At 45.2% G+C, this 72,089-nt stretch overlaps 1 protein-coding gene across 1 annotated transcript; it reads left to right on the top strand.

Annotated features, from left to right (window-relative positions):
• The first annotated feature begins 36,360 nt into the window (after positions 1 to 36,360).
• Positions 36,361 to 63,992, top strand: TNFSF15 (TNF superfamily member 15). The gene is made up of 4 exons (XM_039506963.1): positions 36,361 to 36,764; positions 49,700 to 49,751; positions 53,458 to 53,499; positions 59,276 to 63,992. The coding sequence occupies exons 1-4, from the start codon at positions 36,477 to 36,479 to the stop codon at positions 59,701 to 59,703; spliced, it is 810 nt and encodes a 269-aa protein (XP_039362897.1). The 5' UTR covers positions 36,361 to 36,476; the 3' UTR covers positions 59,704 to 63,992.
• The last annotated feature ends 8,097 nt before the right edge of the window (positions 63,993 to 72,089 follow it).

The raw sequence follows: 72,089 nt of genomic DNA, 5'->3' as shown, positions 1-72,089 counted from the left end.
ATTTGTAAAAATGTAGGGGGGAAATTAAAAAATTTTCCTTTTCAAAACCTATAGATCAGTGCAATGAAAATAACTGCATTCCCCACCACCACTCAACCAGCAATACTACAATAGCCAAACAAGGAACTTGCGTTCATCAGAAATCACTGACTGACGGAAGCTGTGGTGTATTGTACTAGCCAGCTTTATCTCACCACTCTCAGGCATGCTGCCAACTGGAAAGGTACTTCACTAGTCTAGCAAGTGGTTTCCACTAAAAGGTTAATATTTGCCAACAGTATATGTGATGCTATGGTTTCTGCTTACCATGGGAACAAACTGACCTCAGTTATTAGCTGGTGGTTCTTGGCAAATATTTTTTTTAACTGGTGACCACTGTATATATCTTTAAGGTGAGCTCTGTTACTGATATCAAGTAAAACAGGGAATTCCCACACCTGTTTGGAAAATGGGGATAGAATGCAAAAATATTTCTGAAACATTTTCATTTTTATAGAAATTATTAGTATAGAGCAGGCCAGAAAAGCTCAGCGATTGGTACACATGTCCCAGCATGACTGAGAGCCAGATTCGGTTCAATAATCATCATCATTTACATTCACAGAATGCCTTCCAATTCACAGCTCTGGGGAGAAGAATGACAAGTTATGCAAACACCACATTGGACAAAATATCCCTTTCATCGTTGTGCAAAGATACTAAAGCAAATCCTATTGGAGGGGAGCTATGCGACGTTTAACACCACATACACACAGCATAAGCTGTATGGAACTCAATTTATCCATCTGGTTCCCGCAGCTCCCATTGGCCAGGAATGGCAAACCGAGTGCCACTGGGAGATGCAGGGGGCCGTGCCTGCGGACAGTCAATGAAAACAAAATGTCTCGCGGCCCGTCAGCGGGTTACCCTGATGGGACACATGCTGAGGGTTGCTGACTTCTGGTCTACACTATACGGTTATGCCAGCATAGCTATGTCCAGAAGTTCTCGTTCGTTCTCTCTCCCTCTCCCTCTCCCTATAGATAGATAGATAGATAGATCTATCTATCTATATATATATATATATATAAATGAAAAGTGCTATATAGGTGAATATTTTGTGCTATATAGGTGAATATTTTGGCCCTAATTCTGCTTTCAGTTACCTTCATATAAATTTGGAGTCACTGATTCAGTGAAATTGCTCCTAAGTTTACACTACTGTATATGAGATTTTGAATTCATAAATTACCTTGGGAAAAGCGAAGCAGCAGCCTAAACAAAGCAAGCATGCAAAGACTGAGACGATGATTTCACAAAGGAACGCTAACTGCACGCCAATCACAGCAGTTCTTGCATAGAAAGGCTTGAACTTTTGTTTCAAATTTTAAGATGTTCCCTTTTCCATGAGTACAAACTTCAGCTATTACGTCAGAGAACATTGCAGCAGCAGTCTCTGTGCCAGCAGAATTGGGGCATATGGAACATATGTGTAGATCTGCTTGTGCAATACAATTTGTATTCCAAAAAACCCCACCCTCATTTACCCCTTGGAAAGTGTGATTGTTAAAGACACCCTCCAAGTTCCTGCTTTCTCTTTGCTAGACCTGATCAAAACTAACAATGTCCATTCTTCGAGAAAATGTCAACTTTCTGAGGTTTCTTTTCATCCTGAATTGGAATGGAAAGTCATGGTTAAAAAAAATTGCTGCAAAACAAAAATCCTGAAAAAAAATTGTTTTGGTAGTGTCCAATCTTATCAAATTGTGTACACACTCACACAATGTACTACACTTAGGAAGAGAAAAGAAATGCATAACTACAAAATGAAATATAACTGGATAAGTGGTAGTACCTCTGAAAAAATCTGGGGGGGTATAGTGTATGACAAGTTGAACACGAGTCAATGTGACGCAATTGCAAAAACCACTAATATTCTGGCATGTAGTAACAGGAGTGTCATACAGACACAGGAGCTAAATTGTTCTGCTCTTCTTGGTACTGGTGAGGACTCAGCTGGAATATTGTGTCCAATTCTGGGTACCACACTTTAGGAAAGAGGTGGACAAATTGGAGATAGTCTAGCGGAGAGCAACTAAAGAGTCTAGCAGAGTCCTGACTTATGAGGAAAGGCTAAAAAACTGGGCATGTTTAGTCATGATAGAAAACCTGATAGTCTTCAAAATACATGAGGGACTGTTCTAAAGAGGATGGAGAACAAGTGTTCTCCATGTCCACCGAAGGCAGGACAAGAAGTAATGAGTTTAATCTGCAGCAAGGGAGATTTAGGTTAGATATTAAGAAAACCTTTCTAACTTTATGGGTAGGTAAGCTCTGGAACAGGCTTCCAAGGGAGGTTGTGGAATCCCCATCATGGGCGGTTTTAAAGAACAGGGTGGATCAACACCTGTCAGGGATGGTCTAGGTTTACTTGGTCCTGCTTCAGCACAAGGAGCTGGACTTGACTTCAAGGTCTCTTCCAGCCTTGCATTTCTATCATTATATTAAAATAATACAAGTGGAAACAATACATATAAAACAAAATTTCACCTTTATTAAAATGAAATTGATATTTGTTGAAAATTTAGACCCCCCCAAAAAAATCACAGTCCTATAAAACATTTCAGTTTAGCTGAATCAACATTTTATGGGGGGAAACTGCAACAAATAGAGTTGGTTGAAATTGTTCAACCAATGGAACAATCAGATCACGCGAACTCTGGTATGTCAAACTATGGGGCTGGAGTGCTGGTCGATTATGGACAGCAGACAAAGGGACATACTTAGCATGCACAACTTGTATGCAATCTGTTATCAGTAGTGCAGGTAGAACAAGCTGGAGGGAGTTAGGGTACGTCTACACTTACCTGCCGGTTCGACGCGGAGAGTTCGACTTTTTGGAGTTCGAACTATCGCGTCTGATCTAGACGCGATAGTTCGAACTCCGGAAGCGCCGCGGTCGACTCCGGTACTCCACCTCGGCAGAAGGAGTTGGCGGAGTCGACGGGGGAGCCGCGGAGTTCGACCCCGCCGCGTCTGGACGGGTGAGTAGTTCGAACTAGGGTACTTCGAATTCAGCTACGCTATTCACGTAGCTGAATTTGCGTACCCTAATTCGAACCCCCTTCTTAGTGTAGACCAGGCCTTAGAAAGATACAACATGAAATATTTAGGACCCGATTCTCATGTTTGTAATTCCACTGCAGTCACTCCTGGTTTACACCATTCTAAGAAGGAAATTAGACACTGGGTCACATTCCTTTCTCAGTTACACTGTTCAACCACTTTTTGTTTTAAATAAAGAAACTAGCTGAGACGTGGGGTGGGGTTGACTCTCTTTCTGGCTAAACTCAGATTCTAAGGCCAGATGGAACCATTGTGATCATCTAATCTGACTTCCTGCCAATCAAAAGCCATAGATCTAACTGCCCCATATGTTTCAGATGAGCAATAAAATATCTTTTAAAAATATTAGCTCTTACTTAGCACTTCTTGGCCATAGACCTCAAAGCACTTTTATAAGCCAACTGGGCATCATTACTAGCCTCATTTTACAGATAGGGAAATTGAGGGATAAGACGGTGATATAACTTGCTCCAGGTCACCCAGCAGCCGAACTGGGAATAGAACCAAGTTTTCCTGACCCTCACAGAGGCAGGGGTGGCTCTAGCCATTTCGCCACCCCAAGCATGGCGGCACGCTGCTGGGGGCGCTTTGCCGGTCGCTGGTCCCGCGGCTCCGGTGGAGCATCCGCAGGCACGCCTGCGGGAGGTCCACTGGAGCCGCGGGACCAGCGGATCCTCTGCAGGTACGTCTGCGGGAGGTCCACCGGAGCCACCTGCCGCCCTCCCGGCGACCGGCAGAGCACCCCCCGCCCCAAGCATGTGCTTGGCGTGCTGGGGCCTGGAGCCGCCCCTGCACAGAGGTGCTACAGCGACTTGACCTCACGGCCTCCTGTACAGTTTTTTTAAGGAGACATGTGCTATAACCCCATGTAATTTTTTCTGTGGTCAATTACCCTCACTGTTAAAAGTTCCTGCCTGATTTCTAGTCTGAATTTGTCTAGCTTCGATTTTCCCCCATTGGCTCTTGTTATGCTTTTGTCTGCTGGCTTTGCCAGTTCTTAGTACAACAAGTTGAAAACACTTAAGCAGCATAGAGTGATGACCGAATGCAATGTGGGAGAGATTCTTGGAGCAGATTAAGGTCCCAGACTTCTTGGCTGGGCTGAGCTTTCTGAAAAATGAGCCAGAGAACATTAAGGGCTAATCAAAATATTTGCATCTGTTTTTTTAAACTACAGAAAGTGGACTTTCAAGGAAATGAGAAATTTTGCCTCCCTCCCAACAAAACAAAATAATGCAGGTAAAGAGAGATAAGGTGTGTGAGGTAAATATCTTTTATTGGACCACTTATGTTGATGAAAGACACAAGCTTTTCTACACAGAGCTCTTCTTTAGGTCTGGGAAAGGTCATAGACATAGGTGCCGACTCTGTGGGTGCTCTGGGGAGGAGGGGAATAAGGGAAGAAGTGGAATGGGGGCAGGGCCTGGGGCAGAGCAGGGGTCAAGCACCCCTTGGTACGTTAGAAAGTCAGTGCTTCTGGTCACAGTTAAATACAAAGCGGAACCGATTGTGTAGTGTTATTAATTGATACATTCTAAGAGACCATTCAAGGTGGTGGCCTGTTAATACCTTTTCAGTCATAGGACAAAAAGAGGGGGAGAGTGCGGTTAATGGGTTACAGCAAGGGCCGGCTCCAGACCCCAGCGCGCCAAGCGCGCGCTTGGGGCGGCGTCCCGCGGGAGGGCGGCAGGCGGCTCCGGTGGACCTCCCACAGACATGCCTGCGGAGGGTCCGCTGGTCCCGCGGCTCCGGTGGACCTCCCGCAGATGTGCCTGTGGAGGGTTCGCTGGTCCCGCGGCTTCGGTGGAGCATCCTCAGGCATGCCTGCGGGAGGTCCACCATAGCCGCGGGACCAGCGGACCCTCCGTAGGCACGTCTGCAGGAGGTCCCCCGGAGCCATGGGACCGGCGACCGGCAGAGCACCCCCCGCGACGTGCCGCCCTGTTTGGGGCGGCACAAATCCTAGAGCCACCCCTGGTTACAGCGTGTTGTAATAAGCCTTTATTAAGACCATGTTTTTTAGCGTAAAAATTAAAAATGGCAAAAGTGAATTTGCTTGTGTAAAAATCTTTCACGGAAAAAAAATTCCTAACCAGTTCTAATTTATTTTTAAAAAAAAATTATGATAGAGCTATGCCAATTCACAGCAGCTGAAGAAAACAAAATCACCCACAGTGTTCTGTGGTCCCATTTAGACTCCCATTTACAAAATAAAGATCACTCCTAAGAATTTACAGATCAGACGAGCACAGTTTCTTCTGGCAGCTGTTTAAAACAAAGCCCGCAACACTAAACGTAATTAGAGTCCTATTTGCGTAATAAACTTAGAAACAGCTCAGGAATGGGCAAAATACCATGACCTAGAACCTTAGCCACTTGGGACAAAGCTAATTAATGTAAATCAGAAAAGGCATCGCTATAGCTGGCTGCTAAAGCTGCAAAGTTTGCTTTAATTTGCACTTTTATTGTTAGTTTGGATTTGGCTCAGGCTGCCAGTGATTACTGCAGTTTATGGTGATGTGGGCAATTGCGAAGCCAAGACTTTGATTAACTCCAGTGGTGAGGATTCCACCACTCCCCAAAGAAAATGACCCCATAGTTTAATTTGCCTTCAATTATCAGGAAGTTTCTCCTTGGCATGCTGACCTCAATTCATGGCATCTGCTTAATATTGACACCCTTAATTCTTCTTTGGATTTCAATAGCACCAGCTAAGACTGAAGTCCCTTTTTGCTAGGCTCTGCATAAATATAGTAAGCCAATCCCTGACCTAATAGTCTTGCAATCTAAACAGCAAGAGAGGTAAAGGATGTATTGTTAGCTGCAATTTAGATGATGGGAAACTGAGGCACAGAGAAATTGTGGGACAGATTTGTAAAGGTATTTAGGCACCTAAAGATGCACACAGTAACTTTGAAAATCCCACTAAGGCCCTGAGGCTTATTCTCACATCAGTACCTTTATCCTAGTATAAGTACATCCACGCCCAGGGGCTGTGCCACTAACGATATCGGTTTGCAAAAAGAAATATTTACGTAGGTGTACAAACACTGTGTAAACCAACCCTGAGAAACTTGACACTGATTAAGCTAAATGACTGATGTTGTAGAGGGAAAGACTCAGTTAGCATCTAGTAAGAACCTGATACAGCAACTGCCTACCTGCTACACCTTTGTTATTAATAACAAACACCACCACCACCTTGTATGCACTTGTCAAAGCACTTTACAACAACTGCCTACCTGCTGCACCTTTGTTATTAATAACAAACACCACCACCACCACCTTGTATGCACTTGTCAAAGCACTTTACAGAAGAGGTCTGTCATTATCCCCATGTTACAGATGGAGAAACCGAGGCACAAAGAGGGAAAGCGACTTGCCCCAGGTTACCCTGCAGGCCAATGGTAGAGCTTATAATGGAATCTATATTTACCCAGTCCCAGGCTCTATCCACTGGGCACCACCGCCTCTTCTTCAAGACTATCCTTCCAAGAGTTGTAACCAGTTATCAAAAAAGGCCTTAACTGTCTTTTAGCCAAGGAGCAAATTTCGTTCATTCTCTCCAAGCCTTCATGGCTTTGTGTTGCATATTTCTGGATCTTTTCCCAAATTTCTCTTTCTTGAAGGTGCCCAAAAGAAACTACTGCACTGGATTGTGCTGTTTTATTTTGTACAGCAACTTTCACATTGAGTGGACGGTAAAATACTTTGAGACCACTAACAGAGCATTGACCAGCCCTGAACCATAGCCAGATGAGTAGAAGCACTGAAGCCCTTTGGGGAGAGGAGGAGACCATCCTGCTGATCTGGGTCGGTTGATGGATGGAAAAGAGCAAACTACGTTTTAAGGCTGCCAGCATGCTCCAGTCGTTAGGAGTTGAGGGAACTGTGCTCGATTCCTGGCTCTGCTACGTGACCTTTCCCTGCCTATGTTTTTTCCATCTGTAAAATGGGGATAATGATATGTATTTCTCTTTGTGAAGCACTGTGTATGGAAACTGTTGCATAAGTGGTGTTATTTACCAGGAACCCACAGACTCTTTATCCTATTTGTCTCTTTTCCCCATGATTAATTATCAGTTATCCCGCTTTAATCAATTGCATACAGAAACTACCTGGTTGCTCTGTGCCTGCACGATCAAACATGTGCTTCTCCTTGTATGTTACTATGCCTGAATGCACCTCTGTATTCTTATCCTATGCACTCTCGTTAAAATCTTTGTACAAAATATGCCGCAAGGTATCATTTGAAAACTAAATAACTCTCTGGTCAATAATATCATGGTGAAATGTAGGTAGCGACACTGTGTGTAAAGTTATGGGCTCCCCCTGTTAAAAGCACATGTTCAAACTCATGTGGAACTGGTCAAGCAAGCATGTGTGTTTACCTCCGTTTGCATATAAACTTAGACAGCAAGAGAACAAAGAAAGAAACATCTGCATTTCAGCCTGCACAGGTGAAAAGAAATAGCATAACACCTCATCCTCATCAAACTCCATGTCTTCTTGCTCTCCGCTGGAAAGAACTTTACCTAAGGGTCACTCTCTGGAAAATGCATTTCAAAGGATAACTGAACTATAAATGGTGACAGGTTTCAGAGTGGTAGCCGTGTTAGTCTATCCTCATTGTTTTTGCTGAACTATAAATGCAAGGGACAAAACCACCCCAAGTTCTCTCTCCCTATGCATCGGAGAGAGTCCAGCGGAGGGCAACTAAAATGATCAGGGGGCTGGGGCACATGACTTACGAGGAGAGGCTGGGGAACTGGGCTTACTTAGTCTGCAGAAGAGAAGAGTGAGGGAGGATTTGATAGCAGCCTTTAACTACCTGAAGGGGGGTTCCAGAGAGCTCGGCTGTTCTCAGTGGGGGCAGATGACAGAACAAGGAGCAATGGTCTCAAGTTGCAATGCGGGAGGTCTAAGTTGGATATTAGGAAACACTATTTCACTAGGAGGGTGGTGAAGCACTGGAATGGGTTACCTAGGGAGGTGATGGAATCTCCTTCCTTAGAGGTTTTTACAGCCCGGCTTGACAAAGCCCTGGCTGGGATGATTTAGTTGGGATTGGTCCTGCTTTGAGCAGGGGGTTGGACTAGATGACCTCCTGAGGTCTCTTCCAACCCTAACCTTCTATGATTCTCTCTCTTTTCCAACTAAGACAACAAAAGAAACAGCCTATGGACTTTGGGGCAGATCCTGACCTGAAACTTGGTCAGCAACAATACTTGGAACCTGTGGCAAGAACTTCACCTTCAACCAAGTCCAGTCTGTTACGTTTAGTATTAGGAAGCATTTTGTCTTTATTTTTCTTGTAACCATTTTTTATTTTAATACTTGTATTCACTTAATCTATGTAACTACAAAGAAATACTTTTTTGAAAATTAATCCAGTGTTTTGAACTTTATGGGTAACTACTTAAGATGGCAAGTTACTGTCTATTGTTGCCTTACAGGGACACCAGGCCTAAAAGTATCTGAACTGTCCAGGAGAGATGTTTTGGGGTGGGGGAGGGGGAGAGGAATTCAGGACTGGGAGTGTTTTGTTGCCACCCTGTACGTAATAACCAAGGCTGGTGGGAGCCAGAACGTGGCTGGGGTATTCTGACAGGCTGCTGGGCTGAGAGTTGCTGAACCAGAACCGTGGCCATCCAGAGATGCTCAAGGAGTGACCTGCACGCTGGCAGGATGTTTGTAAGCAGCTCAAGTGGGAGATACAGCAGCAAGGCATTGTAAGGCATCTAAGACTACAGGGAAGGACTCCCCTCCCCAAATGTCAGTTACACAGAAAGGAGGGAGAGCCAAGCAAGGATGGAACATAGTAGTGGGTGAGGCTGAATGAATCAGGGCCTGAAAGGGATGATCTAGCAGGGACAAAAAGTAGAATAGATAAAGGAGAGAAGAACTAAGCAGAGATAGTGGCAGGAACAGGAGAAATACATAGAGAGAGGACAGAAAGACTTCATTTCTGCGCTGACTTGTACCCTCGTGTCTTATTCTCTTGCCACAGGATTCTCATTCCAATGAAAGATAATGGGAGTTACTTGTATTTTACAGTGGACAATAAGACCCTACTTCCTCTATTGTCAACTGTGAGGAGAGAATCAGGCCCTTGGAAACAGACTGAGGGAAAACAGTGTTGAGGACAAGCAATGAAAACCCATAGGGCCCTTTGCTGCCATCCTTGCACGTACGTATTCCCTATTGATTGCAATGGGAGTTTGGAATGTGGAAGGAGGCGACAAATACTAAAGATAGTTAAAAAGGATTAGAATGATTCAGAGCACATTTGGGATGGGCAGGGAGAGAAGGGAAGAGAACAGAGCAAGAGGCAGGTTTTTTTTAATAAATCCGTAAGCTTAGGGGTGCTACTCTATGACCGGAGAATTCCTAATATAGTACCTACTTTTAAGAAAGGGGGGAAAGTGATCTCAGAAATTACAGGCCCATTAGTCTGACCTCAAGATCCTGGAACAAAGTTTTGAAAGAGAAAGTATTTAAGGATATAAAGATCAAGAGAAACTGGGGTAAAACACATGGTTTTACAAATGGTAGATCATGCGGGACCAAGCTAATCTCTTTGAGAAGATAATTGTCTTTTTTTTTTTTTAGAAAAATGCAATAGATCAGATCTACCTGGATTTCAGTAAGGTATTTGATACAGTTCCACATGAGAAATTAGTTAAATTGGAGAAGATGGGAATTAATATGAGATCTGAAAGGTGGATAAGTAAATTGGTTGAAGGGGAACTACAACAGGCCATAATGAAAGGTGAACTGTCAGGCTGGAAGGAAGTTACCAATGGAGTTCCTCAGGGCAAGTCTTGTTTGACATTTTCATTCATGACTTTGGCACAATAAGTGGGAATGTGCTAATAAAATTTGCAGATGACACAAAGTTGGAAAGTATTGCCAAAATGGAGGAGGACTGGAATATTATATAAGAAAACCTGGAAGACCTTGAAAACTGAAGTAATAGAAATAGAAATGTAATAGTGCTAAATTTAGCAGTTCCCAATACTGCTATAAACTAACCTTGTTGGGGCCTTTCCCCAATACCACTCTGCATCTGATCTTGCTGCACAGTCAATAAGTTCAGATGGCATGAGCCCAACAGAGACAGACGTCCTCACGGACAGTCCTCCTCCGATACCCCAATAGAGATTTCAAAAGGTCTCATACCTCTCATGTGGCGCCATGGGGTTCGAAGGGGAATGATCCGTAGTAGCCGTCTGTGGGTCCGTGGGCGTTGCCATCCCGGACGAGCCCCCAAATTGTCGGAGAAAAACTCAGTTCTCGCTTTTTCTTTTGGGTGCAGCAAAATCAAATACTTTATTATTTCTCCAGTAATTACAATGGAGGGAGAGAGTGCCATAGGACACAGGGTCACCCCAGTCCCGGACAGGTCTCTCAACTGGTAAACAATTACAGCAAGCCTTTATACTTTTGTTACAGACAATAACTAGCAATAATACAGACAGTAAAGAGCAACAACTTCATTTTGTTTATACAGAAGCCATTCTGCTATCTTGTTTTCTCACTCCTAAAAGACACCAGGCTGCATATTTGGTTATCAGTTACAAGGTCGTAATAACTTTTTACACAGTTCTTTCCCTCTGCCTCACACTATCCTGCTTCTAGAAGTCTCACGTCATTAGGGTTACAGCTGGGCTAACTCTTGCTAACTGACTGACATGCATTAAGATCCCCTTCAAATCCTTATTAATTCTTTCCCTGCATCCACAAGAGAGAGATCTTAGAGTATTTGTGGATAGTTCTCTGAAAAACCCCACTCAATGTGCAGTGGCAGTCAAAAAAGTGAACAGAATGTTGGGAATCATTAAGAAAGGGATAGATAAGATTAAAAAAAAGCATATTGCCTCTATATAAAATCCATGATATTTCCACATCTTGAACACTGCACACAGCTGTGGTCACTCCACCTCAAAAAAAAAGATATATTGGAATTGGAAAAGGTTCTGAAAGGGGCAACAAAAAATGATTAGGGTTACGGAAAAGCTTCCATATGAGGAGAGATTAATAAGATTGGGACTTTTCAGCTTGGAAAAGAGATGACTAAGGGGGGGGATATGACAAGTCTACAAAATAATGACTGGTGTGGAGAAAGTACATAAAGAAGTGTTATTTATTAAAGTATATAAGGAAGTGTTACTCATAACACAAGAAGTAGTTGTCACCAAATAAAATCATGAGGTAGTAGGTTTAAAACAAACAAATGGAAGTATTTCTTCACACAACGCATAGTCACCCTGTGGAATTCTTTGCCAGGGGATGTTGTGAAGGTCAAAACTATGACAGAGATAAAAAAAGAACTAGATAATTTCATGGAGGATAGGTCCATGAATGGCTAGTAGCCAGGATGAGCAGGGATGGTGTCCCTAGCCTCTGTTTGCCAGAAGCTGGGAATGGGGGACAGGGGATGAATCACTTGATTACCTGTTCTGTTCCTTCCTTTTGGTGCACTGGCATTAGCCACTGTTGGAAGACAGGTTATGGGGCTAGATGGACCTTTGATCTGACCCAGTATGGCCGTTCTTATGTTCTTAAGAGCAATGTCAAGGATTTTTGTTATAAGCTGGGGATGTATCAGTTGCAAGCAGCAGAGGAGGAGAGAGACCTGAGTGTATTGGCTGATCACAGGATGACTATGAACCACCAATGTGATGCAGCCATGTAAGAGACTAATGTGATTCTAGGATGCAGCAGGCAAGGTATTTCCAGTAGACACAGAGAAGTGTCATTGCCATTATACAAGGTACCTGGTGATACCTCATCTGGAATATTGTGTGAAATTCTGGTCTCCCATGTTTAAGGAGGATGAATTCAAACTGGAACAGGTTCAGAGACGGGCTACTAGGATGATCCGAGGAATGGAAAACCTGTCTTATGGAAGAAAACTCAAAGAGCTTGGCTTGTTTAGCCTAACCAAAGTCTGAGGGAAAGATATGATTGTTTTCTATAAATAGAGCACAGAGATAAATACCAGGAAGGAAGAAGATAGATTTAAGTTAAGTGCCAATCTTGAAACAAGAACAAATGGATATAAACTGGCCATCAATAAGTTTGGACCTGAAATCAGAGAAAGGTTTCTAACCATCAGAGGAATGAGGTTCCAGAACAGCTTTCCAAGGGGAATAGTGGGGACAAAAACGTAACTGGCTTCAAGACTGATCTTGATAAGTTTATGGAGGGGATGGTATGATGAGATCGCCTACAATGGCATGTGGCCCATCTGTGATTGCTAATACCAAAAATCCCCAATGCTGGAGATGGGGTGGACTCCGAGTTACTACAGAGAATTTTTCCCCAGGAGTCTGGCTGGTAGGTCTTGCTGACATGCTCAGGGTCTAACTGATTGCCATATTTGGGGTCACTAAGAAATATTTCCCCAGGTCAGATTGGCAGAGACCCTGAGTGGGGCGGGGTTCGCCTTCCTCTTCAGCATGGGTCATTTGCTGGTTTAAACTAAAGTAATTGGTGGATTCCTTGTAACATGAAGCCTTTAAATCATTAGAGGATTTCAGTAACGCAGCCAGAGGTTCTAGGTCTATTCCAGGAGTAGGTGGGTGAGGTTCTGTGACCTGCAGTGTGCAGGGGTCAGACTATTTGATGATGATGGTCGCTTCTGACCTATGAGTCTATGAGGTGTGTCACGGGCAAAGTCTAGAGAAAGAAGAATGTAGCAGAGAAACAAGAGGCTTTTTAAAAAGATGGCAAAGGCTGAATGTGAAGTGCAATGGAACAGGTCCATAGCCTGGGCAAAGTGTCATGAACAACTTCAGGAGATTGTGATCAACCTTTCTTCATGGGTAGCTGGCAAGGAAGCTCCAAACGTATTTCTGTTGTATGGAATCATTGGAATAGAATAGAGGAAGTGCAAACATTGCTGCTTTTACATTTAGCACTGAGCAAGAAGGAAACAACAATTTTCTTTCTAGCAAAGTTTCTGCTTCCTTCACAACAAGACAGAGTCCCAGGATAGCCCTCTCGTGTTTCATTGCAACTAAATTAAATTCCATCCACTCCTCTTCTCAGTTGACAGTACAGGATGGGCAGGGATGCAAAACCATGCTCTGAAGTATCCCTAGCCTCTGTTTGCCAGAAGCTGGGCGTGGGCAACAGGAACTGGATCACTGGAGGATTTCCTGTTCTGTTCATTCCCTCTGAAGCACTCCCATTGGCCACTGTCGGAAGACAGGATACTGGGCTAGATGGACCTTTGGTCTGACTCAGTATAGCCGTTCTTATGTTCTTAATGAGGTATAGTCAACAAATAGACAGGAAGTTTATACTAGTTAATCTGTTACCAAAAGGTGAGGACTGTGAAGGAAACATTGGGCCCATCTGAACAAGCTCTGCCAGTCTGAACCCTGCCACTATTAGACAGCGCAGACCTGCCGCTGGAGGAAAACAACCTAACCTCACTGTGGCCAATAGGGCTGCATGGATTTACACCCACTGAGGAGCTGGCAATATGAGTTCAGGCTCAGCAGACCCAACTCTGTGGGTTGTGATGGGATGACAAATGCATCAAACCATCATTTATCATGACCCAGACAAGGAACCACCACACTTCCACTCCAGGGTGATCTTTAGCCCCCAGAAGGACATCTGTAGAGTGTGGCAAGGAGAGAGTTGCCAGTTCCCCAAATAGACCAGTTCCCTTGTTGACCCTCACTCCATCCCCAGAACATGGGTTCTGTGGGGAGGGTGTTGCAATGTGATTTGTTTTACATCCCAATGATGTTGCCAGATACCAAGTTATGTTGCAGAATGGAGGTGGGATTTAAAAAAAAAATTACGCTTGAAGTGGAAGCTATTTGGAATTACTCACCCCACTATCAGTTGCATACCAAGGGGGTTTAGTTTTGAACTATTGCCATAAATAAAAGATATCAAACCTTGGCTATACAAGCAGCATGCTGGTTTGAAGAGGACTAGAACACAGGACAAGATTTTTTAAACTGGCTAGTAATTTTGGGTGTCCAACCTGAGACACCTAAAAGGGTGCGAGTTTCAGAGGGTGGATCCTCAGTACTTGCTAAATATCAGGTCCCTTTCAAGGTGACTTAGGTTGGTCCCCCTAAAACTGAGTCACATGACCATTTGTCACTTTTGAAAATCATGGCTCAATGTTCTGGACCTGGGGATGGCTGGTTTATTTGAAGTGAGTAAATTAGCCAGCACATTTAGCCATTTGACCATTATGTGAACTGCTGGAGAAGGAATCTTGGTCTTTGCAGAGACATTAGTTATTCCTAAATCTTTACCGCATAGCTCACTCAAACTGAGTTCAGCCTATGCCTTACTTGGCAATCAGGAAACTCACTGGAGGGGCAAAGGACAGGGGGATCAATGAGAGGTCCATGACACTTATCCCATTTGGGTAAGGGTGCCTTCTGCTCCTTAAAATGCTTCCCTTTGTCAGAAAAATGGCTGGGTGCTTAGCATTTTTCTAAGGCTATCATTTAAAGCAACAAACTCCCTGTAGGGATGGGTGAAATGGTTCAGGTAATCCCTATGTCCCAAGATGCTGTCAGGCCCGGTGAGTTCCTATTTACAAAGCACGTTGAGATCCTCCAGTGGAAGGAACCATATAAGCCCCAAAGGTGACAGCTGCATGGAATTTACCATGTTCTGTAATGATAGTATAAAGGTGTTACTCTCCGTGAGTAGTGCTTTCCAGCTCTGACTGCCTCCGCAGTCCCACATGTGAATCTGCTCTGAGAACAAGTTCAGAGCGTTAAAGTCAGACGTTAAAACCAAATCATTTTAAATGAGTGAAGAAAGCTTACTCATTCTACAAATGACCAATACCCGCATTGAAGCACTTGTTTCACTTCTGCATTTGGAACCACGACAACCTAGTTTGTGCGCCATGGCAATAATTTCTTCTCCACTTTATTTTTAATTCTTCCCCCACCCTCACACATACCCCCCACACACACACCTCCAGTCATGGTATGAGTTGTCCTTTTCTTGGTCAGCCATCTGTATTATTTGTTAGTAAACTATGGTGGGTCATGGGACCTCAGGGCCTGAAATGCACAACCTCCCAAGCCTTGTTGGATTTGCATGCCCTGTGATCTGGACTGACACTTTCATATGCCATTTCAACATAGCTACTTATGTGTTGCAATTTCTAGAGTCAACAACTTCAATAGAATACATTTCCACATCTCTTTAGAGCTCCAGATGAGTGCAAAGCTCCCTGTCTACACCAACCACGAGTTGCAATTTAGCATCATCTGCCACCTGACACACACCCACTCGTAGTGTCTGAATGCCTACAGGTACCTGATCCTGGGAGACAGTTACAATCCACTGCAGGCAACGAGACCCGAAGGTCTTCACTTCACCCTGAAGCCAATTCCTTGTAAGCAAAAAGAGAGAGCTGGAAAGATGCAAAACCAAAACAAAGTCATTGTGCTTTTGGGGTGCATAGACAGAGACAGCAGGTCACAAAGCAATGAGGAGACACTCCTCTATCCTAGAGCTACACTGAGACTTTGTCATCACTGACCAAAAGAGGTGCATTTTGCTGGAAGGATAACTAACGTTTATTAGCTGTCTGGCTCTAAAAACAGTGGGGAAAAGGCACTTTAGTTTTACTGGGATGTAAATAAAATGAGGTCAAACTCAGCTGTGGGGGAGTGGGGGTAGAAGAGTGTATTTTCCCAAGGCATGCCCCCATGTGGCTGGGTGTGACATAGCCGCTCTGTTTTCCCTGGCACCCCCTGTTGATGGTCACTCCAGTCCTGTGGTGGTCCACCTCTTCTTGTGCCTTAGCCCTCTGGCCAGGACATAATTTGGTTCCACACCCCTCTGGGGTATTCCAGGCCCAAGTCCACATAAAATAATAGCCAGAGTTCAGTCCCTTCAGCATAGGTGCTGGAACTAGGGGTGCTGCCACACCCCCTGGCTTGAAGTGGTTTCCATTACATACAGGGCTTACAGCTTGGTTCAATGGCTCTCAGCACCCCTACTATACAAATTGTTCCAGTGCCCGTCCTTCAACCCCTCTTCCTGGCAGTCACTAAGACCTATGGGTCCCCACCGAAGATCTTCAACACAGACCAGTGGTTCTCAACCTTTCCAGATGACTGTACCCCTTTCAGGAGTCTGATTTGTCTTGCGTACCCCAAGTTTCACCTCACTTAAAAACTACTTGCTTACAAAATCCGACAAAGATGCAAAAGTGTCACAGCTGACAGTTACTGAAAAATTGCTGATGTTCTCATTTTTACCATATCATTGTAAATTAAAGTGATTGGAATATAAATATTGTACTTACATTTCAGTGTGATACTTGAGCCTGTTTTTCACTCCTGTGCCTTATCTGAAGCCTGAGTCCCAAATGGCCGGGCTGAAGCATGTAACTTAGTTGTGCAAAGTCCCCTGTGGCATAGGATCCCAGGCAATTGCCCTGCTTGCCACTCTTAATGCCATCCCTGTACTTGCAACTCCCTAAACCCATCCTGCAACCCCCTCACCCAGGCTGAGAAAGACTGATGTAGATGACTTGAGTACCTCTAGAAGACCTCTGTATACCCCCAGGGTGAGAACCACTGACATAGACCACGCAAAGATATCCCTCTCATGTATTTATAGTCCCACTCAATTCCCACCCTCTCTGGGGCTCACCACCATGAGAACCCCTCAGCTCCTGCCATCTTGGTACTGCCTCAGTCTCCATTGCACACCAGACTCTCTTTCCTACCTGCTGTAGTGAGGGGGGGAGGGATAGCTCAGTGGTTTGAGCATTGGCCTGCTAAACCCAGAGTTGTGAGTTCAATCCTTGAGGGGGCCATTTGGGGATTGGTCCTGCTTTGAGCAGGGGGTTGGACTAGATGATTTCTTGAGGTCCCTTCCAACCCTAATATTCTATGACTCACCATCTCCTGTAGTCTTCACTGTTTAACTCTCCATACACAGGGTTTTCCCTGCCTCTAGCAGCCTCACACTGATTCCCACAGCTTCCCAGGTCCCCCACCCTCCTTCTTCAGGGCTTCTTGCTGGGGCTCAGCCTAATGTCAGCAAGTGTCTCTCTTGCTTTTATTTCAGGCTTCTGCCTGGCTCAGTCCCTGCTAATTAGCTGCAAAGTTCAGGCTTCTTTCTACCTTTAGTCCAGGAGAAGAAACTCCCACCTACCTCTCATCTGGGTCTCCTCCATGGCCTCCCCTTACTACCCTGTGTTCCTTCCCTCAGAAGGCTGCTCCTCTCCAGTTGGGTTTGATCATCAATTATGCCTAATCCCCTCCAGGTGCCACCTAGTGGCCTAATTGGGCTCAGGCTCCGCTTACCCCATGGTTAGCCAGTGTGGCATTTAAACAGGCTATCACAAGGGGGATAAGGCTGACCTTGCCACTGCACAGTAAATGCTGTGGGTGCCTTATCACCACCTAGGATTTTAGAAGATAGCTATTGCACGTGTTTATCTCACCATCAAAGGAACATTTTTGCATCAGCGAAGACACAGCGATAGAATACACTGTCCAGGGGGACAGAAACCTAAGGGAATTAAGATAAACTTTATTGAATTACATTGAATTGAATTAGGATTAACATCTTTGGCGTACTTTGTCTTAAAAATGCAGTTGTGTATGTGTTGATGTGGCATCATATGTACTTTCTCTTGTAGGGCGGGGGGATGCTAATTTACTTCCTCCATCATCAGTCTTTGAAACCACCTCCGGGGGAGATGTGTGTCATGGAGTGTGGGGGAGTCAGGGCCCCGCACCCCTTTTCCTGGGATTCTCCGTGACTCTCAGCCAGCCAGTAAAACGGAAGGTTTATTGGACAATAGGAACGCAGTCTAAAACAGAGCTTGTAGGTATAACCAGGACCCCTCAGTCAAGACCTTCTAGGGGGCAGGGAGCTTAGACCCCAGCCTTGGGGTTCCCTGTGTTCCACCACCCAGCATCAAACTGAAACCAAAAACTCCTCCAGCAGCTATCTCTCCCCTCCCCCCAGCTCCTCTTCTCCTTTGTCCAGTCTCAGGGCCAGAAGGTGTCACTTGTCCCAACCCCTCTCCTGACTCAGGTTACAGCTCAGGGATCTTCCTTCAAGGGAAGTCCCCCATCCCCAATGTAACTCCCCCGCAACATTCCCAGGTCAAATCCGCCCCACTCCCTGTTGCATTGTCATAATATGCATATACTAATTCAACCTGGATTCTCCAGAGATCAAAAGCCTAGGGCTTTGGCGCTGGGAGAGAGCTCTCCCAGCGCTGTCCGTACTCCACCTCCCTGTGGGGAATAACGTACAGCGCTGGGAGCCACACTCCCAGCGCTGGGGCTTTGACCACACTGGCGCTTTGCAGCACCGCAATTTGCAGCGCTGGAGAGGGTGTGTTTTCACACCCAGCTGCAGCGCTGCAAATTTGCAAGTGTAGCCAAGGCCAAAGACTTTTGGATAAAAAGCCTGAGTTTTAAACAGACTCAGGGCCCTCTTCCTGAGCCAGCAAATGGACGGGACTTCTGGTCCAGGGAGGCTCCCAGTCCTTAGGGGGATTGGAAGGATTTCGCTTACTGAGGCCTTACAAGACTCGATGCTTGTTCTGAACTGAAGCTCTGATGAACGTGTAACCTACAGTTACCATATTTCGAGCTCCCAAAGAGAGGGCACTGCCTGGGCAGGGAGAGCTGAAGGGGGAAAGAGGCAGCTGCTGCTCTCCGGCCACTCAGCTCTGAAGGCAGCATTGCAGAAGGAGGCCGATACCACACCATGTCACCCTTACTTCTGCCTTGTTACTGGTGGTGGCGCTGCCTTCAGAGCTGGGCTCCCACCCAACAGCTGCCACTCTCCAGCTGTCCAGCTCTGTAAGCAGCACCGCCAACAGCAGCGCAGAAGTAAGAGTGGAAATACCATCCTTCCTGGACATTTGTTCAAAAGCCACCCAGACAGAGATTGAAGGACCAAAAAAGAGGTCATGTCTGGGAAAACCCAGATGTAGGAAACCCTAGTATAACAAAGAAATTCCGAGGATTGGGTGATGCCTGGAAAGCTTAATAGTATGTATATAGGTTCTTTTATTATTTTAATATGTTTTCTTTGGAATGCTTTTAGCCTTGAGAAAGAATAAAGTAGGCGCTCTTAGAAAGAGGCGTGTGGTAACTTGTATCTGTAACAGCCACTCTGTTATCAGTCTCTGAAAAGAAAGCAGATGTCTGTTTAGGCAGACGGTCTTGCTAGGAAATACACAGTGAAGGCAGAGCACTGTGTAGCCTGGGAGTACCCCAGTCAGAAGGGAGAGAGACCAGGGCCGGTGCAATCTCTTAGGTGACCTAGGCGGTTGCCTAGGGTGCTAGGATTTAGGGGGCGGCATTTTCTTCGGCGGCGACCACAGCGGCCGGATCTTCGGCCGCCGCCAGCATTTAGGCGGAGGGAGCTGGAGAAGCGGGGCGCGGGGAGGGCTGCCTGCAGCAAGTAAGTTGGGGGGGACGGCACACAGGGGAACTCCCCACCCCAGCTCACCCCTGCTCCGCCTCCTCCCTGAGCACGCCGTCGCTGCTTCACTTCTCCCACCTCCCAGGTTTGCGGCGCCAAGCAGCTTAGGCGCCGCAGGCCTGGGAGGCAGGAGAAGTGAAGCAGCGACGGCGTGCTCAGGAGGAGGCGGAGCAGGGGTGAGCTGGGAGGGAGCTGCCACGGGGTGCCTCAGGGCGGAGGGTGGGGAGCTGCTACAGGGCTCCGGGAGGGGGTAGAGCAGAGGTGAGCTGGGGTGGGGAGCTGCCGCGAGGGGGGCCTCAGGGCAGGGGGGGGCAGGGAGTTGCCGCAGGGCTCAGGGAGGGGGGAGGGCGCAAGGTGGAAGTTTCGCCTAGGGCGCGAAACATCCTTGCACCGGCCCTGAGAGAGACAAGGGTCTCCACCCACAAAGGCAACAGTGGGGGAGCTGGAAGCCAAGAGTGGGTGGCCTTGATGGACCTGTGAGGGGAAATACAGAGGCAGTTGCCCTCAACTGAGACATCCAGAACCTCAATGTAAGGGGTTGGAAAATAAACATCTGCTAAATAAAGAACCACTCCCCAGAATCTTTGCTCATTTCTAACCCTCCAAAAACTTATCTCAGATTTTTTTAAAGTGTGATTTGCAGCATGGATCAAAGCTGGAAATGCCAAAATGCTGTCAGAAGGAGTTTTCCTGCGGCATTTGCAGTCTGCACCAGTTCATGGCTTACAGCTAACAGAGTTTACAGCTTTTCTGAGAATCTGATTGTTTTGCAGAAACCAGAGTAATATTTTAGGTGTGTCTCCCAGATGTTGAACTTTCTGAGGTTCACTCACCACCATTCTCAGCTGCCTGTGTCCTTGTACTTATCCAGCTGTATTTACTCATTTCTTAACCCCTGGCTATCACATGGTACAACGGTAGGTATCGTAGGGGCAAGTGCATTCATTATAACTGCAGCCAACAGTTGCCTAAAGGGTGTGCTGGTGGAAGGAAAACAGAGATTCAAACTGGGAGTTTCCCACCCTAGCAGGTGCATTGCCAGCAACCCACATGCTGACTCTACAGGACTATTATTCAAACATCCCAGTGCCTGAGTGGGTTGCAAAGGCTACAACTCGAGCTCAATCCAGTAAAAATGTAGGAGATATTGGTATGAAGAGGGAAGCATCAGGATTTTGGATCTCTGCCCACTCTGAGAGCATCTGGCCTCTGCTGGTCACAGCAGTGCAGAGTGTCTGTCTTCTTCTGGATTCATCTCTGACCCTCACACAGCAGCTTTTCCCACTCTTTGCCACATAGGAGATTGCTCCCCATTCTTTCAGAAGCAGGATTAGCCATGATGGCCCCTGCCTTTGTCACCTCCAAGCCGGCCTTTACACTCTAATTGGGTTTGTCTATGAAGGCCATGAGGAATCTCCCATTGATCTAACATACATCAACCCAGTTATTGGGCAGCCTAGACTGACATACATTGCTGCCTCATTCACTGCCTGGCTTCCCATCTAATTCCAGGCCATGTTCAAGGTCTTGGTACAAATCTTTAAAGCCCTCAATGTTCTTGAGTCATGCCAGAAAACACAACTGGTACCTCTAGTCCAATATCTTACCATTTGCTGCCTCTATAATAATAGGAGATAAACCAATCTCCTAGAACTGGAAGGGACCTTGAAAGGTCATTGAGTCCAGCCTGCTGCCTTCACTAGCAGGACCAAGTACTGATTTTTGCCCCAGATTCCTAAGTGGCCCCCTCAAGGATTGAATTTACAACCCTGCATTTAGCAAGACCAATACACAAACCACTGAGCTATCTCTCCCACCCCTATTCAGTGATCTATGATGGAAACTTAAGAGGAGAACATTAAATTCTCAGCCAACATCCACTTATGCAATATTAAGTAATAGGGTGATACTTCCTCCTGATCTCAGCTAATGATTTCCTTGTGCCCTGAATCATGAGGATTAAAAGTCCTTCCTAATTTCATCCTGTTTAGTGTAACTGCAGATAATCTTCCCATTCCTATGTCTCTTTGGGATTACTCACTGAACTACGTGATCTCCTCTGCTCCTCTCCCAAGTCCCTTCTCTATGTCTCAACCGCCTCCTTTCTGTTGCAAGATGCTTGATGCAAGAACTTTCTCCTGTGCAAGTGGGTTGTTCAGGACTTGAGAGGCACCTGAACATAAACCAGGAATCCAGATGTGATCAGACTGTGGAAAAAGTTTGAATCTGGTAGCAGACATTGCAGCTCCACTGAGTCTAGTGCGATTTTCCTATTTCTTCTTGCTCCTCCATCTTTCTTTTTTCAAGCCTAAAATAATGGCATATCTTTTGCCCCTGGCCTCTATTCCTAATGTCCCTTTGTCACTCTGCATGACTGAACTTTCTGCGTTTGGGGAGGAGGTACTTGATATGACATACTGGCAGGGGCGGCTCTAGAAAATAGGCTGCCCCAGGCAGCGCGGAGCGCTGCTCCGCCCTTCCTCAGTCCCGCGGCGGGTCCCCTCTTCCCGCGGCTCCGGTTGAGCTCCCGCGGCAGGTCCACCGGAGCCCCGGGACGAGCGGACCTGCCGCAGGCATGACTGCGGGAGCTCCACCGGAGCCGCGGGAACAGCGGACCTCCCGCGGGCACGGCTGCGGACGGTTCGCGGGTCCGGTGGCTCCGCTTGAGCTGCCGCAGTCCTGCCTGCGGGAGGTCCAGCCGAGCCGCGGGACGAGCGCCCCCTCCGCAGTCATGCCTGCGGCAGGTCCGGTCCTCCACGGGTCCAGTGGACCTCCCGCAGGCATGACTGCGGCAGGTCCACCGGCCCAGCCTGCCGCCCCCTAGATTTGCCCGCCCTAGGCAACAGCTTGGTTTGCTGGTGCCTAGAGCCGCCCCTGCATACTGGGCATTTTGAGGCCACTGCAAAACTGCACTGCCCAAAGGGGAGCTGTGGAGGGCTGGTCTCCCAAGAAGCTCCATGCAGTGAGCAGGCTGCAATATCTCTTCAGGATGTTGCATCAGCTCCCCCCTTTTCAGAGGCCTGTTAGCCCCAGGGGCCAGTGCATAGAGAGGTAGCTTGTCCCTGCCCTTTTCCACCTCTTTTGGGACAAATTGCTCCCCAAAGGGCAGGGGATTTCAACTGCAGCAGATGGCTATTTGCTCCTCCCCACGCAGCTGTGCGAGAAACAGGAACCATCTGGTCCCTTCTGTGATGTCTAAAATTGCTTTCTGGATCCTCTTGTTCTGTTTTGTTTCTTTCTCCCCTGGACTGAAAAAAATAAGCATAACTAATATCACTTTGTGTATCTTTGGCAGCCTCTTGATGTGCCTGCAATAAACACTAGCTCTGCTCCATGCAGTAATTTACAAACAAGACACATGGGGCAGGCAGGCCAACGCGGACGCAGCGCAGCAGATTGTTTAGCTCTCGGCTCTTCCATGGAGGAACATTTAATACAGACTCTGGGCAGCAGAGGGTGGAAGAAAACGGGATCAAAACTGCACTATGTCCATTCCTGACCCACTCACACAAGATGGGACATAGGGGCCAGGCACCTCATGGGGGTCACAACTGTGCCTCCAGAAAATAGATCCAGATCCTGGTGTAAATTGCTATAGCTCTGTTGAAGTCAGTGCAGCTCTGCAATGCACCTAAGCAAAGGATCTGGCCCATAAATCACCTTCTCAAAACTTCGTTGGACACAAAGGTTGGCTGGTGACGGCCTGCTTCACTGCCAGGCTGGGCTGGGAAGGGGCTGTTACAGAAGCAATGTCTGGCCAATCCCTCTGACCAGTAGGGCACCATTTTTCTCTGGGTCAAAAGCACAAATTTTCCCCGTGATCCCTGACTTTTCTGAGCTCAGATGAGAATTGTTCTCAACACCGCTGACCAAAGTAGGTTAAAATAGAATGGGTGGAAGAGAGTAACTATTGTTTCTTTGCTTTCTTATCATAATGTAGTAGATTTTCATTTGGTGCTTTTAAAAAAAAAAAAGTATATTTAGAATCCAATCTCTAGGTGTTGATACTTTGCAGATACATGGTGTGAGGCCTGCACAGCTTCGATGTACTTGTCCCTTTCAGAAGACAAGCTCATAAATACCTCCCCCCGCCAATAAAGGAAAGGACTTCGGGATCCTGTCAGGTCGTTTACATCCCAATTTTAGGGTTTCCTGGGGGCGGGGAGAGAAAGCTTCACAAATGTTAATATGACTAGAAACGTTGTCATTGTTTAGACCCAGGTCCTCAGCCCTTGCTCTGTCCCTAATGTGCTGCTTCCCTAATGCCCTGGGCACAGACGCCTGACCTAAAACGGTAACTGGAGATTCCCTTTGCACAGGGGAATCCCCTGATGACATAGAGCCATTATTGTCCTTTGTGTCTCCTCTCAACCTCGGGTGCGTGTTCCGTGTTGCAACCTGCATAGGCCGTAGAGAGAGTAGCACAGGTTGAAGGAGGGAAGAGATTGAAGGAGGTAGCGGGAAGCTAGTCTGTGTGCACATGGCTGCAATACTAGCATATCTGTAAATAATTCTACTAATGAAGAGTTAGTTTGGTTTTAAAATCATAGCACCCCTTCCCCAAACCCCTGCCCTGCCTCCGCCCTGCCTCTTCGCACCCCCGCTCCACCCCTTCCCCCGAGCTACGTCCTGGGGGACTGCAGCAGGGGTCGGGCACACCCTGCACTCACCAGGCAGCGGGAAATGGAGCGACCCGGCCCCAGCCTGGTCTGCTCTGCCGGCTCCCAGCCGCGCCACTGGTGAGTGCTGGGGGGTGGTTCTGCCTTGCCCCCCAAGTCCCAAGGCTGGGAGTCAGGGGAGCAGAGCGGAGCGGGCTGGGGCCGGGTCATTCCATGTCCCGCCGCCCCATGAGTGCAGGCTTGGGCCTGCCCTGCAATCACTGGGCAGCAGGAAGTGGAGCGTCCTGACCCCAACCCACTCCGCTCCAGTCTATGGGTAGCAGGGGCAGGGTTGTGGGAAACAGAAGCACTTTGTGGCCCAATGCCGCAGCTTACCCCAGGAAGGAAAATGGAGCAGCACATGCAGTAATTGAGGACGTCCAATGAAGAAGAGGAGATTGGCAGGGTGACTTTAGCAGATCCAACAACTGTCAATATCCACACGCTGCAGAAGAAGGCTGCCAGTCATTCAAAGGCCGCATTTGCAGGTATGCTATTAGATCAATAACCAGTTTGATTCCCACTGGCCTGTGGAGCCCATGCAATGTAACCCCTGTAACAATGATAAGCAGCAAAATTAGACTGGAGAAATATGAAGACGGAATTGGCAGTTCCTCAAAGATTACATTCCATTCATCATGACTCCTCTCGAAGCTGACACAGAGTAGAACTGTAGCCTATTAGTGACGAGAAAATTGAAGCTCTGCGCTGACCCAAAATCACTGAACAGCTCATTGAAAAAAGTCACTAGCCACTACCAACAACTGAGGGCACACTAAGCAATATATTCGAAAGTGTTCGCTGTTTGGGGGTGTCCATAATGGGTTCCAGCCTATTGAGCTAGATGAACCATTCAGCCACAAGAAAAAAAATGAAGGAAAGATGTAACTACCTACATGGAACTTGGAGCACAGGTTGCAGGAAGGAAGCGTTTGGAGCAGGCACAGGAAACCAGGGTGTATGTCTGTGACTGGATTTCTAGCTGTACCTGCAACATCTCTGCAAAGAGGTCTCTTAATAAAGAGTTAGAGTAATTTCACAGGCATGGAGTTCTTATGTGCTATTATCTAGCAAATGGTACATGAAACATCAGAGGTGGAAAGGTGCGAGTTGGAGGTGGGACTGGAGCATGTTCTTGATTTCCCCAACACCACTACCCACTATACTGGGGAGTAGGGAGTTGGTGCGCCAAAGGTGGGATTTGCTTTCTGGAGACCCTGGAGCACTAGAACAGTTCCCAGGGGCTTGATTTACTGCCAGAATAAATCAGAGGCTGCTCTAATTTATACTGGAATGTAAACCAACCCTGGTTGCCCTCAAGGTTGGAGAACTGCTGAATGTCATGTTTGCCCCCATCCCCTTCAACATACACTACAAGGATAGCTTGGCTGGACCGGAAGATCTTTGCCTTCTTTTACATTTAATTGAAAATGGTCTTTCTGGGGTTTCAGTATTCCCTGGCAGTGTTTGCACTCTCTGACTGCAAACTGGAAACCGAATAGAAAGGAAAATGAAACTGTTGGGTCTGCTTCCTTTCTCCAAGAGAAGTGAAATGCCAAACAGAACAAAGGATGAAAACTCAGTCCATTTTAGTCTCTAAACTGTTTCAGTCAGATTAATCTTGGGGATTCCTAGTGACACAGAAAAGGAAACTAATTCTGACATTTTCACAACCCACTGTAGAACCTCAGCAACTGCTCATTCAAATAAATGCCCTGTGCAATCAAACAGAAGCACTAATCTTTTGCTTAATTTCTTTTTCTTTCTTCCATCCCTGTTCTTTTGTTCCTTTTTCATTTTTTGTCATATGACTCTCACATAGGAAGGAATCTGATCTAGTGGTTAGAACATGAGACTGAAAGTCTAGAGAACTGTATTCTTTCGACGACTCTGAAACCAACTTGATGCGTGACCTAAGGCAAGTCACCTTGAGGCTAAATCCTGCAAATGTAACTCACTGATGATTTAGTGTTACAAATCATTCTCTGCACAATCCACAAAGAAGATGAGTCTGTTATAGTCCCACCTACAGAGGACTGATTCTCTAGCTCAAATTGTAGCAGTTCCTGCTTTTAGTTCTCGAGGTTCCCCATTCAATCCCTGGTGGGTCGACCAAAGTGGCAGCCATCAAACAAACATTTATTCATTTGAGTTGTTTGTACTTAAGCAAATATTCCCATTTATTCCACTTGAACTACTCTTGAGGATAAGTACATATCTACGGGTTTGAAGGCGTGGATATTCAAGGACCTTTTGCACTCTACTTTTGAAAGATGGTGATAATACTCTCCTACCTCACAGGGATATTAGGATGCTTATTCCATTCATATTTGTAAAACACTTTTAGAAGCTCAGATGGAGTCATTCATTGCACAGATATGCAAAGTACTATTCTTGTTATTATTGCACTTAGAAATATGTTAATTTCCCTCTTTGTTATATTATGGTAGCATCTAGAAGCCCCCATCTGAGATCAGGGTGCCATTATGCTGGATGCTTTAGGTCATTTATCATTTATACTGACTCCCTAGATCAGTGGTTTTCAAACTGAGGTACACGTAACCCTAGGGGTCTGCGAGCTCTTGTCAGGAAGTACATGAGAAAAATCCTGTAATGGCAGACAGTGCATTTTATTTAGTAAGACTTGCAATCTAATCAATGTTTAATCTCCTTTCAATTAAAACCACAGCCGCCTTCGTGTACATTTCATTTCTGCTGTGCAAGGTTAACGCTATAAACACATATAAATGCTACAAGTGTCAAACCAATTAGGGCTCATTAGCGAGGTTAACGCTAATGAGGTCTAATTCGCCTCATTCTTACAAGCCGCTATTGACATCTGGTGTCAAAGTTAAGAGTTTTTAGGCTTCAATTCAGTGGAAAAATATGGCTTGCTGGCTCAAGGCTTGGACATTAGCAAAGGGTGGAACAAATAGAGGTCAACAGGAGCTCAGTGCAACCACATTTTCAGCTCATTCAACTACTGCTGGTCGCTGTAGGGGTGCGAACGCAGAGGAGGCCATGCCTGATTTACAAGTTCAATCTGGGAAGATGCAACAGAGCAGGACAAAGAATGGGGGGGTCAAAGAAAAGCAAGTCTGATGAAAGTTACATTGAACTTGGATTTATATGGAATGGGGATACTGAATATCAAAGACTGATCAAACAACAGTCTTAATCCATCCCATCTTTGCTGGCATCTAGACACTAAATGTAATCCCCAAGGAGATGACCTAGATTCCTGGGGCTCTGTCTGCTGGCAGCTCAGGGAGAGGCACTGTCCCTGGCTCGGAGCGGGAGCCAAGGCAAACTCAGAGTCTGCCCGGCAACCAACAGGGAGTGAGATGCCCCTCCCAGGGAGCTCAGGAAAGGGGAGACGCCATTTTTTGAGTCAGTCTGGAGCCAGCCAGGGCAAGGGCAGGACTGGCTGTGGGGGAGCTGGGGAGTCCCAGGCCTGCAGGCAGGTTTCCCCCTGAGAACTGGCCTCTAGAGACCTGAAAGCAAGATCCCTCAGCTGGGCTTTTCCCGCTCCACTGATGGTTCCCAGTTTGTAGAGTTTTGCTGGGAAACTTCCCCAGCCAGGCTGAGTTCGCCCTCCAGCTCCCTAGGTGAGACCAGTCACCACCTGGTCAGCTCTGCTCTGGCTGCTAGTCCAGGGCTGCTGCCTGCTGAGTGTGTGTCTGGACGCTGGGCTAGGAGACGACAGTTTGGATGTTAGTGTAGTTGTGTAACCTGCACCTTGAGCCCTGCACCCCTTTGTGGGGAGGGGAAATCCTGGGACCGAATCAGCCTGACTCCTGCCTTAAGAGGATCCCGGCCAGCAGAGATCAGCCCCTCTGCAGTGACTGACGAGTCCGGAGTCAGCTCTGAACCTGAGGATCATTCATGGAGTTTGTGAGGGCACCATCTTTTAGTCAGTCAGGGAACTTGTTTTGGGGACCCCCTACTCCCTGGGCTGTGTCCTCAAGCCAGGGAGTAAGGGCTTGGGGATTTTATAACCTGCTGCATATTAAATCTGTGAAGGGTCTTACCACCTTCTCCCACTTGTGAGTCCTTTGGATTGTACTGAACCCAGTCAGCCACATGGCTAAACCACTGCAGAGAAGAATTTTGTGGTCATAGGTCATCAAGGGCCCCAACAAAGTACGCGTACCAACGGGACACTGATCTTACATTTACTACCTCAAGTCACGTGACTGGGGAAAGTCACAGGTATTAGCAGCATGGGCACCAGTGACCCTAAAAATAGTGTTTTACTCAATTATGTCTCCTGTTTAATACAATATAATCAACACAATAATTATAGTATATGTGTTTGTGTTATTTCTTGGAAGTCTCCAACTGTCTGGCAAGTAAGTGGGGATTAGTCTGAGGTTAGAGTTTTCCTCCTAAGCTGCCCTGGTGACCCTGCCAGGAAGGAACGAGGAGGGTGGAGGCACCACCAAATAAATTCATAGGAAAAAATAAAGAAGATACACCCTGCTGAGTGGGTGGCGGGATCCAGAAGAACCCAGACCTGTCCATCAAAACCTGTAAGCAGACTGGCATTAAAGAAGGTAACTCGGTGGAGAGGGGGTGCTACATAAACAAAATCAATTTAAAGACAAACCAGCTCAGTTTTTCAATTGCTCCGCGGACAGGTAGGAAAAACTTCATACCACACTCTTCTCTGATAGCACTGTGTCACAGTGCATTGCTGATATGGCTGAAAATGTTCTCTTTCACATTAGAAACGGTGATTATTATTCTCTGCAACTAGACATGTCCGCAGACTTAGCGAGCCTAGCTAATCTTTTGGTTTATGTTAGTTATATGTATGAAAGCCCCTCAACAGAAGAAGAGATTTTTTTACTGCTTGATAACTTCATGAGCGAGAATGGAATTGACTAGTCGCACTGTGCAGGGATTTGCACTGATGGGGCAAACTCAGTGATGGGAAAGCAGAGTGGAGTGTAGTTTGTATCAAGGCTGTTGCAAGAGAAGCGACATCGGTGTACGGCAGACTCCACAAAGAGGTCCTTGCTTCCCAAGAGATGCCTGAATACTTAACGTCAGTGTTATCTAATGCAGTCAAAATGGTTAACTTTGTTAAGGCTCAGCTCCTAAATTTGAGAATTTTTGCTACCGTGTGACCATTTGATGCTACTAATGCACACTGAGGTTCGCTGACTGTTGTGTGCCAAAGTGCTGACACGACTCTTTGAGCTGATGAGCTTTAAGGGTTTTTTTAACCAACCACTGCCCTTTGCACTGTCCTCTTGCTTGGAAGATGCTGCCTGGCTTCCGTGATTAGCCTACTTAGCAGACATTTTTTCTTGCCTCAACAAGCTCACGTTAGGCCTTCAGGGCTTAAACGTCACTATTTTCAAAACACAAGACAGAACTGAATCCATGATTAAGAAACGACTATTTTGAGCTAGCTGCTTGAAGAGAAATGTGATTGACTGCTTTCTAATACTGTCTCACGACAAATGGCAATATGCAGTTATTTGAGTGTGAAAGCTGACATTATGGAGCACTTGCAACAATTTAGCCAGCAACTTAGAAAATATTTCCCCAACATAGACAATGCAAATGCCTGCATACACAATACAATCTCTCCCAATCCCTCATCTGTCAGTGCACATGCAGGAGAAACATTTAGACCTCTCTTCTGACAGTGGGCTTAAATAAGAGTTTACACTCAAACCTTCGGAAGACTTTCGGGCACAAAGGATGGAAGATTACCTGGACCTGTCATAATGGGCTGTCAAGTTCCTGATGCCCTTCTCCACAATGTACCATTTTGAGATTGGATCCTCTGATCTCACGGAGATCAAGACCAATTACCATCAGAGATTAAATGCCGAAAGTGATTTATGAGGGAAGCTCTCACTCCAATTCTCTCTGCCGTCAGTGATTTGAGTGATAAAAATCAGAGAGACACCCATCATACTGATAGGTAAGCATTTTATTATTTTTAATTAACATCAATAAATACTGTACGTTAGTCAGCAAGAATTTTAAAATGCCAACGCTATATATTTTTATTACCCAAGTCAGCTATAGGAATGCGTAGATAGTGAACTTTTCTTTGCCTCCTTTCCTGTATTGTTTTATTAGCAACAAAAATACATGACTGGCATTTTTAAATGCTTAGTCACAAACAGGCTATCACAGGTTTTGTCAATTCTGAGTGACTGAGACCAGCACAGAGGCTTCTTTCATTTTAATTAATTACAATAAAATGACAAAAACAACAAGGAGTCTGGTGGCACCTTAAAGACTAACATTTATTTGAGCATAAGCTTTTGTGAGTAAAAAACCTCACGTCTTCAGATGCATGGAGTGAAAGTTACAGATGCAGGCATTCTATAATGACACATGAAGAGAAGGGAGTACCTGACAAGTGGAGAACCAGTGCTGATAGGGCCACTTCGATCAGTGTGAATGTCATCCACTCCCAATAATAGATGAGGAAGTGTCAGTGACATTGGACACCTAATTGGCATAGTGCACTGCGGCCTAGAACCCCTGAGCTCAAGCGATCTACCAACCTCAGCCTCCCAAACAGCTGGGATTATAGGTTCAAACCACCACACCGGACTAGAAACTTGTTTGAGGGACTATTTTTGTCCAAAGCAAAAGTATATATAATAAAATTGTTCATTACAATAAAATATTTAATATTAATAATAATAATATCCAGAACAACATACTTCAGGATTTGTACATTGTGTTATTCCTTACAGACCTTTTCCCCCACCCTCCAGTTTTCATAGGTATATTATGACCCTATCTCAGATGGGGGTACACAGTAGACTACATTATTTGGAAAGGGGTACCCAGCCTAAAAACTTCAAAAACCACTCCCCTCCCACCTTTTTTCTAATCCTGTTTTCTTCTTTTACTTTTCTGCTGTAACATCTCATTCAACCCACCTATAGAGGTTTCTTTTCCTCTTTCTTCAATTCCCAAGGCCCTGACCGTGCAGTGAGAGGGAAGCAGACAGACTCTGTGGATTTCTCAGTGCAGAATTAGGACCTAAATGATGTATTCTGTACAAAGTAGGATTTTTAGTTTTCACCCGTATAAAGAGCAGCACAGGATTACCTGTAAGAGGGTGAATTATAATCCTTATTTCCCCAAATAGCTACTGAGTAGAGCTGGGTGAAATTTTATTGCCAGAATTTTTTTCATTGAAAAATGGGCTCTGATTTCAATTTTTTCAAGGGCAAATTTGAACTGTTTTGTTTTTTCAATGAAATGCTGATGCAAAAATGTTCAGCAAAGTATTTGAACACTTCCACTTTCCCTGAACAATCCCACTTTCCCTCACTTTTTAAACCTCCCCCACCCCACAATTTTTTTTTCTGCTGGGAAAAAGGAGAATAAAAAAGTCAAAGAAAATGTTGTTTATTTCCCCTCCTACTTTCTTTCACTTTTTAACTTTTTTTTTCCAGTGGAGAGAGTGTGTGTGGGGGGGGGAAACAAACAGGAAAAAAAACTGTATTAAAAAAAACAAAAACAGGAAAAGGTGGATTTTTTCCTACCAAAATGAGAGGACTAATCTTGAAAAAAAAAATGGTCTCCAATATATTTTCTGAGAAAAAAATATAAATTGTGAAAAAGTGAAAATGCAGTGGAAAATATTTTGGTATACATACATATTATAGGCATCAATTTGGCTAACATGAACTAGAAAATTCGTCGATATAACCATTCAGGTTTTCAGAATCAAATCACACAACTGCAATAGAAAATAACACATTCAATTATTGCCGTGGGAAGGTGACTTTGTTTAGATTTTTGACTAAGAGCCCCACAGAATAGGGCTTCACTTGTGACAGTTGGTGATCAACTCGTGTGTTGCTAACACACAACAGAGGAAAAATAATCCAAAGGCAGATCACAAGATAATTTGGTCAGGTACTTACATGCCAGTTCACCAATGTCTCCTACACTGCAGATCTGTAATAGTCAACCCTTGTTACCTATTTCCCAGTTAAATATATTAGTTCCAGGATCTGACTAACTTTCCTACATTTATGACAGACTGAGTGCACCTGGAACACTATATGAAACCATTAATTATACACAAATACAGTTCTACAATCATAGAATATCAGGGTTGGAAGGGACCTCTGGAGGTCATCTAGTCCAACCCCCTGCTCAAAGCAGGACCTAATCCCCGGACAGATTTTTACCTCAGATCCCTAAATGTCCCCCTCAAGGATTGAATTTACAAGCTTGGGTTTAACAGGCCAATGCTCAAACCACTGAGCCATCCCTCTTAGTTAACAAAAGTAACTTGTTCAGTTTTAAAGTTACTTTACAACAATCTCGACTGGAACTTGTTACAAAACAAAGACACACATGAAGTTTGTGACAATCTCCACAGTAGACACACAAGCACTTACATTTCCTTGCTAATTAGGTACTCAGTTTCAGGAAGTAAACCCATATCAGTGAATTGATATCACCTGAGAGGAAGTCTGTGTGTTGCTTATCATGAGATCTTGTTCATCCAGCAGCTTTCAGCTCAGTTATCATTCAGAGCAGGAGTTGACACTGCAAAAAGTGGTGGAGTGAAGGAAGACACAACTATAGTCTTTTCCCAGTGTGCTACTAGGTAACCCAAATTGCTGGAAAATAAAAAGACATTTGAAGGTTCCTATCCAAGATAAATATTGTAGGAGTCACCAGGAGGACTCAAAAGTGGCTGGCCGAGGACCTCAGTCTTCTCTCTTCCAGGTGTCTTCAGCTTTGAAAAAGCAATGTGCTGAAGGAGATGGACCATTTTATCCGATTTCTGCTGGGTGATCCAACTTGGCTCCTCTTCTTGAAGGTGCTGGCTTGGACAAATCAGATGGTGACCTATACTTCTGAAGATTCAAAAGGAGAGTTGTCCTCTCTCACCATCCCATCAGGGAATGAGACATCAATTTTTGAGTTCTTATAAGTTATGCTTGCTCAGTTTTCAGTTTCTCTATCAACACTCCGCTAGCTGCTGAAATGTCCAGTTTAAAGTCAATATAATTCATACAAAGTTCCTCCATATTCTTCACTGTTTTTTTTTATTTGTTTTGACAGTTCATTATACAATGCAAAGTCCCTTCAAGAACTGTTGTGCTCCAACAAGCCAGAACAGCTGGAGTGGTTCTCCTTGTTTTAATTGCAATGGTAGGGACCTTGGTAGGGATGGCTTGCCAATTTTGGTTGGACGTATTCCTTGAAGTTTCATCACATGACATAATCTTTAATTAAAGATTAATCTTTAATTCCTAAAGACTCCAGGATCATCCTGGAGGGTTGCCAACCCTGGCTTGGCTGACTTTGTGCATTATTAACCAAACAATTACATTTCTAATTATTCTACTCTGTGGTCAATTGTCCATATAAACACACTATTTGGTTTCAATTCCTTTTATTTAGTACCTCATTCAGCACAGGTGTATTCCACTAACTTGATAGCATAAGCATGCTTGACTGCAAACATTAGCTTTACTTCTTCACTTAAACTAAAAGAAATCAGTATGACTGCAACCGCTTTCTTTCCTAACAGGACTGCTCATAAGGAAAACCCTCTCATGAAAGTTTATATATTTTGCCCCAAACTGTACCACTTACAATTGACTTCCCTTTCATATGCATTTCAATTATAATATTGGATTCCATCATGTTCCCTATTTTACTACTGTATCTGGAACATCATATAACATCAATGTTTGATATTAATTTATCAGGACTTTTAATTCATTTACTTTTTGACAGCCAGTGATAAAGGGGAAGTCGCTTTCATTACACCAGCGGTACACTCTTTCAAAAGGCTGAAGCGACTCTGAACTTCTTTTTGCAGAAATCTAGACATTAGACCTTGGGTTTTTGTTATTTTAGTCCTCCGTTCTACCTTTTCTACAAGGCTGGGTAATTCTTAAATAGTAATAACTGATCATTTTGGAGCCCCAGTTACTACAGAATATAGCACTACAGCTGAGAATTTCAATGCACTAAACTCACACAGAGCTTCTGATTTGTCACTGGTTTCTGCCTCCTTGCAAGGGCTTCATCTAGAGGGGGTGAGCACGGAGTTCAGTGGGAACTACAGGTATACAGTTCTTATCAGGCCTTTGCTGCAGCTGCTAATCTGCAATCTTCCTTCTCCTCTCCTCTGACTGACTGTCTCTAAATCATGCATGGACGCATGCAGTGGGGAGGGAGGGTAGCAGCAGCAGCCGCCTCGCTCTGTATTTGCATATGGGAATCAGGCACAGCAGCAATCCCATTAGTTAAGGATGTGCTGACAAGTCATGCCAATGTAAGGAGGAAGGATGGGCACACATGATCTATTGTCCCAAAGGAAGATACAGCATGTGCAATTCCTTTGATATTCCAAAAAATCTGGAAAGGGTTTGTGGCTTCCTGGTGGGACTGTTTAAATCACACCGTATGGCCTGATATTATTTTATTGGGGTTATTAGCTGGGATCCTGATCTACTCCCACTGAAGTCAATCACTAAACTCCTGTTGGCCCAGGACAGGGCCCCTGGCCCTTTTTTCAGCTGACATCAACATATCAGCCCACCGCTAAACTAAGATGACCCTAAAGCATGCAGTGTGTAGCAGAGACACTACCCTTCTCCCTTCCCTTCCTAACCAGTGACAACAGGCGCCCAGGAATTTGCACTGAAAAGAACCCCTCAAACACAGAAACTGGCCCAACATTTTTCCAACCTGCGAAGAAGTTTGGTTTCACCTCAGAAACAGGCAGGAATCCAAATCAGCTCTTGTTTTGGGCCGGATCCTGGGAGTGGTTGCCTGAGCATCTCCAAATGGGCACAACTCACCCTGCCCACTCCCACCAAAGTTAGGAATCACTTGGCATTTCTCAGGATCAAGCCCTTGCTCAGAGTCACTTTACCTGTCCCTAAACAATCACAGGACACTTGCCCCCCTCCTTCCTAGAATTGCATGGTGTGACTATCCTCAATTAAATTAGTGGCAGGTTTCAGAGTAGCCGCCATGTTAGTCTGTATCCGCAAAAAGAACAGGAGGACTTGTGGCACCTTAGAGACTAACAACGTTTCATCAGATGCATAGAATGGAACATACAGGAAGAAGATATATATATACATACAGAGAACATGAAAAGGTGGAAGTAGCCATACCAGCTCTGAGAGGCTAATTAATTAAGATGAGCAATTATCAGCAGGAGAAAAAAAAACTTTTGTAGTGATAATCAAGATGGCCCATTCCAGACAATTGACAAGAAGGTGCGAGGATACTTAACATGGTGAAATAGATTCAATTTGTGTAATGACCCAGCCACTCCCTCTGCCATGTACATTGGCCAAACCGAACAGTCTCTACGCAAAAGAATAAATGGACACAGGACATCAGGAATAACATTCAAAAACCAGTAGGAGAACACTTCAACCTCTCTGGTCACTCAGTAACAGACTTAAAGGTGGCAATTTTGCAACAGAAAAGCTTCAAAAACAGACTCCAATGAGAAACTGCTGAACTAGAATTAATGTGCAAACTAGATACCATTAACTTGGGCTTGAATAGAGACTGGGAGTGGCTGGGTCATTACACCAATTGAATCTATTTCCCCACGTTAAGTATTCTCACACCTTCTTGTCAACTGTCTGGAATGGGCCATCTTGATTATCACCACAAAAGGTTTTTTTTTTTTCCTCCTGCTGATAATAGCTCATCTTAATTACCCTCTTAGAGTTGGTATGGCAACTTCCACCTTTTCATGTTCTCTGTATGTATATATATCTCCTTACTATATGTTCCATTCTATGCACCTGATGAAGTGGGCTGTAGCCCACGAAAGCTTATGCTCAAATAAATTTGTTAGTCTCTAAGGTGCCACAAGTCCTCCTGTTCTTTTTAATTAAAGTAGTGTACTCTGTAATGTTTGAGTACAGCGTATTATTTCTGTGCTGATCTCTCTCCTCTCTCACTTTCACTCCCATTGGTTTCATGTTCCCTTTTGCTGGGTGGAAAAGCTTTTAATCTGATCCATCTTAATTTATCCTGGTTCCACCCCCTGGGACTTTCCTAACTTCCTTCTGTAAAGGGAGGAAAAAACTGACACAAGCATAGTACGTGCACCTCTCCAAGCTTAGCAAAAGTGGTGCTGTCTGTCTCCCTGAACTGGGTTTCTATGTAGGCGGTGCATTCCTTGGGAGGGAGGGTGCATGTGTGTGTAGGGGGGGAGAGCCATCCCACACTCAAGTGAGCTCTTATTTAATGGGGGTCTCCATGCAGGACAGCAAGCAGAAGAGATTTTCCTCCTCCCAGATTCTATTCAGAGGGAGAGGGCACAAGCCAGTCACAGGCATGCAATACATTGCTGAAATATCCCTGGAGGAAGCAGTTCATATGACCAATCAAGAATCCGGAATGGGTGTCAGGGAGGATCTGAAGAAAATACGCTGTGCTGTGGTTTTTTGCTTGCTGTCTGTTCTCGTCCTGGCATTGCCCACAGCCTATCTGCTGGTTGGAAATCTCAGAGCCCATAAATCTGGCCCAGCTCAGGTAAGAAAGTGCCATATCTCAGTGATCTTAAGGAAAGGTTAAGAAAAAGAGAAGAGAGTTTCTTTAAATATTTGGGTTTGGAGAAAGAGTTTGTGGCTTCTTGCTTTATGGATTTGTGATTTTAAGGAAGAATGTTAAACAAACTTTCTATTTCTTGCTTGCTTGCTTTTTCTTTCTTTCATGCACACAGTGAGGGAGGAGGAGGAAATGTTTTTAATAGGCAGATCTTTCTCCATTTCTCTTCCTTGAGTAGAATAGGGTCAGAGGAGCAGGAACAATATTAAATCCTACCTGGCAGACTGAAGCAAACTCTATGGTCCAGCTCCTCAGCTAGTGTAAATTGCTGGTCGTGCCATTGAATTCAGCTGGGGATCTGGCTGACCATCTCTGTTCCCTCTTTTTCTGGTTCAAGCTGAGAGCTCTCTTGTCTCATTACAGGCTGAAAGGACCCTATTTTACCAGCCACCTGCTAAATGTCATTTGTATGTCCATCTCTCTAGGGGGGGGGGGTGTAGATATATATATCAGATGGGAGAGAACTACCCATTTCAGCTCCAGAGTCGCATGTGAATTCAGCTTTCCCTGAGATTTGGGATGCTTACATATGAGGGTCCAGGCTGGGCTAATTATTGAGAATGACCCTAATCCCAACATTCAAATCCTCATCTAAATGCTGATCAAAAGTTTGCCCATGTTCAGAGGCATTGGATTCAGCTGACAGTTTCAGGTCCATCTCTAATAAACAGCTGGACATCTATCTCCACATGCATACCTCTGTAGGTATTTGTCTTTAAACCCTATGCTGCTGGCATCCACAGCAGCTTTTTAAGCAGGTGCATATTCCCACTGATGTCAATGGGATTACGCACCTGCTTAAAGGTGGGCAGATGTCTGATTGTTTGCAGGAGTGAGACCCTTAGTGAATTTCAGCTTTATGCTTGAAATTCACTCTTTGCTAATTTGTATGAACAAAGTTTTAATTGAATGAATACTATGAACAACAATGATCAAGAGGTACTAATATGCAGAATACGAGCCTTATTTCTATTCTGGCAAACTTTTTGCCACTAGGTTTTACACTCTTTGACATGCAGTTGTGTAGATATATGTACAAACACACACACTGTGAAATCAGAGCTAGGGGCTTACTTCTAATACATACATTTCTTGGTCAAAGACTTTATAATCTCTCCAGGGTGTCAAATACAATATTAGTTCTAGACCCTCTTTACTTACTGTGTTTGCTGGTTGCTTAGAGGAATGCTTAAGGCAGATTTCCTATTTATATCCACATCTGTACTGTGTGTGTGTGTGCATGTTTGTATACGGAGAAGCAGTTTTATACTGCTTAAAAACACGCAACTCTTAAATCAGAAGTTCTCTTCCCGGCTTTCACTTTGACTCACTATGTGGCCTCGTGACTTTGGTGAGTCACTGAACCTCTCAATGCCTCTCACTGTGCTGTAGTGGTTTCTATAGTGCCCATTACTGTAATAATTACTTAGCACGACATTACTTGGTATGGCACCTTACACTGAATTCTGAATGGGTGGACTTCTGTATCCGGGCGGAGTTTACTGCTGACTTTGGTCCCTATACTATCTGCCTATCAGTGCAGGGACTGTGTCCTTCTATATATTTGTACAGCACCTAGCACAATGGGTGTCCAGATCCTGGCCGGGGCCTCTACATGCTATCACAACTGAAATGATAAAATAATAATCTGTCAATGAGATTAATACTTACCTGGCTCACAGGTGTGTTGTAAAGGTTAATGAAGTAATGCTGGTGAATGCCTCTGGGATCTTCAGATAGAAGGTGCTTTGTAAGCATTAAGGATAGCTTCATTCTGGACAATTTTATATATTATATTTATACATGTACATGAAAGGAAATTAATGCATGTCTCTTGATATTACTCTGAAAACTGGTTATGATTGAATGAGATATAGTGGCTGAAAATCCCAGTAGGCAAAAGTAAAATCATCATAGCTGGAAACTTGCCATCTGTCTCTGCCAAGTGGAGTGGGCGGAACATACTTATCCCGCTAAATTATTTACTACACTCAATAAGCCTTTCACTTGCTCCACTGAGAACTGAGTCAGTCAGCAGTTACTAGCAGCTGTGAAATAGTTATGGGTGTGTTTGACGTTCCTTGAGAATTTTCTTCTCATGCCTCCAAGAAACAGTGCTCTGAACTTGGGATTCTTGTGTGTGCCTCGTCCTGTAGCCATTACTCATAGGAGCAGCTCCTTTCATTCCCATGGGAATGCTATCAGGAATGCAGGCACTCAGACAAAGTCATTTCTTTTCTAAACAATTTAAAAAAAACCCAGAACAATCCCTTTTGATCTAATTCATTCCCATTGGTCCTTTAAAAAATTCAAACTGTGCTGGTTAAGGGCATCTTTTTGTCAGACCACCCTCCATCATAATTAGCAGGCCCAACTGAGAAGAAAAGGAGTGAAGGCTAAATGGTGGTTGGATCTCTTAGAAGGGCGCAAGAGCCCCTGCCTACCCCCAACCACTTACAGTTCTGCACAGGTTCCTTAGACCTTGGGTCTGGGCACGTAGGAATAAGCTGAAGCTGTGTTCCCACTGATTGCCCTTGAAAGCAGGTGGACAGGTAGGAACCAGCAGTGGCTGCATAATTGCTTGCTGCCCTCAAGCAGATTGGTGATGAGGAGACCAGTGGAGAGGACAATGGGAAGAGATTTCTCGCTGCTCCACAACAGTGCTGGGTTGCTCGGCTGAGCCGGCCTGAGGGCGGGCGTTCATTTTTTGCCATGTTATAAGCTAGCAGTAACTCTTTTCCCTCAGGAGCAAGAGGGAAGCGCGTGAGGGAGTTGTGCCACAAAGGGGTCTCTCTCCTAGGTCTCCTGCAGGGCTGGTGCAGATTACATGCCACCCCTCGCGCATGCATGTGCCTAAAGTCATACTCCAGCCCGGGACAAGCTTAGACTGTTGCCTGATCTTTAGAGGCAGCTCTTCTGGGATAGAGCACATGATAGGGACAACATGGGCAAATCAGAAATTCTGCTTTCCTCATTGTATTGCACCTGGTCTGTGTAGAACTATGGGGTTCACGCTCCAGAGCTTCCTGCCTGGACATCTTCCACCACCAAACACCCACCCCCTTTTCAAGATAACAGATACTTCTTTTGTGCTCTAATTCTGAAACAACTGTACCGCTGTCCCTTAGTGGTGTGGTGGCTTCAACAGCACATTGGTTTCCCTGGCCAAATTCCATTTAATTGAATTTATTTAGAATATAACTTGAGCACATAGTTCCTGCCCTAGAGCCGACTAGTGGAGTGACACAGCAGCTAGGAATGTGCAGGTTGCTGCCTTATCAGTTTTCTCAGTTAATCATCTGTACATAGGTAGCAAAGCCTTTATTGCTGTTCTTTGCTCTTAACTCCCATTGGGATTTGGACAGGTGGGTCAAAGGCATCCTGAGGCAGGCAGGATCAAGTTTAGAGGGAAATTCACCCAAATGGAGAAGGGACAAGGGTCTGCAGCCCACTTTGAACTCAAGTGGCGACTGTGGGAGTGGGCTGCAGCAGCGCAGATGGGCCTCCAAAGCCGCCAGCTGTGGCATGGATCTCTCCATGCCAAGTCGGCACTGGCCAGCAGGGAGGCCACTGATGAGGGTCAAAAGAGGAGCCGAAAGGAACCAGATTTATGCAAAGCCAATGGCCTCAACATACCGTGCAAGTGGCCAAGGGAGGCTGAATCAGCGACCCCAGTACATAGGCTGGAGAAATGGCTGTGGGTGGGCTGAGGAGAAGCCTCCCATCCTGGCCCCCCCCAGGTGTGTGGTTTTCATCTCCCAAACTTTGCCTGCATTATCACCACTGCCCAACTGGATAGTAATGACTCCGGCTTTTCACAGGTATCATGCATTTCCCTTGGGGCCCGATCCAACTCCCATGAAAGTCAGTGGGTCTTTTGATTGGCTTACATGGGAGTCGGATCAGGCCCTTACAGCACAAGTCAAGCTTAAGCTATATTCCATGCCTCAAAATGACAAAATAAATTTGGTGCATATATTGTATCAGGCAGAGGAAGGGGATGAGGCATTTCTAGAACAAATAAAAGAAATATCCAAAACATGAGCTCTGGTAGCAATGGGGGACTTTAACAACCCGACAACTGTTGGAAAAGTAATACGGGAAAACACAAACTCTCCAGTAAGTTCTCGGCATGTATTGCAGACAATTTTTGTTCCAGACAGTGGAGGAAGTCACCAAGGGGACAGGTGTTTTAGACTTGATTCTGACTAACAGGGAGACATTGGCAGCGAATCTGAAGGTAGAAGGCAATTTGAATGAAAGTGCCAGATCTCATTATTCTGAGGAAAGGAAGGAGTGAGAGCAGCAGAATTAGGATAATGGACTTCAGAAAAAAACAGACTTTAACAAACTCAGAGAACTGGTAGGGAAGGTCCCATGGGAAGACAATCTAGCAGAAAAAGAAGTTTAGGAGAGTTGTCAGTTTAAGGAGACAATATTAAGGGCACAATTGCAAACTATTCCAACGTAAAGGAAAGATAGAACTATATTGGCCCCTTCCTATCGGGAGCTCTTTAATGATCCCAAAATCAAAAATGAATCCTACAAAAAGTGGAAATATGGACAATTGCCAAGAAGGCTTATGAAAGAATAGCCCAAGCATATAGGAACTAACTCAGAAAGACTAAGGCACAAGATGAGTTACACGGAGCAAAGGACATAAAAGGCAGTAAGAGGAGGTTCTTTGAATACAAAAGAAGCAAGAGATACACATGTAGCTCCTTTATTTAGAGGAGAAAGAGTGCTAATAACGGATGACATTGAGAAAGCTGAAAAGGTGTTTAATGCCCATTTTGCTTCAGTTTTCACTGAAAAAAAGCTTAATGCTGACCAGATACTCAACAGAATTAATATGACCAACAAGAGGGAAGGCATGCAAATCAAAACAGGGAAACAACAGATTAAGAAAATGTAGATAAGTTAAGTTAGATGAAATCCATCCAAGGATACTTAAGGAACTAGCTGAAGCAATTTCAGAACCATTAGCAATTACCTTCAAGAACTCCTGGAAAATGGGTGAGGTACCAGAAGAGTGAAGAAGGGCAAATATAATAACTATCTTTAAAAGGGGAACCAAGAGGACCTTGGGAATTATAGGCCAGTCAGCCTGACTGGTCAATATCTGAAGAGATACTGGAACAAATTATTAAACAATGTTTGTATGCACTCGGAGAATAAGGAATAGACAGCATGGATTTGGCAAAAACAAATCATGCCAAACCAACCTAAGTTCCTTCTTTTTCAGGATTACCAGCCTAGTGGTTACAAGGGAAGCAGTAGATATGTATCTTGATGTTAGTAAGGCTTTTGAGACAACCCTGCATGATATTCTCATAAGCACACTATGGAAAAGTGGTCTAGATGAAATTACTATAAAGGTGGCTGCACGACTGGTTGAAAGACAGGACTCAAAGAATAATTGTCAATGGTTCGCTGTCCAAATGGGAGGGTGTACCTAGTGGAGATCCCACAGGAATCAGTCCTGGGTCTGGTACTATTCAATATTAACGTTAATGAGTTGGAAATGGAGTGCAGAGCACACTCATAAAATTTGCAGATGACACCAAGCTGGGAGGAGCTGAAAGCACTTTGGAGGACAGGATTAGAATTTGAAACAATCTTGACAAATTGGATAATAGGTAGGAAATCAACCAGATGAAATTCAATAAAGGCAAGGGCAAAGTACTGCCATTAGGAAGGAAAAGTCAAATGCATAACTATAAAATGGAGAATACCTGGCTAACATGTAGTATTGCTGAAAAGGAACTGTGGGTTACCGTGGATCACAAATTGAATCTAAGTCAACAATGTGATGCAGTTGCAAAAAAAGGATAATATCATTGTGGGGTTTATTAACAGGAATGTTGTATGTAAGACACAGGAGGTAATTGTCCTGCACTACTCAGCACTGCTGAGGCCTCAGCTGGAGTACTTTGTCCAATTCTGCACACCACGCTTTAGGAAAGATGCGGACAAACTGCAGAGTCCAGAGGACAGCGACAGAAATAATGAAAGGTTTAGAAAACCTGACCTATGAGGAAAGGGTAAAACACACATATTTAGTCTTGAGACGAGAAGGCTGGGGTGGGGGACACCTGATAACAGTCTTCAGATATGTTAAGGGCTGTTATAATGAAGATGGTGATCAATTGTTCTCCATGACAAGAAGTAATGGGCTTAATCTTCAGCAAGGGAGATTAAGGTTAGATATTAGGAAAAACGTTCGACATAAGGGTAGTTAAACTCTGGAACAGGCTTCCAAGGGAGCTTGTGGAATCCCCATCATTAGAGGTTTTTAAGGGGTGGCCTAGGTATACTTGGTCTTGCCTCAAGACCAGGGGCAGGACTTGATGGCTTCTTGAGGTCCTTTCCAGCTGTGCATGTCCATGATTACCCATGCATGCCCACTAACACGCACAGAATCTGGCCCCAACAAGGCTTGTTCTCTTCTTGTGTAAAGAGCAAGAGAGACGGATGTGATCTGAACACAGCTGCTTATTAATCTTTATGACCCATTCCTAACTATTTTGCTGTATTCAGGTTTGTAACGTGGACACCCCCTTTCAAAAGAGCACAATAAAATGAGATGTGTGGGAGGGGGATCTTCAGCTGTTTTCTTTTGATTTAAATGTTAAATGTTTATAAATGGGACTTTTGGCCACTTTTGGAATGGAAAGCCTGTGGCAGCTTTTTGCATACCGCAGTCTTCACAGGAACTAATGCTGCCATTTCGTAGAATCATAGGACTGGAAGGGACCTCAAGAGGTCATCTGATCCAGTCCCCTGCACTCATGGTGGGGCTAAGTATTATCTAGACCATCCCTGACAGGTGTTTCTCTAATCTGCTCTTAAAAATCTCCAGTGATGGAGATTCCACAAGCTCCCTAGGCAATTTATTCCAGTGCTTAACCACTCTAACAGGAAGTTTTTCTTAATGTTCAACTTAAACGTCCCTTGCTGCAATTTAAGCCCATTGCTTCTTGTCCAATCCTCACAGGTCAAATAATTTTTTCCCCTCCTCCTTGTAACAAACTTTTATGTACTTGAAAACTTATGTCCCCTCTCAGTTCTCTTCTCCAGACTAAACAAACCCAATTTTTTCCAATCTTCCCTCATAGCTCATGTTTTCTAGACATTTAATCATTTTTGTTGCTCTTCTCTGGACTTTCTCCAATTTGTCCACATCTTTCCTGAAATGTGGTGCCCAGAACTGGACACAATACTTTAGTTGAGGCCTAATCAGCTCCTAATCGGGAGATCCTTGTCTTCCAATCAGCTCTGGGGTGGGATTTTTCAGAAGCACACAAGGCTGGTTTAACTGTGTTGCCATTGCAATCAGTGGGTGTTTTTTCCAGAGACTTCAGTGGCAGCATGGTTAGGGTGATGCTGAGGACTTCTGAAAAATACCAACCTAATCAAGAATGGAGAATAAGAAACCTCTCCAGTATAATTTTTAAAAGGACTAATTTTTAAAAGTATTTCATTATGGGGTCTATAAATGATACCTCCTTATTGTATAACAACACAGCTTGTATTTAAATAGCATCTTTCAGCCTAACTGATCTTTACTATGAAGTATATACATGAACTATTCAAAATAACTAGCGCTTTTCATCATATGATTTCAAAGCAAGTCAATATCATTATCCCCATTTCACAGTTAGGGAAACCAAGGCAGAAATAAGGGAAGTGATGCACCCAAGGTCACCCAGCAGGCCACTGCCACAGCCAGGAATAGAACCTAGATTTCCTGAGTCCCAAACAAGTGTTCTATCCTCTAGGCACTGCTGCTTCTCTTCTCCATGTTATTCACATTGAGCCCCCTCCCCTCAGAAAACTAAAACTTTTGGCCTAAAATAGAAATTGTTTTGATTTTCAGCCAAACATATTTTAGTTATTAGCCATTCCCCCTCCCCAGTTTTTGTCCCAAAACCACTCTACATTTTTGACAAAAAAAAGTCAAAACTTCTCATGGAAGCAATCAGCTCTAATTAAATCTCAAGGGTTCCGATTATGTAAGGTTCTTGAGCAAACTACATAAGCAGGGATCTAACTTTGAGCACATAGTCCCACTGAAGTCAATCAATAGAGATGTTCACACGCTTAAAGTTAGGTGTGTGCTGAATTATCTTGCTGAATCGGGGCAGGACACAGCTTTGTTATGGCACATGTAACTACCTTGACATTTAAGTGATTACAACTGTTGCATGGGGGAGGAGCGCTCCCAAGGGAATTCCCGCACTGTGGCCTTGTAAAGTCCCTCCAGGGAAATGACACATTCAGCTGACCATGATGCTGCACATTGCATCATAAATTACAACTGTATTCAAACATCCCAGCAATCTTGTGAGCTCTTGCAGACCATGCAATAATTCAGTACGGAACAGCTGCCCCATCTCAAACAGTTCAAGGTCAACCTGAGTAGGGATGTTCTTCCTGATTCCTTCCTATCTTGCAGATTGTGCCCTGCAGCGTTCACAAGGGTCTTGTAGATCATGCTCTTCTGCTGGGGGGCATGGCGGGAAGGCAGGGGCAGAGGCAGGGTAGCTGGGGAAGGGATGGAGTTTTCTGTTGCAATTTTTTTCTTTTCTAAGTAATTTAGCTATTGGGAAATTACCATGTTATAAGTGGTTTAGATGTCTCCTAGACCACACACGCCCCTCAGCTTTGGGCTTTAAACTCTCAAGCCTCAATGCAGAACGCACCAGATTCAACTCAGTTCAGGGCAACTTGTGCCTGTATTTCCCCTCAGTGGTGCAGCAAGGGCACCCACTCTCAGGCTTCCAGATCCCCAGCTGTTACCTTTTGGGGGGCGGGGGGGGGAAACCCCTGTGACTCACCCCTGTGGTGCCTCCTGCTGGTCGCTCCAGGAATTAGCTCAATTTCCAGCCTAGAGCACCCCATGCAGGCCGGTGATCCACTACCGCTTGACCCCCATGTCCCTCCCTGGACTCTGGTGCCCTGTTAGCTAGGGTGCTGCCCCCTGGCAGTAACCCCTTTCTCTCAGGATCTCCCCTCCCCAGGAGGCCCCACCCACTAGCTCCACCTCACTTCAGGATAAGGCTACTGCCAGTCATCGTCTAAGCCCCCACACCCTGGGGCAGGCTGCAGTATCAGCCACTCATCACTGGCAAGGTTGGGTTTGGACCTGCTGCCTTTGCCTACCCCGGGCTGCCCTCTGCAACCCCCAGTACCTGTTGCCTTATGCTAGGCCACAACCTGGGGCTTTCCAGGCTGGAGCTCCCCAGCTCCTCTGCCTTTCCCCAGCCCTGCTCCACTCAGGTACCCTGTGTCTAGCTCCCTGCAGCCAGGCCCTTCTCCCTCTACAGGCAGAGGGAGACTGACTGGGCTCCTGGCTCACTGCCTCTTACAGGGGCCAGCTGGGCCTGATTGGGACTTGGTCACAGCTGAGCCTGCTTCCCTAATCAGCCCAGGCTTCTTGCCCCAGCCACAGCCCTCTCCTGGGCTGTTTTCCACCCAAAGCGCAGGAGCGGGTAACCACCCCGCTCTCTGCTCGGTGTCCCCGTCAGGCTCCCTTCTTATGACCCTTTGACCGCACTCCTGTCCCTGTTCTTCTATTAGTTGTCCCCCGCAATTAGTGGGTTTATGAGGCCCTGTGGAACCTCCCCTTAGGCTGGGGGGGGGGATCCGTTAGCATGGGGCGGGCTTTGCCCGCCCCGTTTCCCGGAAACCCAACAGATACAGTGAGGTATTTCCAGGCTGCACAGTTGCCTGCCTTCACTTCACAGGCTGCCCCAGCACGTGCTGGCTTTCTGTTCAGGGACTGATAACAGAGCGATTGTCCGCAATTATAAGCTGCCGTGCAGTTCTAATACGAGCCTATTTTATTCTTAAGGTAAAAGCACTACAGAGAAAACCTTTACCAAAAAAAACAAAACCACACCAAGCTAATAAGCTTAGCAGACATCACCCTGATTCGAATATGATCTCTGGCTGAAGCAATCCTTCAGCACCACACCCAAGGGATTTCCTTTGCGGTCTCAAATTCATCACAGCCTCAGCTCAGAACTAGCCCACTCATAACATGTTCAGTTCCAGTGACCAGATGTCCTGATTTTATAGGGACAGTCCCGATTTTGGGGGCTTTTTCTTATATAGGCACCTATTACCCCCCACCCCCGTCCCAATTTTTTACATTTGCTGTCTGGTCACCCCATGTTTAGTCCACCCTGTATACGGTTTAGGCGTCTTTGATCTGGAGTTTCCTAGAGCAGGCAATAAATATACAGTAGCTTCTCCTCAGGAAGGTACAGCTTCAAAAGGGTGGATTAGAGGTGGGTCATTTGCATTTCCTTTGCCCCCAGGGACCTCCTAGGAAATCCATTTCACAGGTATTGTTTCAAAAAGCCCTTTGAAGTTCCTAATACCTTCCAGACATTGCATTAGTGAGTCGATCTCCTAGAGAAGGTACAAACATACCATTCCACGATAACACAGACACAATTGCATTTTTAAAACAATGGACCCCAAAGCTGTTAAAACGAATTCAGCCAGGTTTAACTTAATTCAGTAAAGTTAATTCAGGATATTGTCCGTCTGTCACAAAGCTAACTCAGCCATTCATTCACCTTTTGCTCATGGAGTCACAGAAGCGTAGGACTGGAAGGGACCTCGAGAGGTCATCTAGTTCAGTCTGCTGCACTCCTGACAGGACCAAGTATTATCTAGACCCTAGATAACTTCCCCCAGAAGTAGCAGATGTGGTGTGTGTGTGTGTGAAATAATCCAAGCTGGATAATATATGTAGATACACATTAAATATTATCACTGTTTTCTAGTATAATTGTTATTGGCCAGATCTTCAGCTGGAGTTAATCAGCAGAGCTCCATTGAAACCCATTTACAATGGGATCTACTCTGATTGACACTGAGTGAGAGTCTGGTCCCCAAAGTGCATAAGCACACAACATAAGCAGGCTCCCAGCAGACTCTGCACTGCAGGGGCTCTCTCAATAAAGTATTACACTGATTCACACCTGCTGATGATCTAGCCGACTGTTGTCTCACGGACACCTGCTCTCCCTTTCGTTATTGCATAGGCCGCCTTTTTTGCCATTTCTGTAGCAGCTACCGGAATTGGGCCTGGGGAGAAATAATATTAGGAGAGTCTTTAATGTAGACAGGGCTGGCTCCAGCTTTTTTGCCACCCCGATCGGTGGCACTTCTGCAGCAGCTCAATCGCGCCGCTTCATTCTTCAGTGGCGGGTCCTTTGCTCCCTCTCTTCCTCTTCGGCGGCACTTCAGCAGCAGCTCAAAGAGGAAGAGAGGGACTGAGGGATCCACCGCTGAAGACCCGGACGTGCCGCCCCTTTCCGTTGGCCGCCTCAAGCCCCTGCTTCCTTCGCTGGTGCCTGGAGCTGGCCCTGAATGTAGAGTAGAGGCAGTGTGTTGATGCAGTTTAGCAGCTGGAAACAAGAAGAGTCAGCATCATGTGAGCTGCTTCTCCATAGACCATCAGCAAATGCTCCGCTGTTTGAGAACCACTGTAAGTATTGTAGGCCTCTAGGCACTGCTATTAAGGCGCTGGTGGAGGGCGGGGTTTGCACATGCACAAACTATAGACCAGCTCCTCAGTCAGCCTGGTTCCACTGGCGTCAAAATTATGCTGATTTATATCACCTGAAAATCTAGCTGAAAAGAACCAAAGTCTTGCAAGAATGCATGCACTCTTGTGGGTTTGAATCGGAAAAGCGAACACCATTGGCGGGCATCTATCTGACTGGCAAGTGGTAACCACCCTTCCTGTTGCTTTGCATAAATGCCTTTTGTATTTGGCACTGACCGAGTCAATATGATGTTGCAATATTTACTGTGTGAGCCTGAATGCAGTCACAGGGACTCTGGCTCTGAGATAAAGATTGTGATTTAGCAAGTGATTAAAAAAACAAAACTGATCTTACCTCTGTCAGGTGTTTGTTTACTTGCAAGGTTAGTTCTCTGCCACAGAGTTCTTGGTTCCTTTTCGTTACTGATCTGTCTTTCACACAAACTCTTTCTCTAGTGCCCTAGAGAATGAAACGATAGAGTTACAGATTCACATAATAAAGAGCAGAGGAAGAGAGAAATTGCAAGGTACAGAAGTAAGGGAGAAATTGTGAGGCAGATCCTCAGCTGCTGTACATCAATGTACCCCGGATCAGAGGCGGTATGATACCAGCTGAGGATCAGGCCCACTATGTTTTCAGATCAGAAAGAGTCAGGGTCAGATCTTGGCTTCCAGCTCTAACCTCTGTGCATTGTTTCACCTCTGCACGACTGGCTCCCCTCCCTGAGGTGTAGGAGATGTTCAGTGGTAGGCTGGGGATGGGAGAGAGTGGGGCTGGATGGAGTTGTGCTCCACACTCCCTGGGTGGCAGAACTGTTGCCAGGTGACTGCTCTGGGTGGCATAACTTAGAGTAGCGCTTAGGCCTTTCTGAGTTATTCCATGGGCCATTTCAGGCTCTGGTTGAGCCAGGAAGTAGGAAGATGCCTTGGAGGCATCATTCTCCCATCCCAGTTCCCGCGCTTAGCACAGATCGGCCAGACCTGGGAATCTGGCCTGTGTGTATCAGGCAGAGGGATATTGGAAGGCAGTTTCAAACTAACAGGAGCTGTGGAGGAGAAGGCTCTTGCACCAAAAACCAAAGCTACTTAGGGGCTTGTACTTCAGGCTCAGTTCAGATGTAAAGTGAGCCTGAGATTGCTCAGATTCCTGCCTCTTCTGTCTTCTGAGGCAATTGTCAAAGGCTTTAATAGACTCTTTTGATGCAAATATTACATACATAGGAGGGCCTCTGTTCTCCATAATTTGTCTTGTCTCAATCAACTGAACACTAACTGCTTGTGAATCTATTTGCAGGTTGCAGATGAAAGCATGTCTAGATTCCTAAAGCAACAGTCATCACCTATCTGTAAGTTTTCCAGTCCCTTCCTTCTTCTATAAAAGCTTCTGTTCACTCACGTGCCCACTGGGGTTGGTACCTGCTATTGCAAATTCCTCACTGCAGCTAAATGTAGGAGCAATACTGAAAGGCAGTGTTATTGTAACTGGGTCAGCTCCAGGGTATTAGAAACAGGGTGGGTGAGGAAATATCTCAAAAGAGTTTCTCTCTCACCAAGGAAGTTGGTCCAATGAAAGATATTACCTCACCCTCCTTCTCTTTCCACTATACGGAAATGCACTTTCCCAGAGCTATTAAGTAGAGACACCTGCCTTCTCTACTAAGAGCTAAGAATTTCATGTGTAATTGTAACACCCACAAACCCCAGGCAGGCAGGATCAAACCTGGAACCTCTGGCGTTTAGTGCATGAGCCTCTACCGCATGAGCTAAAAGCCATCTGCTTCTTAGCTAAGGCTGTAGAGCAGACTCATTAGCTCTCGCTCTTTCTAGACGGGACACTAGGTGGGACAGAACACCACACCCAGAAGGTGTGTGGGTTAAACGCCTCGCCTCCCTGCCGGAAATTGGGAACAATACAAGTACAGTAGAGAGGGGTGTGGGAGGGTGTGTAGAGAGATATGACCCATAAACACAAACATCCGAGGACAAAGGCTCCTGGGGACAGATTCTGAGAAACCTGGGACAAAGAGCACAGGAGGGGTTGGGCAAAGGTGACTTTCTGCCATCTTTCTGCAGACCTGATTGGCCGCCTAGGAGCCACACTGCAGCCCAGAATCACTTGTAGTAGGAAGAGCTATGTTTGTTTCCACTATTTCTGCTTGCTGTCATTTGACTCGCTGGAGCGGGGGCCAGAGAACTATTCCTTTCAGAACAGAGGGTCTGGGAAATCCAGTGGATCAGGGGCTGGGCACTCCACTGTGGTGTTCGGCGATTGCAGGTTGACTGTTGTTAACCTGTAAAGAGCATGCACCTTCCTGACCCAGCTACGCTCCCAGCATGTCCCCTAGAGTTGGGCTTTGGGGACAGTGTGCAAGGTCACTAATATCAGGCCTGTGCTACTTCTCCCCAGAGGGACTTCTTCCCCAGCAGCTCTTTCATGGGCCTTGTATGCTGCCGAAACAGCGTATAGGAGCCAGAGTGGGGGCCAGACCAGGTTCCTTTTGAGGAAAAGGAATTGGTTAGTGTGGTGCAAAAGGGTGTAACTAGAAGCCAAAGGAGATTAAAGTCCGAGAAAGTAACTTCACACTGAATGTCAGTGAGATCTGTTCTGCTATAGATCAGTCTCACCCGCAAAGGGGTAGAAGCCCTTATCACTTGTATTATCTTAAAATTAGATTTCCCAAAGGAACGGTCTGGAGGAGGATGGGCTAGGAGACCTCGCAAGGATGTGGCAGCTATTTGCCCTGCTAAAGGAGCTTCATAGTGCTCTACAGTGCAACCCAGTCCTAAAGCCATCCCATCTGGCGAGTGGAGACCGGCACAAGGGAATCGCCTAGTAGCTTCTATGCCAACTCCATCCCAGTTCCCAGTATAGGGGACATATTTGGGGGACAACTCTCTCCCCCCAGTGATGCCCAGATGCTGGGATGGGCAATAGGCAACCAGGTACAAACAGCCCTGTGGCTACTCTAGTCCAGCGGTTCTCAAACTAGGGTCACCGCTTGTTCAGGGAAAGCCCCTGGCGGGCCGGGCCGGTTTGTTTACCTGCCGCGTCCGCAGGTTCAGCCGATCGCGGCTCCCAGTGGCCGCGGTTCGCCGCTCCAGGCCAATGGGGGCTGCGGGAAGCAGTGTGGGCCGAGGGACGGGCTGGCCGCCAGGGGCCAGGTAAACAAACCGGCCTGGCCCGCCAGGGGCTTTCCCTGAACAAGCGGCGGCCCGACTTTGAGAACCACTGATCTAGTCTACAGCAGCGAATAGTCCAGTATCCACAAAGAACCAGAATTGGGGGCCGCAGGGTGTACATGTGGCTTAAAGCCACCTTTGCAAACCCCCTCCTGAGCACAGCTCAGACGCATCCCAGGTTCTGGGATGTCTTTTCCATCTTTATCATCTACAATGCTATGGGCTAAATCTCCTTGCGGCACACGCTCCTGCAATCCCATCAAAGTCCCTGAAAGTTTGAGCAGGGTTAGAGCTGAAGGGTTGGGCTGTGGGTGAATGTTTGAGTCAATAGAAAACATAAACGAAGGGAAAGGTCGGGAGTAGATAACAATCTATATCTGAATCCACTTCCATATACGGTGTTGTCTGTGGATATGTATTAGCAGGAGTGTTGTAAGCGAGACACGAGAAGTAATTCTTCCGCTCTACTCCGCACTGATTAGGCCTCAACTGGAGTATTGTGTCCAGTTCTGGGTGCCACATTTCAGGAAGGATGTGGAGAAATTGGAGAAAGTCCAGAGAAAAGCAACAAAAAATGATTAAAGGTCTAGAAAATCTGAGGGAAGATTGAGAAAATTGGGTTTGTTTAGTCTGGAGAAGAGATGACTGAGAGGGGACAGGACAACAGTTTTCAAGTACATCAAAGGTTGTTACAAGGAGGAGGAAGAAAAATTGTTCTTCTTAACCTCTGAGGCTAGAACAAGAAGCAACGGGCTTAAATTGCAGGAAGGGAGGTTGAGGTTGGATACTAGGAAAAACTTCCTAACTGTCAGGCTGGTTAAGCACTGGAATAAATTGCCTAGGGAGTTTGTGGAATCTCCATCATTGGAGATTTTTAAAAGCAGGTTGGACAAACGCCTGTCAGGGATGGTCTAGATAATATTTAGTCCTGCCTTGAGTGCAGAGGACTGGACGAGATGACCTCTTGAGGTCCCTTCCAGTTCTGTGATATTAGTGCTGCTAAGGATTCTGTGCAGGGAAAATGTAGCTGCACGTGAAAGCCAACCCCAGCTCACTCTTGCTCTGTGGGCCAGACTCACAGGGGCCCTGTGGTCCCTTTCATGCCAGTGCAGCTGGTGCAAAGAGGCCAAAGTCCACCATTCCCCCACCCACTCCTTTCAACACAGGAGGTCTAGGGATGCCTCCTCAGCAATGGTCACGCAGTGCAGGGAGTGTCAGGGAGGATCACGGGCAAGCGGTGGGCTGGAGGAGAGAGGTGTGGATGGGAGGCCAGGTGGGGAAGGAAGGAAGGAAGCAAGGAGGAGAGGGTGTGGCTGTGGCAGAGCACAGGCAGGCTTGAGGAAGCGGTGGAGGCCTGGGGGACAGAAAGATGGCATAAGAGGGGGAGTGGCTGGGTTGATGCTGCAGGCCCTGAATAAGGGATGTGCAGACTACCTCCTCTTTGCGTTGGCATAGAGATAAACCTGCCCTGTGGCTTTTTGAGGCCAGTCTGACTATATTAGTATTGAAATGGCAGAACGACAAAGGATGCCCTGGTGCATGCTGAAATCTAATTCAAAGAAGAGGTTTTTGCTTTGCTTTTCGGAGGGGCGGGGGGCGGGGGAGAGGGCGGTGTTTGTTTTAAAAGGATTTGCCAAGTTCTCACAAGCCTTGCAGTGCAGTTGGCAAGTCCTGGTGCTTGCTCAGTGATCGCATCAGCTCTGTCCAAAATTCCATTCCTGTCTGCCACAAAAAAACCAAAAAAAACAGCCTAAACAAATAACTCGTAAAACAGACCCAGGCGGAAATGAAGAAGGACTGCACATATTTTCTCTGTGAAGAATCAGTGAGATTCAGATGTTTACAAATGTTCTTTTTTTGTTTAAATTACAGCTTTAGTATCCAGTGCAGAAAAGCCAAGAGCACACCTGACAGGTAATGTAACTGTTCAAAAATGATATGCCTCCCTGGGTTGTTATCACTAACATTTGCACTGCACAAAAGCTCAGCCCCGAAACGCACATGCCTGATGGAAACTGACTGACAGACGTGGCAAGGCAGGAAATGTAGGAGAAAGAAAGTCATCTCCCGTTGACACTCTCTGGGCCAGATCTCAAGCGGGTGTCACTTGGCTTAGCTTTACTGAGCTATGCTGATTTATACCAGGCGAGGATCTGGCCCTGTGTTCGTACAGAGTGTCTGCAAAGCTGGGCACTTTATGAAAGATTCTCTTTATGGTTTTAAAAGGCTGCTTACACTCGGGCTGGTGGCCGTTAGCAACTGCTAGAATTATCTTGGTGCTTAAATCAATGGCTGGTATTTTACTCTTCTGCTGTATTTAACAGGAATATTTAAACATAAGGGGCCTAGTTGTAGTCTCATCGTGATGTGAATCAGGAGTAACTCCACTGCTGTCAGTCAATGGAGCTAGAGCAGTTTAAGGGACAGGAGAACCAGACCTTTAACATTCCATAAGCATCACAGAGTTGATTCTCTTCACTTACGCCTTCTCCACACCAGTATAACTCCGTTGACTTCAGTGGCATCACCCCTGATTTACACTGGCATGTGCAAGAGGAGAATTAGGCTCAGTTGTGACTCTCACGAGTCTGAGCAGTGCTGAGGAAGGGGAGGTGCCGGGAGGTATTATGCCTTTCTCAAGGGCAGGAGTGGGGGGGTGTCACAAGCAATAGGAAAGGCTGAGGGAGCAGGCTGAAGGGTGCTCTTTGCTACACCCTGCTTAACAGCGGTGGCCAGCATTCCCCCCAGCCATGCCCTCACGGAGCTTGTCAGGCACTACTCTGCAATAAAAAAGCCATGGCACCGACTCTCAGAGCCTGGGCCAATGGACTCGGGCACACAGGGCTTGGGCTGTGGGTCTAAACACTGCAGTGGGCTCAGGCTCTGAGAACCAACTCCCCCCGCCCTCCGCCCCATTGTGGGGTCTCAGATCCCAACCTCCAGCCCAGGCCTGCACATTGACACTGCAATTTTTAGCCCTGCAGCCCGAGCCCTCCAAGCTCAAGGCAGCTGACACGGGCCACCCGTGGCCATGCAGAGGGTCTTTTATTGCAGTGTCAAGGTACCAGACCAGGGGATGATGCTTGGTTCCTCTGTAGATGGGCTGAGGGGCAAGGGACTCTCGGGATGTCCTAAACCCCTTTGTAGTACACCCTTTTGAGGGAGGGGCATAACTGAGCCCTAAGCTATTTCTACAGCCCCCAGGTGAGCGAACCCGGGGGCAAGGACATAATGGGGAAAGTCAGTGGCAGAATGGCTGCCAGATGGCTGGCACAGCTGTGATGGTTTGAGAACCTTGTGGGCGGCTTCCAAGATCCACACCCTTTCCCTCTGCCATGGTCTGACACACTCCCCCCTCTCCCGCCCCGAGTGAACTCTGGCCATGATTCCAAAAAGCACTCAAAGCACATGAGTAACTTTAAGCATGCGGGTAACCCCATTGAAGTCAATGTGCAAAGTTGTGCATGTGCTTAAGCACTCCACTGAATCAGGGCCTAGGTTCCTATAGCTCTCAGTAGCAGGATTTTGTTCTCTGGGTTTGTCCTTAAGTTCCTGGCTAATGCTAGATTGTGTCTTTTGAGCCTTTTACTAATAAGGGAAACCTTTCCAAATGTTTCAACACAACAGTGCAGATTTGCAGGAGAACAAGGTCCCATTCACTGATAAAACAGTCATTTGTGGTGCACAGCCAGTGTGACATAGTAGCAAGAGACAGCCCTTCCTGCATGGCTGCTGGCTCAGAAGATAAGACTGGAGCTCTGTACTCCTGATGAATTAACTTCAAAAGCTTGTGTGATGTTCTCTTCGCTTCAGGGAAGCACCCAACAGTTGAATCAAGTTTCTTTCAACCCCTTGAGTTTACAAAATCTAGCTGGAAATCACCAAGATTTCTGGTCCTCCTTGAGCTGCTGTTTAGGCACATTCACTAGCTTGGACCTCCAAATGGAGAGGAGCAAGGAAAGGAAAATGACAAATGTGTTTTCAAGAAGTTTTCCTGTCTGTTTTGAAGCTCTGGAAAGGTTTGATTTGAGCCATGAGGCAGAGGGTCTGTTCTTATTTTCCCTGTCCCTAGCCTCTACCCTTGTCACTGAAAGTACATTCATAGAATATCAAGGTTAGAAGGGACCTCAGGAGGTCATCTAGTCCAACCCCCTGTTCAAAGCAGGACCATTCCCCAAATGGCCCCCTCAAGGATTAAATTCACAACCCTGGGTTTAGCAGGCCAATGCTCAAACCACGGAGCTAACCCCCCCCCCCTCATTCTGAGTATTTGGGGGGTGAGGGGGAATGATAGTCACTACTAAATCATTAACAAACAGCTATCACAGTGTGGTGGTATCTAAACATTTCCCTAAGTCAGTATAGGAAACAACTGTCCTGTTAGTGGTTGGGAACAGCTGGCCTTTTAAGGGTGACCCCTGAATTTCCAGAGCCTGATTTAGGCCACTTTGGTAACACACATTACAGTCAAACTCACTTGATGTGTGCCAAAGGGCTGGTCTGCATTGAAAACTTTCCAGGCATAGCTGTGTCCTTCAGGAATGTGAAAAATCCACACCCCTAGGAGATGTAGTTATGCCAACCTAACCCTTGGTGTAGATAGCACTAGCTGAATGGAAGAATTCTTCTGCTGACCTAGCTACCAACTCTTGGGGTGGTGGCTTAACTACAGTGATGGTCTAGTGAATAGAATCAGAATCATAGATTAGGGCTGAAAGAGACCTCAGGAGGTCATCTAGTCAAAGCAGGGCCAACCCCAGCTAAATCATCCCAGCCAGGGCTTTGTCAAGCTGGGCCTTAAAAACCGATGAGGGTGGCGATTTGACCACCTCCCTAGGTAAAATACATATTTACACTCAAAATACTACAGCTGAGTTGCTGTGGCATTTTAAGTGTAAACACAGCCTCAGATAAATAAAAAAGAGGGCCTACCGGAGTCAGGTCTGGCGCCAGTAAATCCAGTTTAATCTTAGATTCTGGGCCAGATTCTGAGGCTGCTTGGAGCTGCTGCAGTAGCACAGAGGAGCTTTAAATTTGTCCTAAACACCAGGTACAACTGATGTGGCACACTCCAGTGTAGGGGCCATGCTAGGGTTGGTAGGGAGCTGCATACATAGAGACCCCTGCACTCCAGCATCCCCAGCTGCTGAATTAGCCCTCGGGGAGGGTGGGGTGGGAGGGGCTACTGGAAGCTGCTGCAAATTAGAGCAGGCCGAAGGCTGCTCTAATTTATACCAGGGTTTGAACACCCCCTGGAAGCCCTGGGGAAGTGTGAGATAGCAGCCAGCCATTTGCTTCCCCTAACCTCCGTTTCTATACCAAACAGAGAGAGAGCACTCTTCCTTCCACTCCAGATGCTGTTGCAGTCTTTGTCTTCCCCCACACATCTGTGTGCTTTACCTTTTTCTGGAGAAAAGTTAGAATGAACCAGAGCTCAAAATCCATTATTGCAGAGGCTACTTCCCGCCATCAGAGCGTTATATTGCTCAGCGAATACACAAGGCATTACGGCTCATGCTCCTCTTATGGATTATATATTAACAGAGGAGAAGAACAGTGCTAGCCAGTAGTTGTTGCAATGTTCCGGAAATGGGGTTTCAAACCAGATTGGGTAGGTTTACACAGCCTGGGGCAGTGAGTCTCCCAACCCAGGTCTGGACTAGCAGGGCTCATGCTAGTGCTCTAAAAAGAAACGTGTAGACAGTGCTTTGAAATTGTGACTTGGGCTGGAGTTCGGGCTCCAAAGCCCACCCCCCTGCCCAGGCTTCAGATCCCAAGCCCTGGCTGCAAAGGGCTGTCTTACACATATAGATTTAGAGTGCTATCGCATGCCCCATTAGTCCATCTGTCGATGTGGGCTGGGAGGCTTGCTTCTGCAGGCTGGGTAGAACTACCTGAGCTCCCCGTACTTCCAGTGAAGTTAACAGGAGCCGAGGCATTTCTCAGCCATATGCCCTGTTCCTTGTAGTCATTGTGTGTGATCTTGTTGAATCTCGTACCACACAGGTCCTACTTAGCGCTCAAGTCTAGAAGAATTCCAAAGCTTTTCTTTTCTGTACCTAATTCATCCACTTCCCCCGAAACTGAACGATATGGAAAGAGAACAAACATGTAGTATTAACCCATGCTCACGCAAAAGAAAAGGTCTCATCTCCTGGAAATCAGTTGCCTCTGTCTTGCTTGTTTGTTTATCAGTAGCCTTGTATGTTTCTTTTTATTGCCCAGCGAAGTCAGATGTTTCTTTTCTCAGCTGCATCTTTACCGCAACAATTTTTTGTGACAAACACAGTTACTAGGAAAGCTGATGGCCGTTCCCTAGCAGAAATCACTCCTATAAATAAAATATAGGGCTCTTGTTTTCCTAGCTACTTGCCTGAGCTGTATTACAAATGGGGGAAGAGAGATGATTAAAACAGGAAGGGTAAAAGTCCCACTATGCCTCATGTCCTCCCACCAAGCCCTGCAAAAACCAGAATACGGGAATTGCCAGACTGAATCAGACCTGGGGTCCATCTGCTCCAGTGTGCTGTCTCTGACAGCAGCTGGCCCCAGCTGCTTCCGAGGAAGGTACAAGATGCCCCACAGTGGGCAGATATGAGATAAGCTGCCCCCAATGGAAACCTCATAGTAACCCTTCATAGCTAGAGATAGGTTTAAGCCACAAAAATAGTTTGGGACACACAAGGAGGGTAATCTAGATTCCACATAACTTTGGGACACTGTTTGCAGGTGGAGTTGCAACCTATTTGGATTAGATTAACACCAAGGTGCTGATCATTTGTGGTCAGAAAAGATTCCATGTCACTTTTTCTCAAGAGCTGTCCTAGCTAAATATAAGGTAAGGTAATTATAGACTGAAGGGTCCCTTGGATATGGGGTGTCTCCTTGATCACTGTCCTGCACCATTATGTACAATTGCTGTAATCATTCACACAGGTGCCCCAGAGCCAGCTGCATTTTAGGATGATGTATTGATATAAACCTGAAACTGGTGTGAAATGGTGCATGGGGCCTTGGGGAGGAGGGGGCACGGGCACAAATCCTTCTCCACACATTGGAGTGAATTTCCCCCTTTGATGTGACCAGACTGCACCCTGAGGAAGGATTCTCTTGTGGGTAAGTTCTGGCCTAGAAGTCAGGAGATCTGAGCTTTATTCTCAGTTTGCCAAAGACTTGCTGTGCAGCATCAAGCACAGTTTTCAAAAGTGACTAACGATGCCAAGTGGCTTAGCTCCTGGATGCTCAAACTGAGACACCTTAAAGGGGCCCCAGCGTCCATTCTCTGAAAATTAGGTCCCTTTACAGCGTCTCAAGGTGAGCACCCAAAATGGCTTGTTGTGTGTGAAAATCTGGCCATAATTGCCCCGTGCCTCAGTTTTCCATATGTAAAATGGGAGTAATAATATTCCTTTCCTCTGACCCTTTGTTTGCCTTGTCTAGCTGGCCTGTAAGCTCTTTGGGGCAGATACTGTCCTTACAATGTGTCTGTAGAGTGCTTATCCCAGCGGGGCTCTGATTTCATGTGGGTGCTTCAGGAATACACATCAGAGTGAGCCCTTACTAAAGAGAATGTGCTGGCCAGGTTGTTTTCTTTCGAAGGCCTCCATCACCTGAGTCATGTTCACTGCCACACATCCTGCTTGAACAGGTGAACTAACTGATGTCTTTCCTTTCTCCTTTACCTCCCCAGTTAAGAAACAAGATCTTTCTCCCCCCCCGGGAAACCAGTTTCCAGTTCTCCAGTGGGAACACGAGCGAGGCTTAGCCTTCACCAAGAACAACATGAACTACACCAACAAGTCACTGATGATTCCAAAGGCCGGGGATTACTACGTCTACTCCCAGGTCACTTTCCGAGGACCCACTCCAAATCACAGTAAACCAGTTTCCATAACACAGACCATCACCAAAGTCACGGACAGCTACCCTGAGCCTACCCAACTACTGACTGCCACCAAGACTCTGTGTGAGATGGGAAACAACTGGTTCCAGCCTATTTACTTAGGGGCAGTGCTTTTCATGGAGGAGGGGGACAGGCTGATGGTCAACGTTAGTGAAATCCAGTGGGTGGATTACACTAAAGAAGACAAAACATTCTTTGGTGCTTTTTTACTGTAGGCTTCTGACAGCAGCCAATAGGGGCTGCTCCTAATTAGGGTCCTGAATCAAATGTATCACTAAAGTCACACAGGAGTTTTGCTAATGATTTTAGTGAGTGCAGGATCAGACTGTCCTAGTGCCAAGCATCTGTGCTCTCAAAAGCAGTTTCCTTACCTGTATTCTCCTTCACCTGCGTGGCTGTGGTGCCCATCATTATCCTTGGGGGAAGGAAAGTTGAATTAAACGACACATCACCAAATAGATCACACCACACCAAACCTCAGAAAAACATAGGGAGGAAGAGGAGAGAAAAATACATTTCCATGCTAAAGCTAGGAGCCTCTTGGATACCTACAATTGGGGCATAGATAGTTTATAGGTGACGGGGAACAATAAGCTCAAACAAATCAACTAAGCCTATATTCCACCTCTAATAAACAACCCCCCTTTTTGCCTTAAACATCCACTTTAAACTGTCCCAATGTTTCCAACGTAATTTTGTTTGACCTTTCTTCAGATCGCCCCTTTCAACAGGCAGTTACTTCTTGGCACTCTCTTAAAAATAGATTTGCTCAGTACTTTGTACTAATATAGAAATGTAAATCTACAAGGCACTATGTAAATCATTAACTGTTTCATTAATCCCTAACAACTGCCCTGGGAAGTAGATTAAAATGATTTCTTGCAGTTTGCAAAACAAACCAACAAACAAAAACGTTACTGATATTTTTTTCTCCCAAGAAAGTTTGCAGGAAATTGTGGGCTATGTTGTTCTGGATCCATTTGCTGCCCAGAAATGGCTCTTTTTATACCATTTCTAATGGGTTGTCCATTTTTACACTGGAGCACGCAAAATGTTAATGTTTCAGTGTAAAAATTCATCTCACTATGAAAAAAGTCCTAATATTAGAACAGGGTGAAAAACTGGGTCAGGAGGAGAAATCTTGGGGAGAGGGGAGGAGATGAGCTTTTTGTTGAAATTTTGAGCAAAAATTTCAGAAAATTTTCAAATTTTGAAAACTTTCAACCTGCTGTACAGCAGGTAAGTGTAGTCACTCAGATTAGGGACCATTTTGAAAATGTGTTATGTTCCCTCAAAAGTGATGGTTTGGTTTGGTTTTGTAGCTTTTTGAGGAAAAGAAACCACATTTCAGAAATTTCCATAAATTGAAAACAAAATGCCTCCCCCCATTCCAAGATGGCCAATGCTCACTCCTGCAGTGATTTCCTGAAAGGAAAGGCTGCTGTAAGTTTTTCTAGGCACTAGGCTGGCTAGCACCTAGTGGTTCCTCTACCCAGAGAGCAGGACCGATATCAAGGCGACAGTGGGAGTAGGAGGTGTAGCCAGGAGCAGAACTCGGGAACTTTCCATTGCTAGTCTCTTGCTCAGTTTTCTAGGTCATACTGTCTCTCAGGGGAATTCCCTGGCTTTCCCACCACTCCCGTGGTAAACAATTCACTGATGACTATTCAAGTCATGTTCTAAGCGACTCAAGCTTTATATTCTTAAGTGCCCCGAGGCCCCAAGCTCAGTCATGTAAAGAACCCAAAGAATTAATTTTGCAGCTAGACACACACTCTCTCTCTCACTGGAACTTCCTCCACTTTCAACACGTCTTTCCATGTGATCAGTGAAAGTGAGACTGTGTTATATACGTACTCAGAGTGCTTTGCTGGATTCCATATTGCTAAATGTAGCTGAGATATAGTTTCCTTCCAATGCAAGTGCGTGCCTCTCATAAACCAACAATGGGAATCACACACATTAGAGAACTCTAGAGATCCTGACAAGGTTTAGTTGATGAGTTCAAATTTAAGGTCCTTATATAGACACACACACACACAATATATATAATGCAGTTAGACTGGCAAGGAAACCAGTCCATTCTCTCCATTGCATTCCTCCTCCTGGCAGGAGATAGCTTATTGTTGCATTGACGTATCTGACAAAATTAATAGAATATAGGCTCTACGAGAGCACGGTGTAGGGGAGGAAGAGAAAAGAGCCAAAGCAAGTTGACACAAGCGGGTGTCGGGGAGATGGGGAGAGAGAGACACATGGAAGGAGACAAAATGATGCAACAGTATCACGGTTCCTGAGCATTGCCTCCATGCCTCTGTACAAGCACATTAGTGCTGGAAAACTGGCTTTGCTTCAGGTTAGTTGCAAAGGTTCTCGGTCTTTTTCTCACTGCAAACCCCTTTGTAAGAGAAGAACCCTCCCCTGGCCCTCTTCTCCATCCTTCCCATCCCCCTATCACCTGGCTCTCTTGATATCTATCTTAGAAGGCATCTATCACCATGATACTGATGCATCCAGAAACAATTAAGAAGCACTGAACATGCCCCATGAGTGCTTGGATATTGGCATGCTCCCAGCTTCCAAGTTTTTTTAAAAAACTGGCCTTTTCTCTTTTTGCCTCCTGCTTTTCTCCTCCTAGTTGCCTCATTGTGAGTTAAGCCCAGGGAAGGTACCACTATTAAGCTAAGATGCTCTCATCACAGTGCACCTGTCCAGGACAGGTAATTTTCAGCCGCCTGATATTAGCACTTCTGTGAAGTGTGTCCATGAAGGCAAAATTCAAGCAGTGAAAGAAATCCACAGAGCTCTTTGTTTCTAGAATGGGGTGCTGTGGCATTATTCTTTCATCATGATGCAATCCCAATAGATTTCTACACCTGATTGAAATATATATAAAAATCAAGTAATCAATTCTTAATGCTTGGTGCACTAAATCATGGTAAAATGAGTTTAAGGGAAAGGAGTGAAACGTTCAGTACATGGTGTATAAGAAAAGACGATTGGAGATATTTATATATAGATAAATAGATATAAATATATTCTGTTCATGTTCTAGGAAATCCTAGAACAATAATAAGTCTTTCCTCACATGAGCCGCATACAATTTCTTTCCAGTGTATATTTATCATACATTTCACAGCCCAAAATATTACCGGCCGCAGTCCCAGATTAGCTGTCAGTACTCCTCACCCTGTTCTCCACAAAACAAACCCATATTTATTTTCCAGGAGTCTGTATTTATAGTCCACTTAGTGTAGGCTTTCATATGCAACTCTTCTTCGTGCTACCACGTTTATGTACGTAAGTGATTTTTCTTGCGTCACTTGTTTTAAAGTGGCGGTGGCATATTAACCCTGCACATAATCTCCAGTGGAAACTTTCTCTGTTATTTGTGCTTCTGTAATAATGATGGTGACCAGTATGTATAAAAAGAAACTGATTCTGATCTCACTTCCACTGGTGTATATCAGGAGTATCTCCACTGAGAGGATAAGCAGACCCAGGCAGTTAAGAATGGTTGCAAAAAGCATGTAAATAGTACAATGGGAAACAAATGTTTTAAAAGTTGATTGAAACTTTGAGACGCTGTCAAGTAGCTTGAGCTGAAACTTTGGATTTTGCAAAAGTTTTTTTTTTGTTTGTTTTACAAAACTGAATATGAACAATAATGTTCTTCTAAAAGATTTTCTGATTCGATTCAATGGAAATATTTGTTTCTAATTTAAATCATCCCCTCACAGATTTGGAAACCCACAGACATCAGAATTGTTCTAATGGACAAGCAACAGAGAATGAAACTGACTATCCCCCCCAGTCCTGCACACACTAAGGTGTGCATAACTATAACTACATGAGTCTTTCCATTAAAGTTAATGGGCTCCTCACATGCCTAAGGCTAGGCATGTGCCTAAGTGTTTGAAGGACTGGGGCCAACAGGCAGAAAATGAAATTGAACAGCCCAGTGAGTGAAATGCATAAAGGAAACAACCGCCACAAAGAGTGAAAAAAAGAAATTATGTTTTTTTCAAATGATTTAGACCATGATCCCCTAAGGCAATTCTCTTGGGCAGACCCCTGACTGCAAAAGGAGTCTCCATGGCCATAAGGAAGTGCCTGCAGAGATCAGATGAAAGGATCAAAGCATTAAATCACAATTAGGTGTTATTAGAAACATAGATTACAACAATTTTTGAAAGAAATCTGATTTTTCACCTTGACAGTGTCTCTCTCCAACCCACAATGTGCTTTGTTTAATTAACATCCTGGCTGGCCCATCATTCCCAAAGAGAACTAAGGAGAAATGTCATTCTTTAAAAGAATCAGATTGAATGTCACAAATATTTGCCCGATGTGGGTGTTAGAGACTGGTATAGCATTTTGCTATAGTAATATATTTTCATATAAATAACTGTATTATCTTATAGTACAAGCTGTTTCCTTCAAGGTAGAGTAGACTTGGCTTACTGTTTCCAAAGTTTTATAATAAAAATATAAATGAACTATATGCAACTGTAATTCTGAGTTGATTTCTTTGTGAAAATGCAGCTACCGTTGGCTACTCAGACATTTGAATGGTTCGATTTTGCTGGCTAATATGAAAGAAACCATGTAAATCTTGTATAAGAAAAAGCAACATTTTGTAACATACAAAGATTTTGGTGAATATCATTTTAAAGTGCATTGAAATAAGAAACCATGCCCCCAAGACAAAAATACCCAAACAAGAGTGAACTCAGTACAAGAGAGACCAGAAAATGTAAAGCTATAGGTCTCCCAGTCGGGGAATCTATAATTTGTTACCTGACAAAAACTGGACAACTAAAATTCACATGCTTCTGTCTGCCTTTCGAAATGTAAGAAACTTTGCAAAGTCAGATTTTTCTGGGTTTCTTATCTACTTTCAGTCAGGGGAAACAGTTGTTTCCTGTTTTGTTTTGTTTTTAAACACTACAAGAAGAAGCAGTTGTGGAAACCTGTGGCAAACCAGTGCTCATCAGATGACACACTGAAATTTTACCCCAATGTACAGCGTCTATTCACTTAGATTCGGCAGACACTTTCAGGCTGTTAAGATATATTTATTCGTTGATCGGTTGCCTGCCTGAAAGCAAATGTTTGCTTTAATCCCAGCTGGCTTTAATGTATGTAAACATGCATTGGCTGCTTAAAGCTTTCATGTGCAAGCTTCAGCCAAAAGAGAGGGTCAGATGTTCTGATGGAAGCAGCAGAGAGGAGCTCTTCTGGGGGATTTTAGCCGAGTTTTTATCCTGAGCAATGAATTAGACTCTTTGAATATAATGGTAACATTCTCTCATTTTTGGTTTTCTTCTCTCACTCTGGCCAATTTTATTCATCATTCCTCTGACAATATGGAAGCGTTCTCTCTCCACCAGCAGAGACAAGAACTCTTTCTCCCACTAGACATGACAGTTTTGATTTCCAGACTTTCTAAAATCTTCTTGCCTTTGAAACCAGAACGTCTTTTTAAGATGGGTTCAGAAATGGTTGGTGGGGTCCTCTGCTCATCCATAGCTCTGGTTTCACTAAAAGTTGTGCTTGAGAAGTCTTTTCAAAGGGAAAAAACATTTTTTATATTGTGCTTCATCCTCTGTGACATTCTTAAGATGTGTGTTCTATGGTTGGCAGCCAAGGGCTGAGTGAGCCATGGAGAATGAATGATCCCTTACTGCCAGATGTGGTCCCTCCATACCAGTGGCAAATTGGGGGAGAGGAGAGGCAAAAACTAGCCCCGCTACCACCATTCTGCAGTGACATCAGTCTCCAGTTTTCTCAGCCCAGTGCCTTTCACCAGCACTAAATTCCCTCCCTCCAAAGGTTTAGATAGAAAACTATTAAACCACGGACTGAGCAGTATCTATACAGTCCCGGATCTTTCAGGTCAAACCTGCCTTGAAGGGAGAGAAGGTATTTTATTAGAATGTGATGCTGAGAGATCTAAACATTTTATTAAAGCTAATGTTCAAAAAAAGAGTATAGTACATAGGTTGGGGAAAGAGTGTCTGAACATCTGGGTATAGTGCTTAGATTATCCAGAAATACAAAGCTAGTATTTTAAATGTCACGCGCTACATAGAGTACATAATCGGCAATAACCCAAATTTAGATGAATAGATTTAACAAAACAGATTAGAAATCAGAATCCAAATACTCGGGTACATCACTCATGAAAAGTTGTGCAGAGAGGTGGTTGTTGCATCACAAACCTCTGAGATTGGGTGTTAACACACTCCTCAATGGCCATAACTATCAGTATCAGGGGTGCCTGAACAATTTGTATAGTGGTGATGCTGAGAGCCATTGAAGCAAAATGAAAACCCTCTACCAGTTCAAGCCAGGGGGTGCTGCCACGCCGCCAGCACCCCTAGTTCCAGCACCTATGATCAGGATAAAATACTTACAAGCCACTCACCTAAGACAAGGGGTTGTGAACCCACCTAGGAGTTTTTGGACCTAGTCGGGGGAGGGCTTTTGCAGAGTATTGTTTTGGTTAAGCAGATAGGGTGAGGGAAGGGAGAACACAGGACAGAGAGAAGCAAAGGCAAGAAAACCAATGAGTAACCTTTGAGCATAATGTGATCCTGGAAAAAGCTAGGGAGAACTTTTGGAGTAGCTTGGCTAAAGAGGTCTGGGGCTGTAAGCTAAGAAACTATTGCTTGTGTGCTTGGTTCCTCCCGTATTTGGAGAAGCAGGACTTTGTACAGTCCTTGAAAGTCAACAAGACTGTAAAAATACTAGCTACCATCACTTTCTACTTCCAACTAATCATCTGCACCAGGCCCCAAACTTTGGCTAACTGCTCAGGTCAAAAAGAGGCAACAACAAGGATCAATGTTATTCCATGGAATTCGCCCTGTAGGGCAGGGAATTCCCCAGGGGAGAGATGGGATTTTAAATCTGCAGGACTGCAGTCAACCACCACAGGATGAGTTGGTCAGCCAAGGTCTACTCAGCCCCTCCTCAGTTGCTGCTCAGGTGGGGAGATCCCTTGGCAATTTTTGAGAAGAGTAGGAGCAGCCCCAGTGTCATCGTCAATATTGCCACTCATTTAAACAGCTTCTTAGCTCACTCTTCCAGTGTCAGGCTGCATTTCTGAGTGCCGTCAATTCCCACCATCTCCAATCGGTGTTGAGGAGTCCTAAGCACCTTGCAGGATTGAGCCCTGGTGGTCAGATATTCATGGTTCAGCAAGTACAGGTGGGGGCAGATTTTCCAGAAAGCTCAGCTCCCACTTAGGCACCTAAATAAAAACCACATTTTCCAAAGTACTCAGCAGCTCCCGTAGTGCCCCAGATAGGCTAGATTTTCAGAGGAGTTCAGCACCCAGTGTGCACCAAACATGCTGGGGGCTTCAGAAGACCTGGTCTCTACTGTCCAAGACAATCCATGAATCGCTTCTGAATGCAAGATGGCCACCACAATTGGCTATGCCTCGTCAGTTTCTAACTCATCAGTTTGTAACTCATTGTTGCAAAGGGTTTTAGAATACTGTGAAAGGCATTATGTAACAAGCAAGTTATACACTACTATTTACTATAAATTGAGAAATTGAATTCCTGTTGATTCTTGCAGCATTAAAAAAGTTATTAACAAGTTTAATTGAGCATAAGCTTTCATGGGCTAAAACCCACTTCATCGGATGCAACCGATGAAGTGGGTTTTAGCCCACGAAAGCTTATGCTCAAATAAATTTGTTAGTCTCTAAGGCCTGGTCTACACTAGGGCAGGGTGTCAAACTAAGGTACGCAAGTCTCGAACTACCTTAGTTCGAACTACTCACCTGTCCAGACACTGCGGGATCGAAGTCCGCGGCTCCCCCGTCGACTCCGCCACCGCCATTTGCGGTGGTGGAGTTCCGGAGTCGACGGGAGCGCATTCGGAGTTCGAACTATCGCGTCTATATTAGACACGATAGTTCGAACTCTGAGAAGTCGAACTCTACGCGTCGACCCGGCGGGTAAGTATAGACCTACCCCAAGGTGCCACAAGTCCTCCTGTTGTTTTTGCATATACAGACTAACGCGGCTGCTACTCTGAAACCTATAAAAGTTATGTTAACATTCCAGGGCCTGTCATTTTAGTGCTCCCCAAATGACATGCTTTCCTTGATCTTAAAAAGTTTTATATTAAAACGTCAGCAAACCTCCTGAAAGTGTACACAGTATATTTATTGATAACATATTTAACTGACTGGTATTATGTCTTAGTCTTTATGCAACAGTTATATCGACACAATGTAAAATTGATCTTCAGATCTATCATATTCAGCAGCTATAATAAAATGTGGCTTTGAAACATGCAGTATGATATAATTTATAGCTGCTTGAATAATTTTTAAAAGCCTGATTTGTTACTTCTTTCAGGAATAAAAGCATGGAATTTGATTCAAAAAGTCATTGTTATTCCAGAATCTTTGGTCACCCAGTTGGGGAGCAAAAACGATATAAATTAGGTGACCTCTTGCACAACAGGAATGGTGAATAGTCAAAGAGCAGAGTTCATGAGCAACCTACAGTCTGAAAATTATTCATCCAAATAATTCAGTGAAGGTGAAATTCACTACTGCGCAGAGGGACACCGGCAGGGCTTAGGCACCAGTTTAGCTCCATGTAAACCCTCTTGTGAAGTTTGAATTGGTTATTAAATTGTGTGTAGAGTTTGTGCTGTCTCTCAATAGGGTGGATTTTATTACAAAAGCTTACTAGTCATTTTATCCCCAATCTTACTATCGTTCGTGTTTTTTCATAAAACCGTAGATGTTTGAATTAAGAGACTGCATGAAAATCTCCTCTGCCATTTAAAGGGGGTCGGGGGGGGCTTTTCTACACTGGGATGCTCAAGGAACTTAATCTGAACTAGCTTTTAAAAAGTGGATTAAACAAGCTGCATTAAACCCCTTCCAAATGATTTAAACTAATGAATTAGGAACGATTTAATTCTGAATAAGAACGTCTACATAGGAGATTAACGTGGTTTAACCAATCCAGTTTAACTTCAGGTTAACTTTCTGGAGTGTCCTTGCATAGAGACGCCCTAGATTTCTAGCCCGCATGGCTGCAGAGAACAGCTTGAAAACGTGAAATGGGTGTGACCTAAAGGATCAAGCTAGACGGCTTTAGAATAAAAAGAACCCTTATTATTATTATTTCATGGTTTTTAAGCTAATTACATGAAGTTTGGGACCCTGACTCATGAGGTTTGAATGCTTGGGACCAGAAATACAGTGGCTATGACTAAGGCTACAATTTTGTCACAGAGGCCACAGAAGTCACGGAATCTATAACTTCCAAAGACCTCTCTGACTTCAGCCCACGTGGCTGGGAGCTGCAGGGTCCCACCGCCTCCTGCAGTGGCAGGGAACTGTGAGGTCCACTTGCCACCTGAGGCAGTGGGCCCCCAAGCTCTGAACCGCCATGGGCGGTGGGGGTACCCCATCTGCGCAGCAGGGCAGGGGGACCTCCACAGCTCTGAGCCCCCACAGGTGGGGGAGTGGGGGCTGAGAGCTCCCAGCCACCCTGCAGCTGCCCAGCCCCCTCCCATTTTACTATGGATATTTTTAGTAAAAGGGACAGGTCACAGCTTCCCTGAATTTTTCTTGATTGCCCATGACCTGTCTGGGCCCATTTTTCGTTATTGCCCATGACCTGTCTATTTTACTACAAATATTCATGACAAAATTTTAGCCTTAGTTATGACCCAAGAACATCAAGGTTGATTGTGAATGAGTCACTAGAATAACTGGGGCTAAAATCATAACTAATATTATTTGTAATAAACAGTTTGACCAGATCCCTTGCAGAGTCATTTTTAATTTTGTGCCTTATTAAAATCCTGTGAATCATTATCCCACAGCACTGTAGTAACTGTAGCCCCAGTGGTATTCCTACCTTCCCAGTAAGGTAGAAACACCAAAGCCCTGAAATCAGAGAGGCTGCAGTCATATACTATGCTGGCCACGGGTTCCTTTATCCTCCTATAGCGGATAATATAAGAGAATATCATCTTCCTAACAGCAGCCATCTAATAGAGTTAGCCCGTTAGGTTCGATTCCTGCTGATGACCCACCCACATCTGACGAAGTGGGGATTCACCCACGAAAGCTCACGCTCCAATACTTGTTAGTCTATAAGGTGCCACAGGACTCTTTGTCACTTTTTATAGATCCAGACTAACACGCCTACCCCTCTGATACTTGACCCAGGGAAGTGTTATAAATGCATGTGTGTGGCTCCAACTGACATCAAGTATTGCCCTTGAATGGAAATTAAAGACTTATTTCTACATCCATGCAGAAATGAGAGGCGGAAAAGACCTGTTAGGCCACCTAGACCATCCCTTGCCAAGACATGATAATATTCTCCAGTGCTTTGTCTTCTAATGACACAGGTGATGGGGATCCAATTTCATCCTTTGGAAACAATTCCACAGTCTAGTAGAAACCAGATAGAAATTCATAAAACATTCCCATTATCCAACCACATTTTCCTTTGCTAGATTTTCTTGACTCTGATCCACCACTCCCACTGGTTCCTGGCAGTGTAGGATGGGAAAGAACATTGGCCCATTTGTCATGCTCTTTCAAAGAGGAATTGTTGAGTGCCAATAACATCGCACATCCATAAATCTCACCAATGGTTCAATGATTTGAAGAAGAACAGGAAGTGGGAATTCCACATGCAAATGAAGGGGAAATATCTGGGCCAACGGCAAAAAGATATGAAACAATTCTGGTAAGAACGATAGAGCAATGGGTGGAATTTTCTAATGATAAGGTTATTCCCCATTGTTACTGAATTAGTTAAGCGGGGAGGGAGAAATCAACAGAGCATCCAAACTTCACCACAGTGGCTAGAATCTAAGCAGCAGGTTTGAAATACCTTGGGGGACAGGCCCCCAGCTGGACTAAAGTATCATAACTCCATCAGGACAATGGACAATTTACACCAGCTGAGGAGCTAGAATCACGAGAGAGAGAGAGAGAGAGAGAGAGAGAGAGAGATGTGGAGCCCCATAAAGTCAATTAATCTCTTCATCCTTCTGAGATGGACAAAGTGAGAACAACACTATGGGGCCAGTTCTTTACCCATAGCCATAGGGGCCAACTCCATGGGTGCTCCATGACAGGAGCAGCCACAGAAAAAAAAATGGGTGCTCAGCACCCACTGGTGGGCCCTGCCAATCAGCCTCTCCCCCTTCCCCCCAGCACCTCCTGCCCACTGGTGATCAGCTGTTCCGTGGTGTGCAGGAGGCACTGGGGGGAAGGGAGTGGAGCACGCTTGGGGGAGGGGACAAGAATGGGGCAGGAAGAGGCAGGGCAGAGGTGGGGCCTCGGGGGAAGGATTGGAGTGGGGGCAGGGTCTGGGGCTGAGCAGGGGTCAAGCACCCCTGGGGAAGATAGAAAGCCGGCACCTGTGCCCACAGGATACAACCCACTCCTATTAAAGTCAGTATGGGAGAATGAGTGTCGTGTGCAGCTTTCCAGGGCACTAGTGCTCATGCATATTAAACTCACGGACTAAGATGATAACCTTGTGGTGATCTCATCTGACCTCCTGCATACCCCAGGTTGTAGAATTTCCCTAAATTAATTTCTCTTTGAATGACAGCATGTCTTTTAGAGGGGAGTAGATGGGGGGTAATCCAGCCATGTTTTTAAAATTGCCACCACAACCCTTGATAAATTATCCCAGTAATTAGTAACTCAATGTTAAAAACTTTAATCTTATTTCCAGTCTGACTCCAACTTCCTGCCTTTGTCTCTTAGACTGAAGAGCCCGTTATCAAAGTTTTGTTCCCCTTGTAGGTCCTTATAGTCTATAATCAAGTCACCCCTGTACCATCTCTTAGTTAAATTAAACTTACTCCCATGCAGCTGTTTGTATCTTCGGCCCTTTGATCTTGTGGCTCATTCACAAACACATTTGTTGTGAATATTTGATATTCAGAATTCAAGCAGTTGTGACTGGACACATAGAAACATAGCATGTGGTTTTTAATTGGGATCCCAGTTCAGCACCTTGTTAACTTTACTCGCATGCTTAATCTCATCCCTGTTCAGCAAAGCATTTAAATATGTGCTTAACTAGATACATGAGTAGCCTCAGAAGCCAGAGCTGTGCCAATTCAGACCAGCTGAGAATCTGGTCTATCATCTGTAGTTCAAAAATAGGATTTCCAGTTCTTTTTAAAGAAGAGATCAGATTAGTAGCAGCAGTAGTATTGAAAAAGAAAAAAGAAAAAATCTCCAAGCTAGTTGATTGTCAGAGAGAGTTGGTTGTTTTTAGGAGGCACACGGTAAAGGGCACATTAGATATTTTCTTTAAAACAAAAAATACAAATTATGGGTCGGACAAGTGCTATCCTTCAAAAAAAAATCCAATGCACAAATACACACGAGGCGACCACTAGCTAGGCAGTGGTCCTGCAGAAGAGGATTTGAGGGTTATAATAAATCACAAACTAAATAGGAGTCAGCAATGTGTTGTTGAAAAGGCAAATGTCCTCCTGGAATGTATTAACAAGAATGTTGTATGTAGGGCATGGGAGGTAACTAGTCCACTCTGGTTGGCAGAGGTGAGGGCTC

Source organism: Mauremys reevesii, linkage group 19, assembly GCF_016161935.1.
Source record: "Mauremys reevesii isolate NIE-2019 linkage group 19, ASM1616193v1, whole genome shotgun sequence".
Taxonomy (NCBI): domain Eukaryota; kingdom Metazoa; phylum Chordata; order Testudines; family Geoemydidae; genus Mauremys; species Mauremys reevesii.
This window is presented reverse-complemented; position numbering and strand designations above follow the sequence as displayed.

Excerpts from the sequence above, each read along its gene's own strand:
- TNFSF15 (XM_039506963.1), top strand. The coding sequence starts at position 36,477 with ATGGGGGTCTCCATGCAGGACAGCAAGCAGAAGAGATTTTCCTCCTCC. Across the intron at positions 36,765-49,699 it reads ATAAATCTGGCCCAGCTCAG|GTTGCAGATGAAAGCATGTC; the intron begins GTAAGAAAGTGC and ends ATCTATTTGCAG. Across the intron at positions 49,752-53,457 it reads GCAACAGTCATCACCTATCT|CTTTAGTATCCAGTGCAGAA; the intron begins GTAAGTTTTCCA and ends TTTAAATTACAG.